This window comes from Poromitra crassiceps (genome assembly GCF_964638095.1).
Source record: "Poromitra crassiceps genome assembly, chromosome: 2".
Lineage (NCBI taxonomy): Eukaryota > Metazoa > Chordata > Actinopteri > Beryciformes > Melamphaidae > Poromitra > Poromitra crassiceps.
In genome coordinates, this window is record NC_139624.1 from 118,320,006 (window position 1) to 118,392,094 (window position 72,089).

Genomic DNA, 72,089 nt, shown 5'->3' on the forward strand with positions numbered 1-72,089 from the left:
TTCATCCCAAAACCCTGGTCGCCCTCACCTTGGGGTTGTCATGTACAGCAAAAGCTGTGGCTCCAGCCAAGTAGATGATGCTAGACATTGGCTTTTTTCAAATGCATCAAGAGAACCTGCCTCCCACCCAAGATGCACTGATTCAGCATGTCAAATGGGGACTGCTGCAGGCCAGCTTCTACTGGAATCAGGCAACCTCTGTCCAGCAAAATATGCAGAGTTCAGTACGTGGGGCTGGTAATGGGACTCCATGACCAAGACTTTGGAACCTTACTGGACCCATCTTCCAGATGCCAGTAAAGCCTGAGCAATCATTCTCTGCTGCGTCTGCAAAAAGCCATGTAGTGGGTGCTGTGATTGTGAATGTTGTCAAGCTGGAGCCTGTGGCACCTCAATGTGGATGCAAGAGTGCCTGTACCAACAATGAGGGTCGAGACAACAATATTTTAGTAATCTGGCTGTGGATATAAGGATATAAACAAAAACCACTTGTCATCTGAAGTCTTTTATGCAAAATCAGTCCCCCTGGTAAATCAAAAGGACTGAGCACTTCTAACTCAATTCAACCTATGGACATAAGTAGGCTACTACTCACTTGTACATATAGGCACCAATATATGTTTTGTTCTGTTGTTTTTGTTTCTGATATTGTAATATTTTGTTCAAATTCTAAACACCTTTGATCAGTATTGATAGCATTTCACATTTATGGAGAGCATTGATGCACAGACTGGCTATTACCGGTATCAATGGGAATGGGTTATACTCTATTTGTCTAATTGTTTCAATAAAATCTGTAAGATACATACTGTAGATTGTTTGTTTCCACCAGTTTGATGGTAACTTATTCTTACAAGTCTACACTCAATCTGGGTGAAAGTGTATGTAAAAAAAAAATCGGTTAGCGGCCATATTGGTAGCCTACTTACTATGCAAAGTAGAGTGCTATAGATAGATTCAATCATAAATCTGAGTATTACAATGTGTTTCTAAAACTCAAAAACCATAAAATGGACACAGAGTTTACTAAAAGCATCAACAGTTATGGTAAAACTCATATTCAGGTAGCCGCCATCTTGGAAATATGCAGATTAGGGGTCCACACACATCTTCCCTAGTAAAGATAAGCATTCCAACACCTTTCTAATGGTCAAAAAACATAAGATAGACACCAAGTCTGTATTTCTAGCTCATCTCTTTCAAAAGTTATAGCCAAAATCTTTTTCGGACAGTGGTCATATTGGATCTGGCCACCATGGTGACCCCGGGGGTCACCGGCTTCGGCACTCTGGCTCAATTGTTAAAGCATGCCCTGGGCTAATTCTGGGCAAAATCTGGTGCTTTTAGACTTGATTTGCATGAACTTAGCCTCAAATGTCCCTAAAAGTCCCGCAACTATTATGTTTTGCATGGTGTTATAAATCGAGTGATAACACACATTTAGCTACCATTGGTGCAATGCTCTCACATATTTTCTAACTCTAGAGATGTATACCTTGCCAAAAATCAATATGAGCATTATTCCCAACCCTTCTGGCCCATGGACTAATATGTAGATAGATTTTTTTTGCAAGATTTTGAGAGTAAATTTGACGCTTTTTTCAAATGTTTTTGAGTTTTACTATACCAAATCTGTTAAAATCATTAAAACAACCCTCTCAATCAATTCCTCATGCAGAAATCATACAGAAAAGTGGTGTCATTTGTCTCTGTATGACGTCTAGTTCAAAAGTTATGACCCTTATCCATTTTCATCAGACATCGCAATATGCCCGCAAAGATGGCCGCCAAACGGACCCATGGGACACTATTTCAACGGGGTAACAACAAAATTTGTTTATTAGACACCTTGAGGAGTACAAAAATCTATGTTAGAAAAATATATCTTTCGGGTGCGTGGGGACCCCCCGTTCCTACTAGACTAATAGTTATCCTTGGTCAAGAGAGGTATCTGCAATATTTTCATTTTGTGATTTACATATGATTTTCATGAATAATCTACAGTGTAATGTAAGTATAGTCAAACAACAACTGTTTCAGATTCAAAAGGAACAATGGATGGAGGAGATTTGGAAGAAACCAAAGCTCAGAAATTATGTCCAAATTAAAGAAAATTATTTTACTGAACCATATGTAATGTCAAATCTAAAAAGAGGGCAGAGGTCTCTATGTGCTCAGTTAAGAAGCGGTACCCTACCACTGGCAATTGAGGTAGGTAGATATACATGTGTTCCTGAAGAGTTGCGTTTATGTGTTTTTTGTGATCTTGGTGTTGTGGAGGATGAATTTCATTTTGTGTTTCATTGTCCCATATACAATGATTTGAGAAATCCTTTATTTGAGAAAATCCAGTTGAAGAATCCCGATTTGTTTTGGCTGTCAGAAGGTCATATGTTGAGTTGGCTTTTTGATAAGGAAATTTTTGTTTTAGCCAGATTTATAGAAAATGCCTGGCGACTAAGACAGGGAACATTGTACCCAGTATAATTGATTCTTTGGAAAGTGAATGTTTCAATGAAATGCCCTCTCCTTTCTTTTCTTTTCTTGATTCTGTATAAAGGTATATTATGATTTGTTGTGTAGCCATCTTGGCGATTGTAATTATGATATAGTGTCTTGTAAGCCCATATGGGCTGGGCACCCAGGTGCATGACACTTAAATAAAAATATCAATCAATCAATCAAAGTAGTAGTAGTGTTGGTAGTAGTGGGAGTGGTAGCAGTAGTAGCAGCAGAAGTACTGTACTAAGAATAGTAGTAGTAGTAGTAGTAGTAGTAGCAGCAACAGCAGTAGTAGTGGTGGTTGGCTGTTATAGTGCCACCATCTGGTGGATTGGTGTAATTTTTTCCTCTGAGTAGTGGGTGATGTCTTGAAACTATGTTGAAAGGTGGGTGCTGTGGGGCGTATGGTTTCTGAGATCCACACACTTTTAGGGCAGGAAAAGAACAAAAGCAAATACACACAAGTTTAGACATTTATCATTTCAAAACGGTTTCACGTATCCAAAATCCTTTAATAACTTTAGGTCGGGGTAGTCCATAGATGACCCAAAAAAGGTTTTGTGTGATTTGGCCAAACGGTCTAGGAGGAGCTAGCAAAAGTAGGTTTTTGATCAAATTCAAAATGGCGGAAAATCTACTAGACAGAAAGGGGCGTGGCCTAGTAGGTTAGATGCATGATGCTCCAGGGAAACCAGTAGATGTGGAATTTTGATTCTACAGCTCATGGTTCAGAAGTTATGGACCGACAAACGTGAAATTGGCTGTTATAGCGCCACCATCTGGTGGATTGGTGTCATTTTTTTACTCTGAGTAGTGGGTGATGTCGTGAACCTGTGTGGAAAGTTTGGGTGATGGGGGGTGTATGGTTTCTGACATCCACACACTTTTAGGGCAGGAAAAGAACAAAAGCAAATACACAAAAGTTTAGACATTTATCATTTCAAAACGGTTTCACGTATCCAAAATCATTTAATAACTTTAGGTCGGGGTAGTCCATAGATGACCCAGAAGAATTTCCGTGTGATTTGGCCAAACGGTCTAGGAGGAGTTCGCAAAAGTAGGTTTTTGATAAAATTCAAAATGGCGGAAAATCTAGGCACACGCAAATGGGCGTGGCCTATATGGATAGATGCGTATTGATCCAAGGAATCCAGTAGAAGTGACATTTTGAGTATAGGACACACGGTTCAGAAGATATTGACCATAACGTGAAATGGTCTGTTATAGCGCCACCATCTGGCCGATATTGGTATTTTTTTTGTTTCTGAGTAGTGAGGCACATTTACAATCTATGTGCCAAGTCTGGCTACTCTAACCATTACAGTTTCTGCTGTACATACAGTTTTACCGGAGAAGAAGAATAAAAATAATCAGAACAGATACAATAGGGATCCACGCACTTCGTGCTTGGACCCCTAATAATGATGATGATGATGATGATGAATCTACTGTAATAATAGCCTAACCACAAGTTTGTTTCCTTCAATGTCAACTTATCACTACCCACAACAAACCTATTACGTTCCATCTCATTCCGTAACATTAAGAACATCAACACATCAGCTCTCTCCAATGGAATCACTAACCTTCCCAGCAAAGACTGCCTATCCACCGAGGAGCTGGTCTCCCACTACAATGATGGACTCCATAACCTGTTAAATGTACATGCACCTCTGAAAACCCGGTCTGTCTCTTTTACCCGCTCTGCCCCTTGGTTTACATCTGAACTTCGCCAGCTCAAAGCTAAAGGTCGGCGCCTGGAATGCCTTTCTGCCAAAACTGGCCTTGTGATTCATAAGGACATGTACAATAACCACATACTTCTGTATAAAGATGCTCTTTCCTCAGCCAAATCCACATACTACGCCAACCTAATCAGCTCAGAAGAAGGAAACACAAGAACTTTGTTCTCCACAGTTTCAAACATCCTGCGACCACCGGACTCCCTTGCACCCCACCTGTATTCAACTGCTCAATGTGACACTTTCATGACTTTTTTCAATACCAAAATTGAAAACATTCACCAGCAACTGACCCCCTCCAGCATTACATCACCTCACCCTACTCCCTATGCTCCCCTCTCCTCTCCACTATCCAGCTTTGAACTCCCCACTGTTACTGAAATATCTGGTCTCATCCGTAAATCCAAATCATCCACCTGCCAGCTTGACCCAGCTTCCTACCTCCCTAGTGAAAGCCTGTCTACCTTCCCTCTCTCCCTTAATAACCAACATAATTCACTCCTCCCTTACTTCAGGTCTTGTCCCTTCATCCCTCAAAACTGGTGCAATAACCCCCATTCTCAAGAAACCTGGTGCCGACCCCAACAATTTGAACAACTTCCGCCCAATCTCGAATTTACCATTTCTCTCTAAAATACTTGAAAAAACAGTTGCAGCTCAGGTCCACACCCATTTGAACAACAATAACCTCTTCGAAAAATTTCAGTCTGGTTTCCGCTCCTCTCATAGTACAGAAACAGCCATGGTTAAAATCACAAATGACCTCCTGGTGGCAGCTGACTCCGGCCTCTTAACCATTCTCATCCTTCTTGAACTAAACCGCAGCCTTCGACACCATCTCACATAACACCCTCCTTGACAGATTAGCTTCCATTGGTATCACTGGCACCCCCCTCACCTGGTTCAGATCCTACCTCTCCGGCCGCACTCACTTTGTCCAACTCAAGCACTTCAAATCACAGTCCCTTCCAGTCACTAGCGGTGTCCCTCAGGGCTCTGTCTTGGGCCCTCTTCTATTCATCATCTACCTCCTACCTCTCGGTCACATCTTCAGGAAATACGGCATCCTTTTTCACTGTTACGCGGATGACACCCAGCTCTACCTCTCCACCAAACCCACTTCCACTCTTCCGCCCACCTCCCTTTCCAACTGTTTACTGGAAATCAAATCATGGTTCGCATCCAACTTCCTCAAACTTAACAGCAATAAAACAGAGGTTTTTCTTGTCGGCTCCAAGTCCACTCTGGCTAAACCTGACAATTTCTCTCTCACCATTGACAACTCCACAGTCCCCCCCTCCCCCCAAGTTAAGAGTCTGGGTGTCATCCTCGACAGCACTCTATCCTTCCAAGCTCACATCAACAACATCACTCGGTCCGCCTACTTCCACCTTCGCAATATCAATCGTCTCCGCCCATCACTTACACCCAACAGCACTGCCATTCTCGTTCACGCCCTGGTCACATCCCGCATCGACTATTGCAACTCCATCCTCTTCGGTCTTCCCCACAAATGTCTCCGCAAACTCCAACTCGTTCAAAACTCAGCCGCCCGTATTATTACCAGAACCCCTTCCACTCAGCATATCACTCCCGTTCTTCAACACCTCCACTGGCTCCCTGTTAAATATCGGATTGATTACAAAATTCTGCTTCTCACCTTCAAGGCCCTTCACAATCTTGCACCTCCATATCTCTCTGAACTCCTTCACACTTACACTCCCTCCCGTGGTCTCCGATCCTCCTTTGCTTTCCAACTCTCCATACCCTCTGCCCGGCTGACCACCATGGGGTCCAGAGCCTTCAGCCGCTCTGCCCCCCATCTCTGGAACTCCCTCCCACAAACCATCCGACACCTTGACTCTCTCTCCATCTTCAAATCACACCTGAAAACACAACTTTTTAAACTGGCCTATTCTCTCCACTAATTATTTTACTTACTTATTGTTGTTTTTTTTTGTTGTTTTTTTTAATTATATCTGTTTTTGTATTTTAACACGTTCACTGCCGTTGACGAGTCAACTCGTCAAGCAGAAACCAACGGTTGACTGCCAATGACGAGTCAACTCGTCAAAAAAAAAAAAAAAAAATTTGACGGTGGGACGTGGATCAAACCCTTTTACGTCTCCTATAAAAATATGGGAGCCACCGAACGTGTACAACCCATTCCACCGACCCACTAAGTGGCGACAGTGCTCTCCAGAGTAGAGAAAGCGAGCCAAAACTGCAGGGAAAAGCGTGAGGAAACCATTCTCATACTGTAGAATGGTTTGGCGAAAACGCTTTCGCGCTGGCGCACAACGGTGGCGCACAACGGTGGGGGGTTCCAAAAATAGACTGGGTGGAACACACTTTGAAACACGCAGCATAAAGCCCAGAATCACAAAAGCTTCATCAAAGCTCTCAACCGAAACCCCAAGAAACGAGCGAGCCCATCCAGACTCGCCCGACGAGGGGCAGCCAGGCAGCACAGACAGCAGAAACTCGCTTGTGACACGCCCGCTGCAGCCATGTAGGGAGGAGGAGAACACACACGGAGGGAGGAGGTTGAAGGAGAGGGGGGTTTCCTGCTGTTATGGAGGAAATTACTGTTCAAAACTATTGTTTAGATGTCTGACGTCTTACTGATGCCAAAAATAAATGGTTAAAGTGACTGTTCTATCGAATTTCACAAAAAGGCATTTTTCTCACCTTTCATTTTCAGACGCTGAAACCATGCTGTATTCAACTGCTAATGCCTACATAACTACTAACTCTACAAACTAACTCTTTTAGACAGAGAAAGCACACATTCTATTAGTTCTTTTGAGATATTTTGTGTTCACAAAATCCTAACAGAAAAGAATCCTCGGCTCTTGAAAGATGAGCCAGAATCCTCAAAAAAAAACCTTGGCAGAAGCTACCTACAGTAAAAAAAAAACTGTTGGCAGTGAATGTGTTAAAGGAGAATTTCGGTTTTTTTGAACCTGGAGCCATTTCCTGGCATTAATTATGATTTGGCCACTCACCTAGCGATGTCTGCAGCGTTTCTGGGCGTCCTAGCGTTGTTTTGAGATCAATATCGTCCAAGTCAGTCGTAAAATGGAGTTGATTTGGGGCCAAGTGGTAGCCTGTATTTCCTGCATCTAAATAGCTATTTTTCTTCCCGTTTTCGCCACATATCGCCGTAATCAGATCCGTCAACATCCAGCCGAGTGTTATTTCACCCCAGGCTGTTTCCTGGACTGCACAGGGATCAAATTACCTCAAACTTGATCTAGGTCACCAAGTCTCGTGAAGTCCCGCGATACTTTCCTGTCGACTGGCCAAATACAGGCAGGACGCTTTGCGGTCGTGGTTTTAGCGTAACCTATGTGGGGTTTGGCGTAATCTATGTGGGATTCGAAATAACGAAGGTTATGCCAAACCCCACATAGGTTACGCCAAACCCCACATAGGTTACGCTAAAACCACGACCGCAAAGCGTCCTGCCTGTATTTGGCCAGTCGACATGAAAGTATCGCGGGACTTCACGAGACTTGGTGACCTAGATCACGTTTGAGGTAATTTGATCCCTGTGCAGTCCAGGAAACAGCCTGGGGTGAAATAACACTCGGCTGGATGTTGACGGATCAGATTACGGCGATATTTGGCGAAAAAGGGAAGAAAAATAGCTATTTAGATGCAGGAAATACAGGCTCACACTTGGCCCCAAATCAACTCCACTTTACGACTGACTTGGACGCTATTGATATCAAAACAACGCTAGGACGCCCAGATACACCGCGGGGATCGTGAGTGGACAAATCATAATTAATGGCAGGAGATGGCTCCAGGTTCGAAAAAACCGAAATTCTCCTTTAAGCCTTGACTATTGCTGCTTGTTTTAACCATGTATGTACGGTGTCCTTGAGAGCCTTGAAAGGCGCCCATAAATAAAATGCATTATTATTATTTGCATTAATGAATAATCCACGGCGCATTCACCAGTCACCAAAACGCTGCATGTGAAGATGTTTTAACCATAAAATGCTTGTCCTCAGCCTATACAGGATCTTGTTTAATCCAAAAGTGTGAAAGGCTTTGATCCAAATTTTATATTTCAGCTTATAGTGCAAGTCGAGCAGTTTGTGTGCTTTGCCTAATTTTGTCACGTGCATGATGCCCGCCTAGCATTGCCTATGATTTTATTGGTGAGCTGTCCCTAATGGCCACGATTGATATGATAGGGATAAAATAAGGATGATTCCCCATCCAAGTGCACACCTGCTCCGCCGGTATTTTCGCTGCTGTTTTCACACATGTGATCCCACAGGTGTGAAGGGAAATTCCGGGAAATAGCCAGTCTTAATTTACAGGTAATTTCCCTCTCTGTATGTGTGAAAACGGCTTTAGGGTGTCGAGTCATAGTCTATTTTTCATTTGTCTTTATTGAATGTTTCAAAACTGCATGTTTAACTAGTTAAAGGGGTACGGTAGGGGTACGGTGGCGCAGTTGGTAGTGCTGTCGCCTCACAGCTAGAAGGTCCTGAGTTCTCGCCTTGGACGCTGTGGGCGCTGGAGTTGTGACCCCCCCATATCTTCAGTGCCTACTGCCCAGGTGGGCTATCTCGTCGAAAGGGCCTTTCTGTGTTGAGTTTGCATGTTCTCCCCGTACCCCCCAGGGGGGTCCTCCGTACATAACCCCCCACTAAAAACATGCAGAAGATCGTCATCCGACCAGTGACGACAACATCTGAAGTTGGTCCATTGATGGTCCAATGATGGTCCCCGGGCGCTGGAAAGAAAAAGCGACCACTGCTCCTGGCCTGCCCCCTGGAGGAAAGGACAAGCCTGGATGGGTCAAATGCAGAGGACATTATTTCACCGGCCACCGTCAGCATGAGTGTGTGTTGTGGCCGCATGCATGTGTTGTAGTGTTCGTGTGACAATAAAGACGGGCTTCCGGGCTTCCGTCTGAAATCGTGAATAGGCTAATGATTATTTCCACCCACCACTCATTTAATTTAATTACTTTCATGTCAAAGGAACAAGGCCTGCTGGGGGAAATATGCAAATGTGTTTGTCCAATGTGGTTGTGATCCAATGGCATTGCTCTTTGTCAGAACTTGCTTGGATGTCCTGATGTTGGTTTAGTAGCAAAAGTAAACACATAAGTTAAAGCAGATGACATCAGGGTTTAGCAAGCCCAGATTACAGTGCTCAAAGAGGAAGGGGAAAAGAGAAGGATGAGCATACTGCTAAACTGATGACATTGGATTAGGTTTTGGTTGGCTTTGATAGCTTGTTTAGCTCAAATGCTAATGTAGCAATGTTGGTTCAAATGGACGTTCATTAGGAGCAGAGCATTTTTATTTACATATCCACAACAACCACAATAGATGTATTTTCGGCTTTGGAAATAATTTGTGTGGGATAAGGTGCGTATGTGTGCACTTAAAGAGATACTCAACAGTTGAGCCAGACTGATTTTGAGCCAAACAGATTTCGTCAGTTTTTCAAAAAAGGGCGGGGAGTTTTCAGGCTTTTGAATCCGCCCACTCCACATTTGGATAGGATGAACTTTTGTGGGGCAGGCAAATTTCAGAGCCAATGGCAGACCTCTGTGCAGTTCCTGCTCGTGCATGTGTAGTTTCAGTTAAAGCCAGCTAGCGCTGTGAATGGATCTGCTGCTGATGTTCCTGTCCAAACCTTGCGTCACCATGGGCTCTCTCAGTCCAAACACCAGCATACCATTTTACTTTGTCGAACCAAACGGTTCAGCTAACGCTATAATCGGGAGAGACCATAGAACATTTCACTCCAACCAAAAAAAAAAAAAAACATAAAAAATATATTTTCTTTAAACACGCATTTTGTTACGTTTTGGTCCCAGTGAGATGTTATGCGATCTCCCCTGTTTCTAAATATATCTGTACCGTTTGGTTTGAACCAGTAAAACTTTTTATAAGCATTTTACGAAATGTGTATGGGAAAATAAATGGCAGATAAAAATCTCTGGTTCAGTGCTGAAGCAGGAAGTAGGCGGTCACTTTGCCTCTCTATTGTTTGGATATTACCCAGAAGGCTTTGAGGCGGCTATTTTTTTACAAGAAAACCATCAAATCTGGCTAAAAAGTTAGATAAAAATAATACTTATTTGTAACACAAAATGCAATTCAGGAATATTTGAATATTGGACAAAATAAAATAAAATAAAATTGAAACCCTAAGAGAAACGCACATCCACCGGTGGGGTGTATATATACCCGTCGCAAATACAAGGTGACTAGGGAAATGGGTAGTTTGTAACATGTAATGTAACATGGTTGCACACTGTGATATCCACTCCAACAACACTTGCTTACTTGACGCCACTTTTTCAATAAAAACACATTTATGCAATGACTTTACATAATGTATATTTATTTTGCATCATTTAGCTTGTGTTGTGATGTGCATGAAGTTATAAAACTAAGCCTGAATGAGCCTTGTTCATTGTTGTGAAAGTGTGCTGCGGGGGTGTTTGACTTGTTGAGGCCTCGCCTGACTGTGCTCGCCTGCTCTGTCTGTTTTCCAGGCGAGGCTAAACGAGCCTATTGTCACCGATAATTACAGGTGAGCTTACAACCTTCATCTGAAGGTAGTAGAAGTATATGGATGCATCGAGACCACTGGGGAAGCGAGCCAACACCACCGTCTGCCCCCACCCCCCACACACACACACACACAGGACACTAAACCCGGAAAAGACACAGGGCAGACGGGCTGTGTATTTCAGATATCGTTTTGTTTAATCCTGGCTTCATCTGACGTGAATAGATCAATACAATGTTTTCCAGTTATTCCTAGGCTGCAAACTTGTTTTAACATGCAAATCGGAGTGATTTCTGACGAGTATAAAGTTTTATTTTATTTTTTATTTGACCTTTATTTAACCAGGTAAAAACCGTTGAGAACAAATTCTCATTTACAATGGTGACCTGGCCAAGGGGCCGCAGCAAGGGTAAAAAACATTACAAAGAGTACATCAGGTCAGCACAAGGCAACACATATAAAATACATATAGTAAATAACGACAAGACAAGTAAAATCAGGAAGCAAACAACAACATTCGATCAACAAAGATGCAGAAGGAGGGGGGTTGCTGGGAATTAATGATGGGACTATAGGGGGAGAGAGGGAGGGAGAGTCCTAACGGCAGGTGCAGCGGTCGACTACGAGCTTTTTCAGGGTGTATTTGAACATGTTGAGAGATATGAGAGCTGTGAGTTTGAGTGTGTTTTGAAGTGTGTTCCAGTCATTTGCTGCGGCAAAGCAGAAGGAGTTACGGCCAAAGACAGTACGGGCTTTTGGGATGGAGAGCATGATGAAGTTGGTGGATCTTAGACGGTAATTGCTGTTGGAAATATGCAGGAGGGATGAGAGGTACTGTGGACACATGCTGAGAATGGACTTGTACACTAGTTGAAGCCAGTGTTGAAGCCGCCTGGTGTGAAGGGAGGACCAGTCCACAAGTTCATACAGGTCACAGTGGTGAGTGGAAAAGGGGGCACTTGTGGCAAAGCGGATAGCAGAGTGGTGGATTGTGTCCAGTTTATTGAGGATGCTCTTTGAGGCCATCCGGTAGATCGTGTCACCATAGTCGAACATGGGCAGAATGGTCATTTTGACGAGGATGTGTTTGGCAGAGTGTGTAAATGACGCCTTGTTGTGGTAGAGAAAACTGAGTCTGGCTTTGACTTTGGCCACTAGGTTGTTTATGTGTGTGTTGAATGAAAGGGATTCGTCCAGCCATAGTCCGAGATATTTATAGGAGCTGACAAACTCCAGCTCAGAGCCGTCGGCAGTGTAGATCTTGGGGGTGGGGCTGGCAGTGCCGGGGTTGTTCCGGGCAAACAGCATGCATTTGGTCTTTTTGGTATTGAGGAGCAGTTGAAGTTGGAGGAATGACTGTTGTATAGAGGTGAGGCTTTGTTGAAGAGTGGATGCAGCAGAGTGGAGTGAGGGGCCGGCTGAGTATATGATGGTGTCATCAGCATACAAATGAATCTGGGACTGACCAACAGCCTTAGCTACATCGTTTATATAAATAGAGAACAGGGTTGGACCTAGGATAGATCCTTGAGGCACACCTTTAAGGATGGAGAGTGGTTCAGACAATGTGTTTTCGGTCCTTACCCGCTGTACACGATCGGCGAGGTAGCTGGCAAACCAGTTGCAGCAACTGGCGGACAGACCAATGCTGGCGAGTCTTTGCAGGAGGATGGTGTGGTTGACCGAGTCGAAAGCCTTGGCTAAATCTATAAAGGCGGCTACACAGACCTGTTTATTGTCTATGGAAGTAATGATGTCGTCCAGGACCTTAAGGGTGGCGGTGATGCATCCGTGACCTGACCTAAACCAGACTGCAGGTCTGACAGGATGTGGTTGGAGTCAATGAAATCAATCAGTTGTTTATGGGCCAGTTTCTCAATGACTTTGGCCAGGCAGGGCAGGATGGAAATTGGCCTATAGCAGTTCGGGTCAGAGCCAGAGCCTCCTTTGAAGAGGGGGAGAATGGTGGCAGATTTCCAGTCGAGAGGGAATACAGACAGTTGAAATGATAAGTTAAACAGGCTTGTAATGGGGGCAGCGATGATATGGGCCGCCAATTTAATAAAAATGGGGTCAAGCCCGTCAGAACCCGCTGACTTGTTTGAGTCTTCTGAAGGTGTGACTGGTTGAAAAGAGAAATTGTTTACACTGGATGATGGGATGGAAGTATGGGATGAGGCAGTGTCAGGGGCAGCTGTATTGAAAACATGAGATGAGTTTACAAAATGGTGGTTGAGAAGCGAGGCCATGTGAGGTTTGTCGGTTGTGACAATGCCGCCAAATGTCATCGAGGTGGGTAAATGAGGAGAAGCAAGTTTGTTTTCCATGGATTTGACTGTTTTCCAGAACTTCTTGGCATCAGAGCCACAAGCTGAGAATTTGTCTTTGTAATGGTTAATTTTTGCATTCCTAATCGCCTGTGTAGCTTTGTTTCTGCATTGTCTGAAAGCCAGCCAGTCAGCGGGAGATTGAGTGGACCTAGCTCTCCGCCATAAGGTGTTTTTTAACTGGATCAGAGCGGCCAGGTCGTGAGAAAACCAGGGGCTATAGCGGTTCTTCGTCCGGGTTTTTTTCAGTGGGGCATGCTTATTGATTATTAGGCTAAATGTGTTAATGAAATAAGACCAAGCATCGTCTACTGAGGGGATGAGGTTGATACGCTCCCAGTTCACAGCAGCGACATCGTGCAAGAAGGCCTGATCAACAAAGTTCTTCAGTGAGCGCTTGGTCGTAATCACTGGTGGGCGCTTGACTGAGAGGCCAGAGCGGATGCATGCAATGGCACAATGATCGCTCAGGTCTTGACAGAAGACTCCAGATTGATAGTTTGAAGGAGAGTTAGTGAGAATAATGTCAATCAGTGTAGCAGCAGATGAGGGTGATTTCAGGTTAAGTCTGGTAGGTTCAGTAATGATTTGAAAGAGGTTTAGGGCATCAAGTTGCTGTAGGACTAAATTTGGGGGATTGGTCATATCCCAGTTCAGGTCGCCCAGGAGGACAAACTCAGAACAAAGGTGAGGTGCCAGAAGTTCACTAAGGGCAGTTAGTGCACATGCTGGAGCAGAGGGTGGCCTGTAACAGGCAGCAACAGAGAGAGAAAGGTTTGTTGACAGTTTGAGTTTTAGCAATAACACTTCAAATTGCTTAGGAACAGACTTAGACAGTGTAACTGAACATTGCAAATGGTCTTTAACAAAAATAGCCACACCACCTCCCTTAGTGGCTCTATCCTGGCAAAAGACATTGTAACCCGGTAATTGAATTTCAGAATTAGAGACTGTTTTCTTGAGCCATGATTCAGAGATAGCCAGAACATCAGGGTTGGTAGTATGTACCCAAGAGGTTAGAAGATCGAGCTTTGGGAGCAAGCTACGAATATTGACATGCAGGAAGCCCAAGAATTTGCGTTCACAAAAGTCATTAAATAACAGATTAGAGGCAGTAGGGCCGCAGGTTGCAGGTCCCGGGTTTGGGTGAACATTACCGGAGATAAATAACATGAGGATGATTAGAACACATCTGAAAACAGTGCCAAAACAGTGCCGTTGTTTGATTTTTACAGAGGGTTTAGTCGAAGTTAATGGAGATGAATCATAGAACTGCTGCAGTAACAGGTAAGAATACAGAGAAATAACGTGTGTTACACACCGTTAAGGAAGTCCCAAAATCGTTGTGGTCCAGAAAGATAATATGTCCCTGTTAGGTGAATCAAAGTCCAGTGTCCCGCCGCCATTGGAGATTATGGCTGGCTCATATGAAAGCCCACTGACAAGGCAGGATGCATGGGGCGCGGGGTGCCAGAAAATCGAAAAGAATATAAGCCAAAAAGGCAAAGAGAATTTCAGTGCACAACACATGTTCAAGCCAACAACCTGTAGCCTGATGGTAGCTGGGCCGTAGCTTGGAGGTAGCTCAGTGCTGAGGCCTGGGCCTGGCCTGGTAGATGGGCTGGTGCTCAGTGCTGAGGCCTGGGCCTGGCCTGATAGATGGGCTGGTGCTCAGTGCTGAGGCCTGGGCCTGGCCTGGTAGATGGGCTGGTGCTCAGTGCTGAGGCCTGGGCCTGGCCTGGTAGATGGGCTGGTGCTCAGTGCTGAGGCCTGGGCCTGGCCTGGTAGATGGGCTGGTGCTCAGTGCAGAGGCCTGGGCCTGGCCTGGTAGATGGGCTGGTGCACAGTGCTGAGACCTGGGCCTGGCCTGGTAGATGGGCTGGTGCTCAGTGCTGTGGCCTGGGCTTGGCCTGGTAGATGGGCTGGGGCTCAGTGCTGAGGCCTGGGCTTGGCCTGGTAGATGGGCTGGTGCTCAGTGCTGAGGCCTGGGCTGGTAGCTAGGCTGCTACTGCAGTGAATCCAGTAGGTCAGCACAAACAATTCTCATCAGATGAAGTCCAAAAGTGCAAAAGTTGTTGCTCAAAGCCGAGGCCTTGGCTAGGCTTGGTAGATGGGCTGCATGCTCAGTGCTGAGATCTAGATGTGGCCTGGTAGCTAAGCTGGTAGCTAAGCTGCAGTGAGTTCAAAGAGTGAGTACAGCAATTCTCACCAGATGCTGTCCAAAAGTGCAGAGGAAAGGGGTATAGGTTCCAAAAACTACTCGGTAGTCAATGCACAAACTCTAAAAACAATAAAACTTATTCCCAAGAGGCTAAAATCCCTGATTAAAACCAAATTTCAAAGACAAACACTCATCAGAGACACAGGACAAAACACAGCTGCCGCCATCTTGGATTTATTTACTGTGTAAGTAACGTTAACGTTACGTTATGTCGGACTGTTCTCACCCCCATCCCAAAGCCTTCGCCTCGGCTATGAGAGCACTGCTGCTCGGCTGCGCGCGCCCCCGCGCCCAGGAGCTTGCGGCTCGTGCATGGGCATACCAGAGTGGAGGCGGCCATCAGCGCCTGACTGGCCAGGAGAGAGTGCTTCCAAGTCGGACTGATATATAAACAACATCATTTGAGCTTATCCAGGTAAGATATTAATAAAGTAATGACACATTCAGCGGGAAACTAACTATAATTAAGACATGTGCCAACTTTGACGATGTTTGGTTCAGTATTTTAACACGTTCACTGCCAATGACGTATTAATCCGTCAAAAATAATCCAACGGTTGACTGCCAATGACGTATTAATACGTCAAAAAAATGAATTATTTTTTTTTGACCGTGGGATGTGCATCTAACCCTTTTACATCTCTTATATAATTATTGGAGCCACCGAACGTTTACAACCCATTCCACCGACCCACTAAGTGGCGACAGTGCTCTCCTGACTAGAGGAAGGCAAGCAAAAAGCAGCCATTCTCATGAAAATGGATGGGGGAAAACGCTTTCGTTTTCGCGCTGATTGCTGGCGATGCGGGATTGCAAATTTGCATAATAGATTACAGGTGGAACACACTTTGAAACACGCAGCATAAATATGACCAGAATCGCAAAAGCTTCATCAAAGCTCTCAACCAAAACTCCAAGAAGCGAGCGAGTCCATCCAGACTTCCTCAAACAGCGGCCGCGCAGACAGGCAGCAGCAGCAGCAAAGCAGTGAGACTGGTGACAAGCTTGTGACGGCCGCTGCAGCCAAGAAGAACGCCCACGGAGGGAGGAGTTGGAAGCAGAGGGGGGTTTCCTGCTGTTATGGAGGAAATTACTGTTCAAAACTATTGTTTAGATGTCTGACGTCTTACTGATGCCAAAAATGAATGGTTAAAGTGACTGTTCTATCGAATTTCACAAAAAGCCGTTTATCTCTGAATAATTTTTCTGATGCTGAAACCATGCTGTATTCAACTGCTAATGCTTACATAACTACTAACTCTACAAACTAACTCTTTTAGACAGAGAAAGCACACATTCTATTAGTTCTTTTGAGATATTGTGTGTTCACAAAATCTTAGCAGAAAATAATCCTCGGGTCTTGAAAGATGAGCCAGAATCCTCAAAAAAACCCTCTGGCAGAAGCTAACTACAGTAAAAAAAAAAAACGTCTGGCAGTGAATGTGTTAAGAGCAAACAGGTTTTTTTAACTTCCTGAAAAGTTGCTGTTTTGGAGATTCAAGGTCCTGCCTGTTCTTGATGAATCCATGGTCAAAGTCCTGACATTTACTGTAAAACTGAGTAATTCCTCATCTCTTCTCACATACCTATGCAAACAGACGAACATTTATTTATTTATTTTTCTTACAAACAAACAAACAAACACAACCCAGGCTATCTGACATACTCTAAAACTAAACCTAGACTACTAAATACTACAAAACGCTCCACAAATCTCTCTCTTTCTCTCTCCCTATATTCAACAATTCTCCACACTCCATAGTCCCAGCATGGTGTGCAGCCACTTTTATAAACTTTGGCTGGGAGGGGCCTAGGCGCGAGAGATGGGCGGGCTGCGTTTGCCGACATCACTGATCAAGCTACGTCACAGATCAAGAGCTCAGCCAATAGAAAGGGAGGAAAATTGGGAGTCTACAGCTGGCTTTTTTTTGGTTTGCATGGAACTGCATGGGTATGTGAGAAGAGATGAGGAATTACTCAGATTTACAGTAAATGTCAGGACTTTGACCTGGATTCCTCAAGAACACAGCTAATTTCCAATATATTGTAGCGAATCAGCATTACACATACAGGGGTGAGCATTGGTAGTGTCTCAACTACAGATAGGAACTGATGTGTGGGAGTGTTGTATTGGGGAACACTATGCTGTGGGGATACTTCCGGGGAGGACTGAGCATGCGCGTCAGTCTCCACACACTGCTAGAAGGGAAGGCTGCTAGCTATGAGCGTGACAACCGCTGAGAGTTGTAAAATAACTAACTGAGAATAAAGAACCTTGTACCAACAAGAAGCCTCTGCCTCATGAGTTACCAGGAACGTTACACTGGCGTCAGAAGTTTAAACGGTGAATATTGCCTCCAGATTCGGCGAAATGGTTAACAAGTTCCTGAAGAAAGAGCGCAAACGACTCAAACGAGAGGCGGGAAAGGCAAGAGCCGGGGCAGACTACCAGGCGTCCGAGGAGGAAGATGTTTGGGTAGACGCAGCCGCTACCACAGAGAGCCAAGCGGGAAAAACAGCAGAAAGCCTGGGGCTGGTGAAGATAAAATCCGAACTAGACAGCGCTATCACCGTAGCCACGGAAGCTATCCCGCGGCTCAAGGGAGCTAGCAGGCAAGCTAGCGAGGCGGGAGAAGGAGCGGAGGAACCGGGGCCGGTGAGGGTGAAGATCGAGCGGGTTGACATTGCCGCTGTAGCCATGGAGGCTGTGCCACAGCCCAGCGGAGCTAGCCTGCGGGCCGAGGACAAAGACGGGACACGGGTCGAGGCGACAAAGGACAGCGGGCGGCGAGGAAGAAAGGAAATCACCCCGCCAAAATTCAACGGTAAAGGCGAGTGGGAGCCATATTGCACAATGTTTAACGTAGCAGCGGACATGAATGGCTGGTTGAGGGAAGAGAGAGCCAGTCACTTGGTGATGTCGCTCGAGGGCGAAGCTATAACATGTGTGGCAGCAATGGCAGACACAAAAGACTTAGACATTGTGATGGCGGCCCTGAGGAGGCGGTTTGGACGGTGCAAAGAGGAAGGCATCATGGTTGCGGAACTGTGTAACAGGCGCAGGCGACCAGGGGAGTCGCTGCGAGCGCTGGCTACAGACATTGAGATCCTCAGCCGGCGGGTGTACAGCCGGTTGCCGCCAGAAGCACTAGACGAGCTAGCACGAAATTACTTCATCCAGGCTATCGCGCCGCGGGGGCTAAGAGAGCAAGTAATGTTGCAACGGCCAAAGACACTAGAAGTGGCGCTGGAGCTGGCGTTTGAAAGAGAGACAGTAGAGGGCTGGGCCATGAACAGCGAAGAGGGGAGAGCTGTGCCCGTGGCGAGAATGGCAGCAGAAAGCCCGATACAAGAAGAGCCAGCGTGGAAGACGGCGTTGACAGAGCAAGGCAACAGGGTGAAAGAACTGTCCGAGTCAGTACAACAGCTGACAGAACAACTGCTCCGCAGAGCGACCCTGCAGCCCAACCCCGCTCGGCAGCCCACCCAGCGGAACAACAGCTGGGCCAGAGGGAGCATGATCTGCTGGGGATGTGGACGCCCCGGGCATCGGGAAGCAGACTGCCGCCGGAGAGCGTGGAACCAGGGAAACAGCACAGGGCCCGTCCAGATGGGACGAGACGGGTCTACGATGCCACAGTCCCCGTAGCCACGTCATCGCAGGAAGGAGCCCACCGACAGCAACGGGGAGGTGGGGCTCCGCCGGGCTCCGAAGTAGACGACATCGCCGGAGCTGTCAACATGCAGAGCGGGCCGCGAGCGATGAACGGCTGCCATGTTCCAGTCTACCTACAGGGGAGATACTGCGCCGCCCTGGTGGACACGGGGTGTACGGCAACGCTGGTGAACGTCAACATGATGCCCGAGGGGACGCGCCTGGAGCAGCCAGCAGCACAGCTGCTAAGAACAGTATCCGGTGAGTTGATGCCAATGAGGGGGAGGGGACACGTAATGATAACAGTGGGGGGACAGACAGTGGACTTTCCGGTGTGGGTGGTAGAAATGACGGGGCCCTGCATCCTGGGGGAAGACTACTTAACGCTAAACAAATGCACAGTAGACCTAGGAAAAAGCACATTGACATTTGCAGGGGGGCCAGTAGTCCAGATGGGCCACCCTCCCACCGTTCCAGGGGAGAGAGCTAATGTAAATAACATCACTGTATATCGCGTCACCGTAGAGCATGAGCCCCACCCAGCAGACCAGGCCCCTCCACAAAGCCCCGCCCCTAGCCCACCTCCAAACACTTGCCCTCAGCCAGCGCAACAGGCAGAGGGGGAGAGAGAGAGGTTAGAGATGCTCAGGGGATTGCACCAACGCCAGAGCGAAGGGTTAGAACCCCAGCAGAGCGATGAACTGTGGAGGGTACTAGAGGAATATAAAGACATTTTCGCCATGTCGGATGATGAGCTAGGCTGTACCCACCTGGTGGAACACGAAATAGACACTGAGGGGGCGCGACCCGTCAGGTCATATCCCCGTCGGGTCCCAGCAGCGAGGAGAGAGATAGCGAACGAAGCTGTAGAGAACATGCTGTGGGCGGGGATCATTGAGCCATCAGACAGCCCGTGGGCGTCAGGGGTAGTGCTGGTGAGAAAGAAAAATAGCCCCAAAATGCGATTTTGTGTAGACTATAGGGGGCTGAACAAAGTGACAAAAAAAGACGCATACCCGATGCCCATCATCGAGGAACTGTTAGACGCCGCGGGAGAGTCATCCTGGTTCTCATCCCTAGACCTCCGTAGCGGGTACTGGCAGGTGCCCCTCCGCGACGATGCCAAACAAAAGACCGCCTTCCGCACAGAGAAGGGGCTGTGGCAGTTTCGAGTACTCAGTTTCGGGCTGTGCAACGCACCAGCAACGTTCGAGAGGTTAATGGAGAAACTGCTGGGAGACATTCCCCAATCCGAATGCGTCGTGTATTTAGATGACATCTTGACACATGGGGGCACGTTCCAGGCAGCAGTGGGGGCGTTACGGAAAGTCCTGCAGAAGATAGCAGAGGCGGGTCTAAAGTTACACCCAGACAAGTGCCACTTCCTGAAGAGGAGGGTGGAGTTCTTAGGGCATGGCATCAGCGCGGGGGGCATTCGCACCCTGGAAGAGAAGACTCAGGCGGTCATGGAGTGGCCCACCCCCAGAAACAAAGGCGACCTCGAGAGCTTCGTAGGGCTAGCCGCATACTACAGGAAATTCGTAAACGGGTTTTCTAAAATAGCGGAACCACTGTTCAGGCTAAAAGAGAAGAACGCAGACTTCCACTGGACGACAGAATGCCACCTAGCCTTTAAAGCCCTCAAGAAAGCGCTGACCGAGTCTCCGGTGCTTAGAGCACCAGACCCCGCCCTGCCGTTCCTACTAGACACTGATGCCAGCAACGGGGGTATGGGGGCCGTGCTGTCCCAGGCGGGGCCGGACGGGGAGCGGGTGGTGGCGTACTACAGCAAGACTTTCGATAAAGCAGAACGTAACTACTGCGTCACCCGCCGGGAGCTCCTCGCCGTAGTAGAAGCACTACGACACTTTAGATATTACCTCCTGGGACAGCCGCGGTTCACCATACGGACCGACCACTCGGCGCTGCAGTGGCTGTGGTCCTTCCGAGAGCCGGAGGGGCAAGTGTGCCGCTGGTTAGAGAAAATGGCAGACTACAACTTCACGATAGAACACAGGGCAGGGGCGCGCCACGTCAACGCAGACGCCCTGTCACGACGACCCTGCGCAGAGAGAGGGTGTACGTACTGCGAAAAGAGAGAAGGAAGAGAGAGAGAGCTCCAAGAGGAAGCTAGGATCTGCCCTAACCACACGGGGGATGGACCAGTGTGCAAGACGCTGCGGATGGCAGAGGCAGCAGATTGGAGGGGCCACCAAGAAAACGACAGGGAGCTGTCGCCAGTACTGCAATGGGTAGAAGAGGGCCAGAAGCCGTCCTGGGAAGAGGTGGCAGGGGCCACCGACACAACCAAAGGGCTGTGGGCAGGGTTCGACACCCTGAGATTGAGTAGCGGAGTGCTGATGAAGTCCTGGAAGGAGCCAGCGACAGGAGAACATAAGTGGCGGAAAGTAGTGCCGACGACGCTGAGGGAGGAGGTGTGCAGGAGCTGCCATGGAACTGTAGGGGCTGGGCACTTTGGGGTAAGCAAAACCCTCCGTCGCATCAGACAAGGCTTTTATTGGGGGAGGATGGGGAGAGACGTACAGGACTTCTGTCGACGCTGCGACCTCTGCGCAGCGTACAAAGGCCCGTTAGACCAGTCTCGCGCCCCGCTCCAACAGCTAGCAGCAGGAGCCCCCATGGAGAGGGTAGCAGTAGACGTGATGGGACCTTTCCCACGCTCAGACAGTGGAAATCGATACGTCCTGGTCGCCATGGACTATTTCACAAAATGGCCAGAGGCGTACGCACTGCCCGACCAGGAGGCGGGGACGGTGGTCGACGCACTAGTAACCGGCATGTTCAGTAGGTTCGGAGCACCAGAGACCCTACACAGTGACCAAGGGAGAAACTTTGAGTCACGAGTGTTCGCCACCATGTGCGAGAAACTGAACATTAAAAAGACACGGACCACAGCATTGCACCCCCAGAGCGATGGCCTTGTAGAAAGATTCAATCGAACGCTGAAAAAGCAGTTGGCCATCCTCACGGAGGAGCACCAGAAGGACTGGGACACGCACCTGCCTCTCATCCTCATGGCCTACAGATCTGCCACACAAGAGTCCACCTCCTGCACACCAGCTCTGCTCATGTTAGGTCGAGAACTGCGGACACCAGCAGAAATGGCGTTCGGCAAGCCACCAGATGCACTGGACGCTCCCCCGGGGCGAGAGTACGCCAGGAGACTACAAGATCGCTTAGAGTCCGCTCACAACTTCGCTCGGGACCAGCTAGAGAAAGCAGGCATGAAACAAAAAAGGAACTATGATGTGAGGGCAAAGGGAAACCATTTCCAGGGGGGGGAGTTGGTCTGGGTGTACACACCCCGGAGAAAAAAAGGGCGTAGCCCTAAACTGGACTGTCACTGGACAGGCCCATGCAGGGTCATGGAGAGAATGGGGGAGGTGGTGTACCGAGTGCAGATGCCACTTGGTGGCAAGAAGGTACTCCACCGAGACAGGTTGGCCCCATACCGGGGGGGGTGCACCTTTCCCCCAGATCTCGGCCGCCCGGCGGTTTCACCTAGACAGGCTGAAAGAAGGACTGTTTCCACAGAGAGGGGCGTCCGGCCATGACCGGGCGGCCCCCACTCAGGGACTTGAAGGCCCAGAGACACTGCAGGTGGGATCAGCCCCGCAGGCAGATTCACAGAGACTAACACGGCCACGGAGAGAGCCAAGGGCTCCAGGACGCTTTAACAACTTTGAGTTGTATTAAAAAAAAAAAGAGGAGATGGTGGTTGGAAATGTTGAAATGTTATAACAGAAAGTAAAGGATGTGCATGACATGAGATATTGTGGGGGAGGAGATGTGGGAAAGTCTGAGATTGAAACATAAAATGTGGTTGAAAAAACAAAGAAGCTGTTAAAAAAAGATGCTGGGTGTGTTTTGGTACAAGGGGATTTGTGATGTGGTATCAACGTGGGCGTTGACCTTATTGTTGGGCGGGGAGAGTTGTAAAATAACTAACTGAGAATAAAGAACCTTGTACCAACAAGAAGCCTCTGCCTCATGAGTTACCAGGAACGTTACAATATATTGATTTTCAGCAGAACAAAGTGGAAAAAGTGTTGAGTATCTCTTTAATTCTCAGTGACTTATCTTTGCCACTAAGCAACTTGGGGCGCTGGACTTAAAGATGGTTCAGAGTTACTTTGGGATAAGGTGCATATGTGTGCACTTCTCAGTGACTTACATGTATCTTCGCCACTAACTAACTGGGGGCGCTGGAGCTGTATTTAGCGTTCGTTGTTTTTTAATGATCGCTCTTGTATCAATAAAGTCTGTTTTTCCCGTTCACACTTCCCCGCCTCAAGCCATTGGAAATGTTTAGAATGTTGGAACAATCATAGTCTACCAGCCAACACACCATAATCTCTGTGATTAATTATTTCAATCCATGTGGTCATGGCCATGTGGCTGTTAATGGTCATTTAGGTATTTATTTATTTATTTCTATATGAATAGTTCATTTGCAAAAACAGATTTAAAGCCATTCTTAAAATTATCCAAATAGACAACACATGCTGATACGCCATAGCATATCAAAGTGAAAAAAATTAGGTGAAAGTTGTAAGCATAATTATGATCTACAATAAGACGAAATATTAAAAGATAAAATGCTTATGATATAAATATATAGGCCCAATAAGAGGCATAAGAGAAACAAACTCTCAATAGGCTATATTCCTTTGTCCTACCTTTCCTGTCTTCTCGGACTTACAGTATAGGGAGATGCTGCTTTATCTTCAAAATAATGTCAATCTACAATAGGCTATTGAAAAAACATGTTAGAGGTGTCGGACACGATGAGATGCGAGTGAGGTGCCAAAAATGTACATTCACACTTCAAGTTTTATACTCTTTGATTGAATGGTGATAAGAACATAGCATAATTGACACACAGAATTAGTGAGTGCAGACAGAGAGCATTTTTAATGGCAGAAATCGGTTAAGAATTAAAGACAGAATCCATGGTTAATCACAGGCAGGTTGCCTGTCTGTGAGCATTTGTCAGTGAGAGGAGGGGGGGAGAGGCACACCGCTGACTGCAGTGAATAGGTCTTGATTAATAGGCTACATGTTTCAGGTGCAATATTATAATACACATGACATGACAGTATCATGTTGCAAAGGTATCCCACACAGACGTAGTGATGTAAAAAAAATAAAAAAAAATAAAAAGCAGGCTAAAGAAGACAATTTACACAAATAATCTACGCAAACCCTGACCCATCTTTAAGTCCAGCACCCCCAGTTGCTTAGTGGCGAAGATAAGTCACTGAGAACTGCACACATACTGTACGCACCTTATCCCACACAAATTATGTCCAATGCCGAAAATACATCTATTGTGGTTGTTGTGGATATGTAAATAAAAATGCTCTGCTCCTAATGAACGTCCATTTGAACCAACATTGCTACATTAGCATTTGAGTTAAACGAGCTATCAAAGCCAACCAAAACCTAATCCAATGTCGTCAGTTTAGCAGTATGCTCATCCTTCTCTTTTCCCCTTCCTCTTTGAGCACTGCAATCTGGGCTTGCTAAACCCTGATGTCATCTGCTTTAACTTATGTGTTTACTTTTGCTACTAAACCAACATCAGGACATCCAACCAAGTTCTGACAAAGAGCAATGCCATTGGACCACATTGGACAAACACATTTGAATTTTCCCCCAGCATGCCTTGTTTCTTCCAAACTTTTGACATGAAAGTAACTAAATTAAATGAGTGGTGGGTGGAAATAATCATTAGCCTATTCTTTTAAACATGCAGTTTTGAAACATTCAATAAAGACATAAAAAATAGACTATGACTCGACACCCTAAGTGATACACACATGGTATGAGAGTGATATATATACCCATCACGTCAATATCCGAGTTGTGTTAGTCTAGAATGGTTCCTTGCTCTGCTTTCCCCTAGGAGCGCACTAGACCACGAGCAGCTGTATGTTTTCTAATTTTTTTACATAATTTTTTTGGGGTGAGGGACACATTTTATCAGGCTTAAATATTGGGGGGGATTTGTCGTTCTCAATGTATATTGCCTGTAGAAAAGGGTCCATAATGGCCCACCGTCAGGCCTGTTCTTGGGGCATTCGATGCCCACGAGCTGGCGCGCCAACGACGTAATGATGATGACATCATCAATGATGACGTCAGAGTTCACCTGTGAGGTCATCGGCGACGTCAGGCGGTCTAGGCTGACTGTGATGGCAGACGGGACTTTACGGGGTCACCGATGATGTCATAGCATAGAGTTCACCTGTGAGGTCATCGGCGATGTCAGACATAACACCGATGATGTCATAGCTCCCTGGACGTTGTGACATCACAAAGCGGGGATATAAACAAAGTGTTCTGTGACGCTATATACTTCCGGTATTCTATACTTCCGGTATTCTTACTTCCTACTCTACCTCATAATGTCTACCCTAACCACGACCAGATCCGAACCCGAGCTGAACCCTGGCTGTCTTACAACCAGCCAGGCCCTGGTGACCGACTGCCTTACAACCAGCCAGGTCACGAGTGGTATTCCTTCAACCGCATTCGAGGACCGACGTCTCTGTGATTCTGACCGATCACGGCCCGTGAGCCCTCATCTACGATCCAGCACACTTCACGAGGCAAGCCCAAAAGCTTCGCCCCCAGCAAGCCCACAAGCTTCGCTACAAATTGGTCCTTCGAGCGGATCAGAGGACTTGCGACGCTCAGAGATGGAACAGGAGTCAGGTGAGCTCACTCTGGCCACGGCACCTCGCCGACCAGAGGAGCAATCCTTTCCCCACCAGATCGAATCTGGATACAGCAGGAGTAGTACTCAGGGGCCCCCCCTACACTCCCACCAGACGATCCGATCGGGGCAGGAGCTCATCCGCAGCCACCAGGAAAACCGATTCCGTGCTCAGGTAGCACAAATTTAGCAGATTTAGCTCAGATAAGGGCTGAGTTTAAGGCAGATGAAGCTGCAGAGAACCTTATGGAGCTCCTATTGATCAAGGCCAGAGCCCTACCGGCCTTTGGCCACGCTAGCGCTAGGAGGAAGGCACAGCAAGCAACATCTCATGAAGAGATCCTAAGGATGGAAGCCGTAATGGCACAGGGCTATGCTAGGTTCCAGGCCAAGGCCCTCCAAGCTAGAGAGCAGATAACCCGCCGCCTGGATAGAAGCCGACGCCTGCTGAGCCAAGCTGAGCAGGAGCCCTGGAGGGCGCCACCCACTTCACCGGTGGCCACACCCCGGCTGAACATTTCACCCGTGCCCCGCACCTCCCAAGACCAGGGTCAGGTCAGCACGGTGGCTCCAGAGCCAACGACCCAAACTACGGAACCCACTGTTCCAGTGCCAATGCCACCAACACTCCCACCTAGGACATGTCCACCTAGGACAGAGGCCGCCAACCCTGAGCATGCAATAGAGTGCAACGGGGCGGCCGAGCCCGCCACCGGGATACACCAGACTCAGGGAGGCATGGCGAACGCGGGGACCAACAGCACAGGGCACAGTCAGCCGGCCGGCATCAATCATTCCCACAAGATAGCCGGACACGACAGCTGGGACCCCCCCAGAGGGCGGGACCAGCCATCTCAACTACCTATTCCCAGAATTCACCTCCTGGCCCTGCCCGGGCTCATGGAGACAACTCCAGCCAAGGCCTCTAGGGAGGCCAACAAGTCCGAGCAAGTGGAGCAAGTGGACATGCCTTTGAGGACGGCGAGGCAGGAGCCCCAGATGCTTCACGGGGCGGCCGTCTCCCTCATCGTCTCGCCGGCAATTCGCCCAGAGCAGACCTATCCCACACCGGCGCTCCACGGGGCGGCCAACGAGGCACTAGGGGCCGAGGCTTCCCTCCAACGAGGGCAGACAAACTGCTTCCTCGCTGACCATATGCCGCTGAGTTTCCTCAACTGGAAACTCAAGCCACCAGAGGCCCCTCACTCCCTTGCTGACCCTACGCAGCTGAGTTTCCTCAACTGGAAACTCAAGCCACCAGAGGCCACTGCAGCTCACTACAGCAGTTGCTGGGTAGACCCCCAGCTCCCACACACATCCTGGCCAACGAGGACAGTCACCAAATCTTGGCTCTTGTGATGTACGGGACTGGACAACAACGTGTAGACCCGTACCTACACCTGGCCGGTGGCCAAGCGGACCACAGCCCCCCTCACTGCCAGAATAATCAACCAAGCCCTGCCTATACCAGGTGGGACTGGAGGGCCATTCCGGCCATTTCTGGAAGAATACAGATTCCCCACAGGAATCTGGGAGCGGCTGTAGAAAAGGGTCCATAATGGCCCACCGTCAGGCCTGTTCTTGGGGCAGTCGATGCCCACGAGCCGGCGCGCCAACGACGTAATGATGATGACATCATCAATGATGACGTCAGAGTTCACCTGTGAGGTCATCGGCGACATCAGGCGGTCTAGGCTGACTGTGATGGCAGACGTGACTTTACGGGGTCACCGATGATGTCATAGCATAGAGTTCACCTGTGAGGTCATCGGCGATGTCAGACATAACATATATATATACAAGGTGCTCTGTGACGCTACTTCCGGTATTCTTACTATCTATTCTACTTCATAATGTCTTCCCTTACCACGACCAGATCCGAACCCGAGCTGAACCCTGGCTGTCTTACAACCAGCCAGGCCCTGGTGACCGACTGCCTTACAACCAGCCAGGTCACGAGTGGTATTCCTTCAACCGCGTCCGAGGACCGACGTCTCTGTGATTCTGACCGATCACGGCCCGTGAGCCCTCATCTACGATCCAGCACACTTTACGAGGCAAGCCCACAAGCTTCGCCCCCAGCAAGCCCACAAGCTTCGCTACATTGCCGTTACGGCCTTGGGCTATATTTTTGTCTGTATTTATAACTAAATACAGGCCCATTATGATAGGTTAGGCCTCCATTTTTTTTCCAAACGCATTCACTGCAAATAAGTTACCAACCATTATCTCCGCTTGTCACAACAAAGGGAGGCCGCACACTTCAGTTGGACGGCGGTCTGGCATTTCGGCATTGGAAATAATTTGTGTGGGATAAGGTGCGTATATGTGTGCACTTCTCAGTGACTTCTCTAAGCATCTGGGGGCGCTGGACTTAAAGATGGGTCAGGTTTTGCATAGATTATTTGCGTAAGTTGTCTTGTTTACTTTTAAACGGTTTTGTTGTTTTGTTTTTTACATCTATACATCTGTGTGGGATACCTTTACAAGACGATACTGGGTGATGAAACACGGATTGGATCGAGTCACTGGACAGGTTAGTCATGGTTTTAGTAGGGACTCTACGCCAGGATTGATAGATAAGACCCCTGATGCTTGCAGTGCGCTATAGCGGCAGGAATTGACACGTGAGAGAGAGAGAGTGAGAGAGAGAGAGGGGGAAGAGAGAGTGAGATAGATAGAATAGAGCCCTATATGTATGACTTGCCTGCTGAAGGGCTCTATTCTGCGCCTGGCCTTAGGCGCTAAACCGGCCTTAAACACAAAAAACACGCTTTACGCCTGCATACCGCTGACTTGGGAGGATACCGTCATGTTGTTACGCCCTAAAATGCGCTTTACGCTGAAGAGGCGCGGCGCAGTGCCAGAATAGGCCAGAATGGGTGTTTCGGCCTTAAATACCAGCCTAAAGCGATCTTCCCAACAGGCGTTAAATTTGCAGTTAACGCTTATCAAAACCAGGCCTATCTCACTCTCTCTCCCCCCTCTCTCTCTCACTCCCACTCTCCCTCTCTCTCGCACGTCAATTTCTGCCCCTATAGCACACTGCAAGCATCAGATCTGAAATGTAGGCTACACCACAGAGTGACAGAACCATCACTATGTTGGGGGAAAGGCCACTAATTTATATGTAGGCAGGCACAATGACAGATGAAAAAAAGTTGTTATACCGTAGTTTTGAGCCCTTGTCATTCAGAGGCTGTTGCATCACCCTAAGAAGAAAAGGCAGCGAGAGAAAACGATGCAATCATTCTGTCCAAACTTTCACCAATCTAATCTCATCGTGACACCAAGGGATAGGCTATATTTTGCTAGCCGATGCGTTTAGAACATTATTCTCACTTTGCTCTTGCTATGTGTAGCGTATTTACATGCTTGCTGTATTTAAACTGCAGTGAGATTTGTTTGAGGAGCATATCGAGACAGACAGGGATGAAAGTGGGCAGAGAGGGACGGGGGGAGCTCAGAGCACTTTGGTCGCGGGGGCTTTAAGGCTTTTCTGACCGGACTGGAGTCGCTCCGTGTGGATCGGAGCTTGGTTTACTGGAGATCACCAATCCAACACTTGTGAATAATTCTACGCTTAAAAAGGCGTGGTTAAATGGTTAGCGCGGCGCATTTTGGTGTTTAGCGTCAAGGAAAAATTAGGGAATGCGCGTGACCATGCCCACTAATAGCGCTGGGCCCAGCCATAAACGCAAATTTAAGGCCAGGGGGAGAATAGAGCCTGATAACTAATATAGCCTTTGTTTAATTTCGAAGCCTTGTCTGCGCCTTGCTGTTCTGCACTTGGGTGCACCCTTATATGGAGATGTTGTCAACATATAAATTAACCCTTACAATAACAATACCATAATCACCATTGTATGCTGTCATACCCAAAGACAAACTGTGGAATGACCTTTCTATCCATTCTATTTCTGTGGCCACCACAGATCTGAACAGGTAAGCTGAACCATCATTCATCACCAGAGTTTCTCTGGCTCAGGACAATTTCTTGTCATCATTGTTTATACATACAGTATCTGTTTGTGTGTGCGTGTGTGTGTGTGTGTGTGTGTGTGTGTGTGTGTGTGTGTGTGTGTGCGTGCGTGCGTGTGTGTCAAAGAATGGTGCTGATCGCTTAAATGGATCAAAATCAGTAGTCAACTGAAATTGTGGTGGAAAAATGAATAGACAAAGAAGTAAATGTGTAGTGTGACATGCTGAAGCAAGCCCAGTAATAATTCAATATCCCTCCTATTTTCAAATTGCATGTAAAGAGGTGATTGTATCCAATTGTGATCATTCCGTTTTTTCCCCGTAGTAGAATTACAATCTCTAGAGTTCCCACATTGTCCGACTTTTCCCTTGGCATAGAGCATTACTGCCATCGACAACAACAATGATCCACCATTCCAGCTGCCAATTTGGCACCTCTTATATTATCAAATAGAACATAGTGTACAGTACACATAATCCAATGTCCTAGCATCAAACTATGTCCCATGTATGCTGTTGATTGTAGAAAAAACATATTCTAAGCTTTCATTGAGGTTTATCAATGTTTTCATTTTCCCAACTATCCATCTATGGAATTCAATTTGGAGCCAGAGCCTGGAGAGCGCTGCTTCTTCCACTTGGGGTAGTAGCTATTGATGTAGGCCACATGCTCCTCTGGCCTCTAGCGAGCAGACCAATGTTCTATCTATTTACGCCACCGTTATGACCCCATTGATTTCAAATAGCCCTGCTGCTACGGTGGCTCATCTGTGATGCATGCAGTGACAGCGACTGATCAACAGCGCAGGAGCGGCTGAAAGCCTACACGGGCCACTAAATGGGCCAGCTAAATGTGTGCTTTGTCTCTTGTCAATGGTGTGAGTACATCGTCAATTGCCTTATTGGACGGCAGGAGTCGGATCAAAGCTCATTCCTCGTTCACGTGGGACCTGCTTTCAAACGCTCTACTTCGATTCCAGCGTCAAGCCGATCATCAAATCATTTAAAATGTGCGTAGGCTATGCAGTGTTGGGGAAGCTAATTTGAAAGCATACATGTACCTTAAGAAGCTACCAACTACTTCACAATGAAAGTAGTTCCAAAGCTACCCTGGGAGAAATAGGAAATTACAAGCTACACAGAAAAAGTGTTCAAACTACATTGTTAAATATAAATAAATTGACAATATGCATGTATGATATAAATGAGATAAAATATAATAGCCAACAAAAAAAGCACAATATAATGCCAGCAAAAATATGCCTCTCAATTGAGTTTATGGTAAATGGCCTGCATTTATATAGCGCTTTTATCCAAAGCGCACCATCGGGAGCAAGGAGGGTTAGGTGTCTTGCCCAAGGACACAGCGACAGCGGCTGGGAGGGAGAGGGGATCGAGCCGCCAACCCTTGCGTCATTGGCCGACCCGCTCTACCTCCTGAGCTAAAGCCGCCCCTAATACTACATTGAATGTATAAATATACATTCAATGTTATATTTTTGTTGTTGTAAACAAATCTGGCTTTTGTTTTATCAGACAAATAAAGAAGTAAAGTAAAGACTTGACTAGGATTGGTTAGGTTAGGGTAAGAATCTCAGGTCAAGCCGGGATCATGTCTATGTTCCCCGGGTTCTATGTTCCCCGGGTTCTATATTCCCCGTTTTTCACTAACCTCTCCCAGCCCCCACGCCAAACCTAACCTCCCCCCATGCCTAAACCTAACCTCCCCCAGACCCTAACCCAAAACCTAACCTCTCCCACCCCCACGCCTAAACCTAAGGTCGGCATTGCGGGTGGTCGGCATAGCGGGTGGACACCATTTGGGAAAAACGGGGAACATAGGACCCGGGAACATAGGGATGACCCCGTCAAGCCAATCAGAGGCAGCGTAGGCTGTGTGTCTTGTACAGTAACGTTAGTGGGATCCTGGCTGCCTTGATGGTCTATGCTGCCTTCAAAGCGATCAGGATGAAAGAAAAAGGCAGTCCTGTCAAAGGGGGCTGGTTCAACAGTAATGGTAAAATAAAATAAATATTGTATATTCTTTTCATTTTATTGCCCAAAATTGTAGTTCGAGTAGTTAAACTACACAAAAATGACCAAAAACTAGTTTAACTACTTGACTCACTACGCAAATATGAATGCACTGCAAAATGTAGTTAAACTACTCAACTACATGTAGTTCACTACTCCCCAACAATGTGCATTATGCATCATTTACAACACGTTGTCTACCTTAAGCTTAATTTATACTTATTAGAAAGTGTCGCTCAGCAGAGTGTCAGTGTCGCAGATGAAAAATAAAGTGTTGCTCATGTTGCTGTATTTATGCTTCTCTCCTCGGCTCAACGGTCACGTGACGCTATAGACCAGTGGTTCTCAATTGGGGGTCCGTGGCACTTTGCCAGGGGGTCCGCGAAAAGTTTTCAGGTAAAAAAAAATATATATATATATATATATTTTATATTTATATTTATATTTATATTTTATTACATTACATTTACATTACGTCATTTAGCAGACGCTTTTGTTTTGTCCAAATATATATATATATATATATATATATATATATATATATATATATATATATATATATATATAAAAAAAGCTACATGTTACTTATTCCTTCTCAAACTACTTCCTACATGGTGCTAGTCTATCAAAATATCTTGGCTGTCATTGATTGTGTTGCATAGTGGTTTTCTGTCTACTGTTGACAAATTGTGATATTGTAAGTCGCTTTGGACAAAACAAAAGCGTCTGCTAAATGACGTAATGTAAATGTAATGTAATAAAAAAATAAAAAAATAAATTGCAAAATCTTCATAGTTCAACAAAAATAGTTCATGCTTTAAATCTAAAAGGGTTCATGGAATACATTCTAATAACAAACCTATCAAATTAAAAGTCAAGCACGTTACCGTGGAAACAATTAAGCTTAGCCCAAAATCACAAATCAGAATGAGGGGGGTCCCCGGTATATTTTCTATCTTGTAAGGGGTCCTTGGCTGAAAAACATTTGAGAACCTCTGCTATAGACAGAGGGAGGCAGAGAACTAGTGCAGACAGCCAAGAGAGGGAATGCTTTAAGATTTAACTGCAGCCGCATATAATATAACGACACACAACCACACAACTAACCTCCTCTCTCTCTGGGAAGTTGGCCACCGTGTTCTTTGTGATTTTCACAAAGTCATACATCAAGGACATGCTGATCAAAATAGCGGGGACACGTTCATTCATTTAATTTCAGCGAAAACCAAAATAAGGAAGTCAAGCGCGTGCCCGTCTATAGCCAATCACACTTGCGTGACATTATGTGACGTAGTCAGCGACACTAGAAATTTCACTAGGTAGCAGACACCTCTCGCCGACACTTGAAAGTGTCCACTCAAGTCTTCATTTCTGTCGGCTACGGTTTCAAAAGTGTCGACAGACAAAGCATAAATTGGGCTTTAGTCTTACACACCAACCAATATAATCTGAATTTTGAGCGAGCTCAGCAATTATACTGCTAAGGCGGCGTTCACACACAACACTCATTTGAGCTGCCAGCATCTTTTTGCAATTCATTCTCTATGTAAGGACGCTAAACATGCTCCTCTTCCAAGGAACACACCTGGCGTTTAAATGCTGGTGGCATCTAATTTTTTTGGCAGCGCGCTCTGGGCGTTTTTAAGGTGAAAAAAGTTGAACATTTAGAGGAAAAGCGAGCTGCTCGTCTTTTCACTCATCCTACCTTTTGTCCTCCCAGAGGGATCCTCAACCTCCGCTGCTGCCAGAATTGGCAATAATCTGGCTTTCATGTTGACAGTGAACAACATCAAACAGACAAAACCAGCTGGCTACCGTCCGTGTGTTTGTTGTGTCCTAATCTGTACTGCACGCGACTGCAGGGGAAAACAAAACGAAGCATAAAAAAACGCTCAGTGCGCTGTGTTTTGTGCACAATGGAAGCGCTCTCAACATGATTTCCATAGCGTTCTTACTGAAAAAAGTGCGTTGGCTGTGAACGCCACCTAAGAAGGGTTCATGTCGATATATTTGGATGTATCCTTCAAACCGTCGTATGTCCTGCAACAATATATTTGTGGATCTAATGAAAACACTAAAGATTTGATTGCCAGGCTATCAAAAAGCCATAGCCTCTACGACCGCGTTTCCACCAAGCATGTTTGAGGTAATTTTGAGCCTGCAGCATTTCCCCCTTTGCTTCAGCTTGTTTCAGCCGGTGAGAACGCATGCAGGCATTTGACCTCTGGTGGCACCATATAATCACAGTAAGACGGCTGAAAAAGCTCTGTCATCTTCCAGGAAAATGGCTGTGTTTCATTAGGAGTGAGAATGTGATCCAACAAATGGGAAACGACCCCAAAATGCAAGGGTTTATGGGTAGGAGACGGCTGCTGACAAGGTATAGTCAGAAGTTCCTCATGCTTGGAAAGCCTATAGCATAACAAAACCAGGTATGGACTGATGCCCTTATACAGCTATTTCTTCATGTTTTCTTACTGCAACATAATATTATACTAGAAATCTAGGGTGCATGAGACTCTGGAGAAACTGGAGAAACCTTTTCCCCTTAACTCACCCTTGTCTTCTCCCTACTCTCAGCACTTATAGTAGAGCGGATAAGCACAATAATTGTGCACTTTTTGAAAGAAATGTGAAATTTCACACATAGTGAGGGAATACCATAAGGTTTATTTTCAGATTGGGAGGGAAGTCAGATTTTACCAAAATTCCAAGATGGCCACCATTTTCCCGGGTTTAATGTACAAATGTGCTTATAACAATTGTGCACTTCTTTAAAAAAGCACGAGATTTATCACATAGTGAGTAAATACCATAAGGTTTATTGTCAGATGTGGAGGGAAGGTGGATTTGGCCTCAAATCCAAGATGGCTGCCATTCCCCCAGGTCTAATGTACAAATGTGCTTATAACACTTGTGCACAGCTTCAAAAAAGCATGACATTTCTCACATACTGTAGTGAGTGAATACCATAAGGTTTATTGTCAAGATGTGGAGGGAAGTCATATTTGGCCTAAAATCCAAGATGGCCGCCATTCCTCCCTATTCTAATGTGTGCTCATACCATGATAAACGTTTCACAAATCTGAAAGTATTTATTGGTGAGAGTGTAGGGTCCTCTTGGTCATCTAGAACAGATTTGAAAGGTATAAGTGTAATGGTCTTTGAACTAGACCTGGTTTTATGGGGTCTAGATGGGGCAAAAACAATGAAATCTTCAATTTTTCCATTTTCACAGATAGGATACAATTTTCACAAATCTCAAAGGGTTTCTTGGTGAGAGTCTAGGGTCCCCTTGGTAATCTAGCCCAGATTTGAAATGTGTAAGTGTAATGGTCTTTGAACTGGACCTGGTTTTATGTGGTCTAGATAGGGAAAAACAATTAAATCTTAAATTTTTCCATTTTCACAGATAGCATAAAAGTTTCACAACTCTCAAAGTGTTTCTTGGTGAGAGTCTATAGGGTACCCTTGGTGATCTAGCCCAGATTTTAAATGTGTAAATGTAATGGTCTTTGAACTGGACCTGGTTTTATGCGTCTAGATGCGGGGGGAAAACCTCAGTGAAAATGGTGGCCATCTTGGATTTGAGGTCAATTCTGACTTCCCTCTACATCTGAAAATAAACCTTATGGTATTCACTAACTATCTGATTTGTGAAACTTTTATCCCATTTGTGAAAACTAAAATAATGGGTGATTTCACTGAGATTTCATTGTTTTTTCGCATCTAGACCATAGGTGTAGTGCCGGTAGAACGGGGGGGAACGGCGTTCCCATACTTCTCCAACGGGTGTTTTGTGTGTGTCAGTGTGTGTGTGCATGTCAAGCCAATAAAACGAGTGAAACTTGGCAACGTTGTCATTCGTCCTATATTTAAGGTGGGCTGAATTATTCACACAGCATCAACTCGCGGCTTGAAGAAAGAAGGAAACATTCCACCTTAACTATTGTAGCGGGTTGGGTTTGTGTGCTACTGTAAGTGTGTTATACTGTTCTGTGCATGGGGGTTAACTGTGGGATTGACATGTCTGTGGGGATTTACGGGGGTCTGTGAAGGCGACATATGGCCAGTGGGTGGGGTGAGAGGGGGGTTCACCTGTGATTGGCTGGGGGGAGGGGAGCTGTGGGCGAGAGGGGAACAGCTCGGGAGTTGGAGCGTGAGCCTGAGAGAGACGGCTGTGTTTGGGGAGAGCTGAGAGCTAGGAGGGAGCTAGCGGGGTTTGAGTGTGTGTTGTGGGGTTTGTTTTGGCGTGGGCTACGGCTGACAGTAGCCCTGGAACCTGTGTGAAACCAAATAAAGTGTGGTAACAAGATCCTGACTCACAGACTGGTTCCTGACAATGCTACACTATATTTAAGGTGGGCTGAATGACTCACACAGCATCAACTCGTGACTTGAAGGAAAAGGAAACATTCCACCTTAACTAGCTACAGCGCGGGGGAAACCTCAGTTTAATAAAAGCTATACTGAAACAGCTAGGCTACTGGCTTTTTCAGCATCAAAATATATTTTTTTCCCCCAGTAGCCTACCTCACTTTAACAAGTAAAGATGAAAAAGGCAGCCAAACATCCTTTCATTTTTCGGACAAGCTGTTAAAAAGGTACGTTTACAAGCATGAAGAAACTGTTAAAAGCGTGTTTCTTTTCAACACGGTTGAATCAAAAGTTAGCGTTAATCAGCCCATTGCAATTTGCATCGCCAGAATTCGTCACAAAATTCTAAAAATGCCGGCCGCCATGCCAAATGATGATCAATGCCTTGTGCAACTTGTGTGATCGCTGGTTGAGAGATTGTTTAGCTGTTTGTGTTGATAACTGACTGCTGAGTCTGCTCAGCTGTGCCCATATACGTCTTTTAGTTTCAGAGCTGCAAATGTCATGGGCTAGAGGACACAATTAGTTAAGTTGTGTGTCAGTGACAGTGGTTTGCAGCACTTGAGGAATCCGGGAGTTTGCTCGTTTAATTCGTTGATATAAGCGATTGCCCGAACGATTAATTAATGAATAGGCTACGTGAACGTTAGCGTGTGTGCGTGCGCGGGGGGAGGGGGGGGGGGGTTGTTGGGACCTGTGCGTGTGCAGGTGTTCCCCATATGTGCGTTCCCCCACTTCTCTAGATAGCACTACACCTCTGATCTAGACCACATAAAACCAGGTCCAATTCTGGTGACTTGGGACTTGATGTTGTGCTCTGATGAGTTGAAAAGAATCCGTGTAAATCCGTGTATCATTCGTTCATTCGTTTTTCAAAATAAAACCAAAAATTAAAAAATTAAAAAATGACTCTTTTTCTCAGTATTTGTTTCCAAAACCAAAATGAAAAAACGGATAACGACTCGTTTTTTCAATTTCCGATTTTGTACTCAAATGAAAAATGGAAAAAACGGATAATGCGCGTTTCCCGTTTCATTAAATTTTAATAAAGCAAGTTGAGTGACCCGGAAGTCACCTGGCGGGAAGTGACATGAGCTTTACTAGGAGGGCCCCAAGCTGGGCTGTGAAGCCATGTGAACATGGTGGCGAAGGCAGCGCCGCGGGAAGTAGGGGTGCTGCAGGTGCTGCAGCACCCCCTAGATTTTTTCACAAATTTTTTTTTTTTTTTTTTTTACAAATGTAATTAAAAATATTTTGCAGTGCACTATGTTCCTTTCTTGTTTAAGAATGTTTCGGGAAATGAAAATTTAGCCTATTTAAATAGAATTATCAACAATAACAATCAAGGAAGTTACATGCTTGTAGGCTAGAGAAGAAGAAGCGCGCATGCGCGCACATGTTGTGTTGAACCAACCAACAACCAATACGAATTGTTTAATCTGGCAATAAAGAAATGTGAACTTGACATGCTATTTTAATAGCCTACTCAAAAATGCACCTCCCACTATACAGCAAAGAGAGGAGTCAATGTTTATTGATATATGCCATTCAGATCAGAATAATTAGTCTAGTCATTAAGTTTGCTGATAATATTTCTATCATGTTAAGTCTGTGTCATGTTAACTGGTGTATTCAGAGCAAATAGGGAGATATAGAGCATTGTCATCATGCTATATATCTCCCTCTTTGCTCTGAATGAGTGAGAAAAGGAGAAAATACTGAATAATTACATCACAACAGTATCCTAATGTTAATTTAAAATGAGATATTCCTCTAAATATGGCAAAAAAATGTAAAAAAAAAACGTCCAAATTTTTTCCGGCAGGGCCCTTGCGGGCCCCACCGAGAGTCCCTTCCTCCCAGCACCCCCTGCTTAAAATGACTTCCAGCGGCCCTGGGCGAAGCTCTGTATTGCAAGTTACATGACGCCATGCAGGCCAGAAAGGAAAATTCCCATCCACTTGCATGGGGACCCCGGCAGCTGTTAAACCCAGGGGAAAATTTTCCGGGTGTCACTCAAAGTATAAAACGACTCTTTTAACACATTCACTGCCAGACGTTTTTTTTTTTACTGTAGTTAGCTTCTGCCAGAGGGGTTTTTTGAGGATTCTGGCTCATCTTTCAAGACCCGAGGATTCTTTTCTGCTAAGATTTTGTGAACACACAATATCTCAAAAGAACTAATAGAATGTGTGCTTTCTCTGTCTAAAAGAGTTAGTTTGTAGAGTTAGTAGTTATGTACCGGTAAGCATTAGCAGTTGAATACAGCATGGTTTCAGCGTCAGAAAAATTATTCAGAGATAAACGGCTTTTTGTGAAATTCGATAGAACAGTCACTTTAACCATTCATTTTTGGCATCAGTAAGAGTCAGACATCTAAACAATAGTTTTGAACAGTAGTTTCCTCCATAACAGCAGGAAACCCCCCTCTGCTTCCAACTCCTCCCTCCGTGGGCGTTCTTCTTGGCTGCAGCGGCCGTCACAAGCTTGTCACCAGTCTCACTGCTTTGCTGCTGCTGCTGCCTGTCTGCGCGGCCGCTGTTTGAGGAAGTCTGGATGGACTCGCTCGCTTCTTGGAGTTTTGGTTGAGAGAAGCTTTTGCGATTCTGGTCATATTTATGCTGCGTGTTTCAAAGTGTGTTCCACCTGTAATCTATTATGCAAATTTGCAATCCCGCATCGCCAGCAATCAGCGCGAAAACGAAAGCGTTTTCCCCCATCCATTTTCATGAGAATGGCTGCTTTTTGCTTGCCTTCCTCTAGTCAGGAGAGCACTGTCGCCACTTAGTGGCTCGGTGGAATGGGTTGTAAACGTTCGGTGGCTCCAATAATTATATAAGAGATGTAAAAGGGTTAGATGCACATCCCACGGTCAAAAAAAAAAAATTAATTTTTTTGACGTATTAATACGTCATTGGCAGTCAACCGTTGGATTATTTTTGACGTATTAATACGTCATTGGCAGTGAACGTGTTAATTATCAAACGTTTTTTTATGGGGGAGTTTTTCTTCAGAAGCCACTAAGAGCCGGATACGGGTGTATTTTCTGAGGCTTCATGAACGCGCATTTCATGAATGCCCATTTGGCCACGGGAACGTGGATCGTCAGCGTCATCACTTCCTTGTTGTGAACTGAGCTAATCCTCCGTTAGCAGTCCGATTTTGCCTTTTATTAAGATATGAAGTAGTTATTTTACACGAGTAGCCCACCGGAACATGTGTACAGATAGGGGTTCCTCTGCCTTTCCGACATGCTGCCACTCCGAACGTTAACTTCCATTATTCGGACTGGCGGTCGTTCACCTTAGAAGCCGCAATGCCGACCTTAGGTTTAGGCGTGGGGGTGGGAGAGGTTAGGTTTTGGGTTAGGGTCTGGGGGAGGTTAGGTTTAGGCATGGGGGGAGGTTAGGTTTGGCGTGGGGGCTGGGAGAGGTTAGTGAAAAACGGGGAATATAGACCCCCTTTCTGAGTGCCGATATTTCAGAGTGGCAGAACGTCGGAGTGGCAGCACGTCGGAGTGGCAGCATGTAACCGTACAGATAAGTAGGCTACTGATAACCGAAAACGGAGGTTTGGGATTAGGTGTGTTTTCTGTGGTTATGACATGGAGATAGAGACAGTAAGCTAACACTATTAGCTTGCCTTGCTTTATAAGGTAGTGTTTTGTTGTGATTGTCTATTGTCTAATAAACGATTTTAAATGGTTTGCCCTGTGCTTGATTCCAATTCAATTCCCTTGACAGTATTGCCAGTGGCTGCTGTAAGCATAAGGGGGGCAGACAGTGATAACTGATTGCTGTTTAACAGACTTTAGTTGAGTATGATATGGCAGTCAAAGTGCTGTAATGCTAAACATTTTACCAGCTAGGTCCTTGTCAGGCAATCATTATTCAATTATTGCTTTTATATTATTTTAGTTGTGATCAAGTCAAGGGAACTGGCATCCATGTGCAGACGTTCTACATTAAATTGCTCCATTTAAAAAATACGTTACCATGATCCCTTTTCCATAAACCTTGATGTGTACATCACTGATATTAACCTTTTTCATATCAAGGACCCCTCACTTTTATGGCATCACCACATCTAAGCAAAACAGTCGGTTGAACTATGCTGGTCTGTATCCTCTCTAATCTGTTATTCCTGCATCCATTGGCTCTGTTAAACAGATCTATAATATTTCAGTTGAACTCAAAGATAATAGTAATATTTACTTAGGCTACATTTAATCAAACAACAATAGATAGCCACATAATGTCATTAGCAATACTTGCACAGTAAGAGGAGATTTAGAAGTGGGTATACTCAATGACTGAAAAATAAGTGCTAACATCTTTGAAATGAATAACAGATAGTCAGTAGCACGTAAGGCATATCTACTGTATATAAGGCCTGTCCAGCAAAGTCATGGCATGAAGTCAGACCAGGGCAGGCAGTTACCACAACTTCAATAATACTTAGTCAATTATCCTTGTCATTATCAGATTGGTGGCTGTGCAACAGCAAAATGCTACTTTCTGTGGTTAACACACACACACACCGTTTGTATTTTAACTGTAAGATACCAAGGTGTTATTGCAAGTTTTGATAACACTAGCCCATCTGGTGACAGAACTAAACAATTCAACTCGATGCAACGTGACACTGCACGTTTTTAGACTATCGGACAATTGCATCAAACTCAATCACAATAAAACTCGGTGGCATCTAACAATTAAAAAGTAGCGTTAAATACTGGGTAAAAACAATTAGCACATTATCACGTTTTAGTCAGCTCTCTAGATCCCAGTATATTAATGTGATGTCAACAACTCAATCTATATTTATATAGCACCAAATCATAATGACCACTCAACAGGTAGAAGACTATGGACTCAAACAATTGAAACAATATATCGGCTATTAGATTAGAGAAAAGACAACATGTAAGCGATGGTGTTGAAGAAGAGACACATCTTTGAAAGCAATCTTTCAAGTTTATTATGAAGACAAAAATAAAAACAAAATCCTCCGATCAATCCTGATCCTGACCCATAGCTGGGCGTCAGCAGCTGGCCTAGAGAGCAGTCCTAGTCGTCAGTCACCCTGCGGAAACAAGAATGTTTTATTACTCACGGTTAACGTAAATATTTAGAGCTCATTAGCCTATTATGCTAACGTTAAATTTCCATGCAGTTATAGACAAAGGGCTTGTTCGCCGTTTGACATACAATTCCAACAGCAATAAAGATGTGTTCAAATATGCATATAACCCCGCAATTCTTGTATCATCTGGCCACATACAGGTCTGTGAGAAGACTAATCAGCTACTTACTCAGCTGTACCCAGGAATGTAGACCCATTTCCCCGCAGACGAAACCCTGCTAGCGACCCGACCCCGTTCATTATTGTTCAACAAACATGCATTTTATCCCAGATGTCTGAAATTTCCTCCTCGCTTCTTCCTCCCGCAATGATTGAGTGCACCGGCTTTCAAAGCGTTGATTGTTGATCGCGTTGATGGTTCATATTGAACAATAACGAATATACAAACACCCGGCATCCCCCCAGAAAGTTTCCTAACATTTGTGGCTATGAGGTGACTACATTACATGTTTGATTTGAACGTTTATGGAGACGTAAATCTCTCTAGACCCGTCGGTAACCCCCACAGGAAAGGTGCCATGGCACGAGTCCGATACCTCACGAGTCCGACACCTCACGAGTCCGAAAAAAGAGGCTAACTTCCCCCAGACCCTAACCCAAAACCTAACCTCTCCCACCCCCACGCCTAAACCTAACCTCCCCCAGACCCTAACCCAAAACCTAACCTCTCCCACCCCCACGCCTAAACCTAACCTCCCCCAGACCCTAACCCAAAACCATGAGGTGTCGGACTCGTGAGGTATCGGACTCGTGAGGTATCGGACTAGGGGGCAGTCCCCACAGGAAAAAGGGGGTTCGTTTTCAAGGCTACATTTCCATAAAATAATTAATATGAAAAGAGTATGCAGCTACAGTTTGTCAATGTAAAAAAAAAAGAACACTTACTTTATGTATGATAGGATTGCCGTTTCCAGTTCTGCGTCTTTTTCGCCTGAGTTGGTGTCGAGCACACAATCTTCTCACCTACATTTCCGAGCATCTCGGAACACCTGACTGCTGCAACGCCATGGAAATCTTGGCATGCGCTTTTTAACTGCAGCAACTTTAAGATACGCTGGAATTACCGCGGCTGCTGGCACCAGACTTGCCCTCCAATGGATCCTCGTTAAAGGCTGTGCACTAGAACAGTCTGACGGTTTTACCATCCTCAAAAAGCTGCCCGATATCATAATGATCCTCCAGTCCGGCCATGTTACCCGTTTGTTTTGCGGGCCCTCCTAGTAAAGCTCACGTCACTTCCCGCCAGGTCACTTCCGGGTCACTCAACTTGCTTTATTAAAATTTAATGAAACGGGAAACGCTCATTATCCGTTTTTTCCATTTTTCATTTGAGTACAAAATCGGAAATTGAAAAACGAGTCGTTATCCGTTTTTTCATTTTGGTTTTGGAAACAAATACTGAGAAAAAGAGTTGTTTTTTCAGTTTTTTATTTTTGGTTTTATTTTGAAAAACGAATGAACGAATGATACACGGATTCGTGTTTCAATCATGAGAGGCCAGTTGGTAGGATTTGACAAACTTTATTTAGCAATCGGCATGCATGGCAAATACTTTGGCGCATGACTCCATTGGCCAGTGGCGCTCCTCTTGAGGCAAGAGGAGGGCACCTGCATAGGCTAGGAGATCCCCCCCCCCCCCGTGGGGGATCAGGAGTCAAGACTCGTTGGTGGCGGACTGGGGAGGTGGGTGGGGCAAAACAACGCTTCGGAGGACGGCTTCAAGGGAGATGGACTGCTGTGAAGCTAGCTGCTGCTATGATCGGCCAGAGAGAGAGAGGTGGCGTAGAACCCTTGCTATATATATGAGGATTAACTGACGTCATATTTGACGTCATAGCAGACGTCATACTAGGACTTTGACTGACCACGTTATGCTAGAACTTGACTGACGTCAGGGGATGATCGGATTATGCATGAGTGGCCTTCTGCTTGAAATATGGTCTGGAGACCTCACTTCAATCATGAGAGGCCAGTTGGTAGGATTTGACAAACTTTATTTAGCAATCGGCATGCATGGCAAATACTTTGGCGCATGACTCCATTGGCCAGTGGCGCTCCTCTTGAGGCAAGAGGAGGGCACCTGCATAGGCTAGGAGATCCCCCAAAAGGAAGATCTGATTACCGGAGGTTAATTGAGATCTGCAGGCGCCGGTAGTTGATGGTACTTTTCTGGCCTTCGACCTTTTAGCGACTTACAGCTATTTGCGGCTGGCGCTCCCAACTCGGTCGGGCCTTCGATCTTGATACATTAATGTTTAACTTGGCGCTTCCCGGCTTGGCCTACTTGGCTGCCTTGGCACCTCGCGATAGCGCTTCTCAGCTTGGCCTACCTGGCCGCCTTGGCGCCTCGCGATTGTACTTTTCCGGCCTTCGACCTTTTTAGCGACTTACAGCTATTTGCGGCTGGCGCTCCCAACTCGGTCGGGCACCTCGCGATAGCGCTTCCCAGCTTGGACTACCTGGCCGCCTTGGCGCCTCGCGATTGTACTTTTCCGGCCTTCGACCTTTTTAGTGACTTACAGCTATTTGCGGCTGGCGCTCCCAACTCGGTCGGGCTTACCTGACTTAAGGTGCTTCCCGGCTTGGCCTTCCTGGCCGCCATGGCACCTTACCTGACTTAAGGCGCTTCCCGGCTTGGCCTTCCTGGCCGCCATGGCGCCTTACCTGACTTAAGGCGCTTCCCGGCTTGGCCTTCCTGGCCGCCATGGCGCCTTACCTGACTTAAGGCGCTTCCCGGCTTGGCCTTCCTGGCCGCCATGGCGCCTCACCTTTATTTTACCTGACTTGGCGCTTCCCAGCTTGGCCTACTTGGCCGCCTTGGCAGTAGTTATATAGGACACCCCTTATTTAAAATGATCTCAAAAGCGTTTTTTCAGTACTTCCGCATTTTTCGAAAAAGGGGCGTGGCTTATTTTTAGCAAAAGTCAATTTTTCAGTACTTCCTCAAAGGGCACTTCTGTATTTATTTTTTTGCCTTGTGATTAAAAAGCCATTTGAGCAAAAGTCCATTTTTCAGTACTACCTCAAAGTACACTTCTGTATTTGTTTTTTGCCTTGTGATTAAAAAGCCATTTTGAGCAAAAGTCCATTTTTCAGTACTTCCTCAAAGGGCACTTCTGTATTTATTTTTTTGCCTTGTGATTAAAAAGCCATTTTGAGCAAAAGTCCATTTTTCAGTACTACCTCAAAGTACACTTCTGTATTTGTTTTTTGCCTTGTGATTAAAAAGCCATTTTGAGCAAAAGTCCATTTTTCAGTACTTCTCCAAAAGTACACGTCTCCATTTTTCACCTTGTGATTAAAAAGCCATTTTGAGCAAAAGTCCATTTTTCAGTACTACCTCAAAGTACACTTCTCCATTTTTTCACCTTGTGTTTAAAGCCATTATGTGTAAAAGGCTTTAATTCAGTACTCTCCAAAAGTACACTTCTGCATTTCCCCCCATATCACCTTGACCAGTTTGTAGTTTTTATCGCTATTTAATCATCAACCCATATCAGCAGCTTGCAGCAGCATTTTTTATCTCGGCCAAATACAATTTGGGCCATTTAGCAACTACTAAACTAATATTTGCTAACAGCGGCGCCCATTTTCCCTGACTACAGATTCCACTGCTTGTTGATGTTTTCTCTAACTCACCCATATGATGCAAACCCTGCTTCCATTAAATTCGTGAGCAACTAGTTGCTTGCGAGTTTATTTTTCACCTAGCAACAGCAATACAACTTCCGCATCACGCATCTAAGTCACGAAGGTGGGATGCGCGTCCCTCAATGATGCAATGACAGGAAACCCCTCCCCTTTATAAAGCAGCTGTATGACAGTCAGCTGGCAACGATCACACAGACTCTCTGTCAGTTTCTTTTGGAGGCACCACCAATTTTTGACCCAGCGACTCAACTATTTTCTCTAAGAGCAGCGGCGCTAGCTGTTTTTTATCTCGGCCAAAATACAATTTGGCCCATTTAGCAACTACTAAACTAATATTTGCTAACAGCGGCGACCATTTTCCCTGCCTACAGATTCCTCTGCTTGTTGATGTTTTCTCTGACTCACCCGGCCCCCAGGTTCCCCTTCCCAGCCCCTCCCCACACGTGACGTTGACCGTCAGGTGGGCGTTCCCGGCAGCACGTAACACCCCTTGAAAGCTATGAATAGCTACTGCTGAAAACGATGTAAGAACGAAGAGTGAGCACACAGTTTTTTCCTCCCATGCCCCCTTATATCCATTGCGTGTCTATATTTATATTGCCTATATAATAGCCTATATTTTTTATTTTTTATTTTTTGTACAGCATTCAAATATTCCATAATTGCATGTTGTGCAGGCTATCTTATACTAATGTATACACCAAATATTCCATAATTGCATGTTGTGCAGTCTATCTTATACTAATGTAATGATAAAGGTTAGGCATAGCAAAGCATTCTGGGTATTCCCAGGCTATTCTGTAGATTCCATCCGGGCAACACACACACACACACACACACACACACACACACACACACACACACACACACACACACACACAGCCAGCCCCCAAACACAGCCAGCCACAAACATAGCGCGCGTTAGATTGTGGGCTATGTGTGGGCAGTTTCTCCATCTCAGACCACATCCCAGATCATCTGTGATATTATGTATTTTCCCCACTCCAGATCCAATTGTGATGTGACATCACCATGATGATTTTGATATTGTCTGATTGGCGGAATTAATTAAATTTGATCAATACAGATTGAGGTGGAGTGAATAGCTACAGACATTGAATAGATACAGACTGTTTTCAATTGAATTGAAAACGATTGAATACAGACTATGGCGTATGACTATGCCGTTTTCCCGTCTCTCAACCAGACCAGAGTTTCCCAGCATGCACTAGTGTGTTTCAACACTGTGTTTTTGGAGATTACTTATGTGCTACGTTAGTTATGTTATATGGCAGTAAAATGCCACTGAATGACCAAATTGATTTATCTTGATTTTTGATTTAACCCCAGCGTTAGTTTGTTGTTCATGCGTATGCAATAACGGATGCGTTATTATATTTACTGGCTATGGTTATTTCGAACCCCACATAGGTTACGCCAACCTATGTGCCCTATCAGAGTTCGTTACGTTGCACTAGTCTTCCTCCCCGTGACGAGTTGGATACAATAAACAAAACAACATGATAGCAGCAGCTGCATCACTATACGTGTGAGCGTAAGTATTAATGGTTTGCAACTTGTTTGTGTTGTACAGCATTTGGTTCAAACATACGGTGACATTGAATCAGTGTTAGCTTAGCGCTAGTTAGCTAGCATACACTACGATCTGTGAATAGAATTGGCCTGGCCTTGCCATTTCTAACTAGCTAGTTTTTCTCGAATTGATATAACGTTACAGTAGCATGGACCCATCTCGTTATGACACCCCAGACCCCGGATATCCGTGACCTATGGGTATTATTTCAAAATATGGAATATGGAATATGGAACGTGAACAAACATCTTAGTTTTATGTATCTGTTATGTGATTGGGCCCATTGTTTTTATTTTTCGTATTTTATATGATTATTTTAATAGTTACTAACTAGGGCTGTTGAAACGAATTTTGATATTCGAATATTATTCGAATTTAATAATTATGAACGAAATTCGATTATTATTATTTTTTAAAAACGAATATTTAATTTTTTAATTTAATTTTTTTTTTTTTTTTTTTTTTTTTTTAGAACACTAGAACAGTGACAAGTTCTGACAACATACTTGAAGAAAAGAGTGTTAACTGAAGTTGACTGTTGAAGCTGCTATACTGATGTAAACCTACCTGTAGCTCTGACTGTTGAAGCTGCTATACTGAATGTAAACATGTAGCTCTTAAGTGCAATACGTGACTGATTTTTTTTGTTCATGGCTCATTGTTGTTTTGGCAAAGTTTACTTAGTTGTTTATTGATAAGGAGCTCAAACAAAGGCTGTGTCTTTTTTTATTATCAATTATTTTATCCAAAAAACATTTTTTTTTTTTTTTTTTTTTTTATTCAATTAAAAATTAATTAAAATATTCGAATATAATTCGAATATTAAAATGTATAAAGCACTGAAATTCGAATTTGATTATAGAGGGAGATTGACAGCCCTATTACTAACTATATTATTATATAACTAACTAGTCCTCCACACAGAATTGGTTAATTTACTGTGAGACTTTATGTTTTGTAGACAAGCACCAAGTATATATAATAATGGTATATAATAATAATAATAATGGTATATAATAATAATAATCTTTGTAATACAATTGGTATAAAATTAAAATGTATATCACACTTATAATATGCCAACAATAATAGCACCAGTCTAAATAACATAACTTAATTCAACTTTGCCTCTCCTCTCCTCTTCTCTCTTCTCCTCTTCTCTCCTCTCCGCACCTCAACCCTCCTCATCCCCCCTCCCCCCTCTTCTCCTCTGCTCTCCTCTCCTCTCCTTATCCCTCCCCCCTCCCCTCCCCTCCTCTCCTCTCCTCTCATCTCCTTTCTCCTCTCCTCTTCTCTCCTCTTCTCTCCTCTCCGCACCTCACCCCTCCTCTTCCCCCATCCCCCCTCCTCTCTCCTCTTCTCTCCTCTCCGCACCTGACCCATCCTCTTCCCTCTCCTCTCTTCTCCTCTCCTTACAAGCCTATAGATGAGGGATTTCAGACAATGTGACTATTGTTACAATATTGTCAACAATAATAGTACCATTCTAAATAACATAGCTTAATTCAACTTTGGCAGGGTTAGGGTTAGTGGTCTACCATTAGGGCTAGTGGTTGACATGGACACAACTCGTTGTTGTCCCAGGAAGTAGCTACTATACTGTCTATAGCCAGTAATATGTAATATGTAATATATTATGTAATGATATTGGCTGGGTTTCCCAAAAGCTTTGTAGCACTATGAAGCTAATTTAACCCTTCTTAACGCCCATCAGTGCACAGAATGTCAAGATAACATGTCTCACTTGCTGGGGATGAAGTTTGGAGTGTTTTTGCTTGGTGATAATGTGTATGCTTATGAAGATTGGAGTGGTGAGTACAAAGAAAAACTGGTAAAAGAGCTCATCAAAATGGCAGGCCGATCCAAAACATTTGTGTTGTAGCCAATTTCTAACCATTTCTAGCCAGCGAATTTACACATGCACTTGAGTGAAATTCATGTGAATTCAATGTGAACATGCATGAACTGTGATTGAATGAACGCAGATTGTCAGATTTGTATACCAAACCCTTATCCTGGTGCCTGCAAGGGTCGGCTGTACCACTAATGTTAACCAATATGTGTAAATGTGTTACAATATTGGGCTGGTTTCATAGACCTGGCCCAAAAGTACATACATGTTAGTTAGGCATAATAGTCAAACATGGGTTTTCATGTTCTGACTTGCTGAAATGTGTGCTGCATATATATACATACATGTTAGTTAGTCATAATAGTCAAACATGGGTTTTCATGTTCTGACTTGCTGAAATGTTTTACACGTCACGTAAAACAGACACAGGATTGATGGATCTGCGGTACTAATTAGCCTACACAATGTGTAATTTCAGGTTATTGTAAGTTATTGCATAGTTGCAATCTTTCATACTTGCATACTTACAAGTGGGTTGTTTTTAATGGCATGTGATTTGCGGTACTAATTACCCAATGTGTAATTTCAGGTCATGCCTAGTGTGTCATACATACAAGCCTACATATCAGTTGGCTGTGTCAATGATTTTCTGTTTTATACCTCATGATGTGTCATCATTGTTTTTGTCAGGCTTAGAAGCAATGTTTAAACAGTAAACAGTTTATGACAAGTGGTGTCAGCATGTTATGCTACTACTACACAAGACGTGTTATGGTACATAAATAATATGTAGCGTGTAATAATCTGTAGAACTCTGTCAGAACTTTTCATGTTCTGACTTGCTGAAATGTTTTAAAGTTATTTTTACATTTGACTTTGAGAACTATGATGAACTGTTAGTCAGTATTCTGTACTGATGTACAAAAGTAACAAGATTGAGGTTGTGAAATCTTCAACCGGAATAAAAAACTGGATATAATATAACTGAATCAAACACTATCAATATAAGACAAACAAAATGCTATTATCAGTCAGGTCGGTAATGACCGGGGGAAATTATATGAGTATTGTCCATTGTGTGTATGATACAACTTTGTTTATCATTCTACCCCCTCACACTATACAGTCTGTATTTAACTGAACACCCTCTACCTGCCCCCGACCTCAGAGGGGCTCTTCTGTCAACGGGCCTGAGGCAAGGTGTGGTGCTAAATATTGTGGTAAATTAAATTGGTAAATTGGTTAAGCAAAGCAAGTAATGCTTTTGCAATGTAGTTTGTAAGATGTATTTTACAAGATATTTTCTGAGATTTGCTTATATTAACTATTAACTATACATATTAAAGTATAGATGATTGTTTTGCCCAGCTTATCAAAACAAATGTATAGCATGTTAAAGTTTTAAATAAAGTCAAGTCAAGTCAAATCCAATAGGTCTTAATGTCAATTAATTTAGCTTTAATGTGTTTTTGAAACACACACACCCACACATTGACCCCTCTCATATATACGTAACTGCCTATAACTGTACATATATTCCTTTCACACACACTTTTCAAAATAGACACTCTTTCATATTGTATGTGTACATCCTGTACAAGGTACATACTTCATTGGGATTCAATGATTCACAGATGTATCAATCAAATGTATGTTATACTGACACAAATTACCAAATTACCACAAATTCAACATGTAACGCCATTTTCTCAATAATTTTGGTAAAATGTTGGTCAACACACTTTGGGTTGTTACCACCTTGTTATCACTGGCGTAGCCAGACTTGGCACATTTGGTGTGACCCAGATCAGTCCTTGTAACGAGGACCTTGTTATCACTGGTGTATAGCCAGACTTGGCACATTGGATGTGACCCAGATCAGACATTGTAATGAGGACTATATTTTTTATCAAAAAAAATAATACAGACAATATATATATATATATAGTCAAGCGACTAATTCACTAATACAATTGTAACATCTTGTATAATATATTCAAAGTATTGTTAATTGTTAATTATTATTATTCAAAACCTGAAAATACTGTAAATACTGTAAATAAACTAAACTAAAACTAAAACTTGGAACTTATACTGTGTGTTAATTTAATGTGTTTTGAAACACACACCCATACATTTCTACCGGAAGCCCTGCCCCTAGGGACGGGACCCCGTAACTCTGGGGTGTAACAAGATTGAGAGTGGTTGAGATTGTGAAATCTTCAACTGGAATAAAAAAAAAAGTCAATGCATGGTTGCTTTTTGTTTGAAGAAGCAGCGCCCCGGAACACCATAGATCACTGCTGTAAAGTTGCAGACACATCTCTCTCTCTCTCACACACACATAGGAGCCTGTCTAAAAAGAACGGTATCAACTCTTGGTTAACATGGCATCATTCTATGAGGTGAGTGCTCTTTCTGTTTGGTTTCTTTTATTATGACCTTAGCCACAGGTTTATATTTTTACCCCGTTTTTGCCCCTTTTTTAAAATCTCTCTCCTCAGAATCGGTCGTTTACGTTAGTTCGCCTATCCTACTTTCTTGTTTTATGTAGGCTGTATTTAGGCATACAGAAAGTCTATCCAACTATGTTCTTGCAAAGAAATACATGCAAGGGTCAAATTTAGCTATCCTACTTTAAAAAAGCATGAATTATCCTGCAAGCAATAGGGAGGGATATAGGCTGTGGTGCGCAGTAGCCTACGCCTAGGGCCTGCCTGCCTCGGCTATATATGTTTTAAGTCTCTGGTAATATATGGGTTTGTCTTGCCACTGAATATTGAGTAACCTATCAGCTTGATTGTGTGCGTGTGTGTGCGTGCGATATGCTCCCATAATGTACTTTTCCAAACTTTCCGATGGGCATAGTTTTCCTATCATATTTGCATGTCAGCCATTTATAAAAATGTTAATTGAGAGGACTTGTGTAGTACTTTGCTGGTAGTTCCTTTCATCAAATCTGTATTAATTAATTAAATTAATTAAATTATTAATTAAAGTTATGGTTCAGCCTTCATTCAAACTTTGAGAGACAACTCAGACTGACCAGGCCAAACAGTAACAGTCTCATAACAGACACACGTGGCCTATGTTCTGTGAGACAGATCTCCATTTTGACCCTAACCTTTTCCACCCCTTCTTATTCCCAGGTCTTCAACATTTCCGAGAACGACTCGGATGGGTCCGGGGAGGACTATGACAATATCGACTTTGTCGAGGAGCCGTGCGGCCGAGCGCTCAGCGAAGAATTCTACCGGATCTTCTTACCGGTGGTGTACGGAATAATCTTCCTTCTGGGGATTGTGGGCAATGGATTAGTCATCTGTGTCATGGGCTACCAGAAGAAGGTCAGAACCATGACAGACAAATACCGGCTGCACCTGTCAGTGGCCGACCTGCTGTTCGTGCTCTCGCTGCCCTTCTGGGCGGTGGATGCGGCCAGCGGCTGGTACTTCGGTAGCTTCCTGTGCGTGGCCGTGCACATTATCTACACCGTCAACCTCTACAGCAGCGTCCTGATCCTGGCCTTCATCAGCCTGGACAGATACTTGGCGGTGGTGCGGGCCACCAACAGCCAGGCCACCAGGAAGCTGTTGGCAGACAAGGTGATCTACCTGGGCGTGTGGCTGCCCGCTGCGCTGCTCACCGTGCCCGACCTGGTGTTCGCCAAGGCACAGGACATGGTGACACCCTCAGACCACCTCTTCGACGAGGACATCGTGGAGACGTCGGGCCCCCCGGTCATCTGCGAGCGCATCTACCCACAGGTAGGGTTGGGTCGATATTCTAGAGCGATATATCGATAGATATTGTATTGTATCAATATCGTATCATTGCAATTTGCAAAGGGGAAATATTGATATCGTCATCTTTAAGGTACGCGTTGTAAATCCAAGGCGATGAAGCATAGATGTGCATGGTTTATGACCATAAGTGAAAGGTCAAGGACAAAAAAAAGCAAAGGGGAAAAAAACAGCACTCACAGATCAACTTATCTTGTTTAATGGGAATAATTTGAATTGAAATTGTATCGTGTCAAGACACTTTGTAAAATCACCAAATATCGTATCATCGTCCAAATAATTTATATAGTATCATCTCGTGACTATCCTTGTGATTCCCATCCCGCAGGACTCCAGCAAAGTGTGGATGGCGGCGTTCCGCTACTGCATCATCATCGCCAAGCTGTCGCAGGGCGCCAAGGGCCAGACGGTGAAGAGGAAGGCGCTGAAGACCACCATCATCCTCATCCTGTGCTTCTTCGGCTGCTGGCTGCCGTACTGCATCGGCATCCTCATGGACACGTTGCTCAACCAGCTCAACGTCATCCCTCACAGCTGCGCGATGGAGCATGGCGTGCACAAGTGGGTCTCCATCACGGAGGCGCTGGCCTACTTCCACTGCTGCCTCAACCCCATCCTGTACGCCTTCCTGGGAGTCAAGTTTAAGAAGTCAGCCAAGCTGATGCTCAGCAGCAGGTCCAGCCAGAAAGCCACTCTTATGACCAAAAAGCGAGGGCACATTTCATCGGTGTCCACCGAGTCGGAGTCTTCAAGTGTTTTGTCCAGTTAACAAACAATTTGACACGTTCACAGCCTTTGACTTGAGACTCTCAGAGAGAGAGAGAGAGAGAGAGAGAGAGAGCCAAACTAAGCTTTAATTCCCAGGAATTACTACATTTTGTGATGTAAAGACAAAGTTTTTATACATCTCGTATTGTTTCGCAGGCTCTGTGACGACAGCGACCGATGAGCAAGGAGGAGAAGCTCGACGTAACTGTACGATTATGCCCCTGATGTATTTGGTGATGTAGGTATGCACCTGGGGTGCCAATATTTTTATATGCAATATGTTTATTGAATACTGTCCCTGTTCAAATAAACAATAAAGATAATAAAAAGAAATAACTCTTTTCTGCGTTGTTTTGCCGTCGATACCCCAAACCTCTGGAAATCCCTGACCTAAACCCTGACTCAAACCCTAACCCTACCCAGTGACCAGTTCCCATGGGGTAAAGGGAGTCGGTGTACGTACAATGTTGAACAATGAGAGTCTGCAACTTATATATTAGAGGAGCAATATCTAGATATTTAGAGGAATATTTAATTTTAAATTAACATTAGGATTATATTATGTGATAATGTTATTCATTATTTCATTACAACAGCCATTTGTACAACATTATTATTATTATTATGGAAAAACCAGATTATGATGAGAATCAATTTTATTTTTATTGGCACATTATACAAGTTACATATGATGAATTTGTATTTATATTTCCCTCAGTTAATGCAGAAAAGCTTCCGAAGCATCCAGCACTCTTGAAGGGGTAACATCGATGCCTTGAGATTCCAAAACACGTATGACACCTGGAAGAAAGTGTTCGTTCCACAATTCTTTCAACAATTCTTTGAATTCGATGGAGACATAGCCATTCTTAGCCGGGTACCGACAAGGAGGGTTACTAAGGCATCCGTTACACTCCGCCTTCTGCATCCGCAATATCACTTCACCGAGTAGAGTGCTGCTGCAGGCTTTTATAATGTTTAGAAAAGTAAAACTGAGCAGTCCATCTGGTTGGTCCAGAGTCAGGGGTGAGATCAGAGGAGAAGGAAGGTCTTCCGGTGAGGAAGGATGTGAGGATGGAGTCGAGGTAGGTGGGGTGAGGAAGGACAATGGTGACGAAGGTGGGGTAATGAAGAACAAGGGTGATGACGACGCGGAACATCCGTACATCAGACGGTTCAACTCTTCTTCTACTTCCGCCGAATCAGAGTGGCTGTGCGTTGTAATGAAGGACAATGGTGACGACGACGGGGTCTCCATGATGATGATGGTATCTGTCTTTTTTATTGTGTAAAAATGGTATGAGTCTCTTTTGAATCCGTCTCTTTTATCCTTATGTTGTGATGAGGAGGAGGAGTTAGGTCTAGGGGAGGGCGTGGCGTAGGGATATGGGAGGAGATCATCAAAAATGGCGCTGACCGGAATTTGTTAGAGAACAAATGTGAACAAAAAGTAAGATGGAGGGCGTGGCTTTTTAAAAATTGGGTCCTGTTAAACGTTCGGCTAAATCGCCCCTCCCCATCATCCGTAAAATGTGTGCGGTTATGTCCATGGTGTATTTCTCGCCGTAGGTTTGTTGTATTTGATCTATTGTGGCCAGGATGTCTGCCTTCAAACATCTTCTAGGGGTGGTTTGAATTATGCCGATATCATCAGGTAATGTTGCGATAGCAGCTGCCTCATCACAGTCCTCAGGATTCCTTTCTGTATTGCCATCTACAGCTACAGCTGCAGTAGCAGGGCAAGGAGGCCTACGAAAACACTGAATGAGTGTCGTTTGAGTCGTTTGCTTTCACTTCATTGTGTACCTATCAAATACGGCATCTCCTCCCCTGAGCAACTGTTTTGGGTGTCAACAAGCAACGGCACAGTTACGTCACGCTCGTCATGTTCGAGTCGACTCGACGGAAGCCCCTAGGGTTCAAAAGTCCGCACTTTGTAACACCGAGTGCACAGGGTGAATTTTTCTGTTTTCTTTCTCAAAAATCTCACTTGAGATTTTATGTATGGGTGTGTGTTTCAAAACACATTAAATTAACACACAGTACAAGTTCCAAGTTTTAGTTTTAGTTTAGTTTATTTACAGTATTTACAGTATTTTTCAGGTTTTGAATAATAATAATTAACAATTAACAATACTTTGAATATATTATACAATATGTTACAATTGTATTAGTGAATTAGTCGCTTGACTATATATATATATATATTGTCTGTATTATTTTTTTTGATAAAAAATATAGTCCTCATTACAATGTCTGATCTGGGTCACATCCAATGTGCCAAGTCTGGCTATACACCAGTGATAACAAGGTCCTCGTTACAAGGACTGATCTGGGTCACACCAAATGTGCCAAGTCTGGCTACGCCAGTGATAACAAGGTGGTAACAACCCAAAGTGTGTTGACCAAAATTTTACCAAAATTATTGAGAAAATGGCGTTACATGTTGAATTTGTGGTAATTTGGTAATTTGTATCAGTATAACATACATTTGATTGATACATCTGTGAATCATTGAATCCCAATGAAGTATGTACCTTGTACAGGATGTACACATACAATATGAAAGAGTGTCTATTTTGAAAAGTGTGTGTGAAAGGAATATATGTACAGTTATAGGCAGTTACGTATATATGAGAGGGGTCAATGTGTGGGTGTGTGTGTTTCAAAAACACATTAAAGCTAAATTAATTGACATTAAGACCTATTGGATTTGACTTGACTTGACTTTATTTAAAACTTTAACATGCTATACATTTGTTTTGATAAGCTGGGCAAAACAATCATCTATACTTTAATATGTATAGTTAATAGTTAATATAAGCAAATCTCAGAAAATATCTTGTAAAATACATCTTACAAACTACATTGCAAAAGCATTACTTGCTTTGCTTAACCAATTTACCAATTTAATTTACCACAATATTTAGCACCACACCTTGCCTCAGGCCCGTTGACAGAAGAGCCCCTCTGAGGTCGGGGGCAGGTAGAGGGTGTTCAGTTAAATACAGACTGTATAGTGTGAGGGGGTAGAATGATAAACAAAGTTGTATCATACACACAATGGACAATACTCATATAATTTCCCCCGGTCATTACCGACCTGACTGATAATAGCATTTTGTTTGTCTTATATTGATAGTGTTTGATTCAGTTATATTATATCCAGTTTTTTATTCCGGTTGAAGATTTCACAACCTCAATCTTGTTACTTTTGTACATCAGTACAGAGTACTGACTAACAGTTCATCATAGTTCTCAAAGTCAAATGTAAAAATAACTTTAAAACATTTCAGCAAGTCAGAACATGAAAAGTTCTGACAGAGTTCTACAGATTATTACACGCTACATATTATTTATGTACCATAACACGTCTTGTGTAGTAGTAGCATAACATGCTGACACCACTTGTCATAAACTGTTTACTGTTTAAACATTGCTTCTAAGCCTGACAAAAACAATGATGACACATCATGAGGTATAAAACAGAAAATCATTGACACAGCCAACTGATATGTAGGCTTGTATGTATGACACACTAGGCATGACCTGAAATTACACATTGGGTAATTAGTACCGCAAATCACATGCCATTAAAAACAACCCACTTGTAAGTATGCAAGTATGAAAGATTGCAACTATGCAATAACTTACAATAACCTGAAATTACACATTGTGTAGGCTAATTAGTACCGCAGATCCATCAATCCTGTGTCTGTTTTACGTGACGTGTAAAACATTTCAGCAAGTCAGAACATGAAAACCCATGTTTGACTATTATGACTAACTAACATGTATGTATATATATGCAGCACACATTTCAGCAAGTCAGAACATGAAAACCCATGTTTGACTATTATGCCTAACTAACATGTATGTACTTTTGGGCCAGGTCTATGAAACCAGCCCAATATTGTAACACATTTACACATATTGGTTAACATTAGTGGTACAGCCGACCCTTGCAGGCACCAGGATAAGGGTTTGGTATACAAATCTGACAATCTGCGTTCATTCAATCACAGTTCATGCATGTTCACATTGAATTCACATGAATTTCACTCAAGTGCATGTGTAAATTCGCTGGCTAGAAATGGTTAGAAATTGGCTACAACACAAATGTTTTGGATCGGCCTGCCATTTTGATGAGCTCTTTTACCAGTTTTTCTTTGTACTCACCACTCCAATCTTCATAAGCATACACATTATCACCAAGCAAAAACACTCCAAACTTCATCCCCAGCAAGTGAGACATGTTATCTTGACATTCTGTGCACTGATGGGCGTTAAGAAGGGTTAAATTAGCTTCATAGTGCTACAAAGCTTTTGGGAAACCCAGCCAATATCATTACATAATATATTACATATTACATATTACTGGCTATAGACAGTATAGTAGCTACTTCCTGGGACAACAACGAGTTGTGTCCATGTCAACCACTAGCCCTAATGGTAGACCACTAACCCTAACCCTGCCAAAGTTGAATTAAGCTATGTTATTTAGAATGGTACTATTATTGTTGACAATATTGTAACAATAGTCACATTGTCTGAAATCCCTCATCTATAGGCTTGTAAGGAGAGGAGAAGAGAGGAGAGGGAAGAGGATGGGTCAGGTGCGGAGAGGAGAGAAGAGGAGAGAGGAGGGGGGATGGGGGAAGAGGAGGGGTGAGGTGCGGAGAGGAGAGAAGAGGAGAGGAGAGAAGAGGAGAGGAGAAAGGAGATGAGAGGAGAGGAGAGGAGGGGAGGGGAGGGGGGAGGGATAAGGAGAGGAGAGGAGAGCAGAGGAGAAGAGGGGGGAGGGGGGACGAGGAGGGTTGAGGTGCGGAGAGGAGAGAAGAGGAGAAGAGAGAAGAGGAGAGGAGAGGAGAGGCAAAGTTGAATTAAGTTATGTTATTTAGACTGGTGCTATTATTGTTGGCATATTATAAGTGTGATATACATTTTAATTTTATACCAATTGTATTACAAAGATTATTATTATTATATACCATTATTATTATTATTATATACCATTATTATATATACTTGGTGCTTGTCTACAAAACATAAAGTCTCACAGTAAATTAACCAATTCTGTGTGGAGGACTAGTTAGTTATATAATAATATAGTTAGTAACTATTAAAATAATCATATAAAATACGAAAAATAAAAACAATGGGCCCAATCACATAACAGATACATAAAACTAAGATGTTTGTTCACGTTCCATATTCCATATTCCATATTTTGAAATAATACCCGTAGGTCACGGATATCCGGGGTCTGGGGTGTCATAACGAGATGGGTCCATGCTACTGTAACGTTATATCAATTCGAGAAAAACTAGCTAGTTAGAAATGGCAAGGCCAGGCCAATTCTATTCACAGATCGTAGTGTATGCTAGCTAACTAGCGCTAAGCTAACACTGATTCAATGTCACCGTATGTTTGAACCAAATGCTGTACAACACAAACAAGTTGCAAACCATTAATACTTACGCTCACACGTATAGTGATGCAGCTGCTGCTATCATGTTGTTTTGTTTATTGTATCCAACTCGTCACGGGGAGGAAGACTAGTGCAACGTAACGAACTCTGATAGGGCACATAGGTTGGCGTAACCTATGTGGGGTTCGAAATAACCATAGCCAGTAAATATAATAACGCATCCGTTATTGCATACGCATAAACAACAAACTAACGCTGGGGTTAAATCAAAAATCAAGATAAATCAATTTGGTCATTCAGTGGCATTTTACTGCCATATAACATAACTAACGTAGCACATAAGTAATCTCCAAAAACACAGTGTTGAAACACACTAGTGCATGCTGGGAAACTCTGGTCTGGTTGAGAGACGGGAAAACGGCATAGTCATACGCCATAGTCTGTATTCAATCGTTTTCAATTCAATTGAAAACAGTCTGTAGCTATTCAATGTCTGTAGCTATTCACTCCACCTCAATCTGTATTGATCAAATTTAATTAATTCCGCCAATCAGACAATATCAAAATCATCATGGTGATGTCACATCACAATTGGATCCGGAGTGGGGAAAATACATAATATCACAGATGATCTGGGATGTGGTCTGAGATGGAGAAACTGCCCACACATAGCCCACAATCTAACGCGCGCTATGTTTGTGGCTGGCTGTGTTTGGGGGCTGGCTGTGTGTGTGTGTGTGTGTGTGTGTGTGTGTGTGTGTGTGTGTGTGTGTGTGTGTGTGTGTGTGTGTGTGTGTGTGTGTGTGTGTGTGTGTGTGTGTGTGTGTGTGTGTGTGTGTGTTGCCCGGATGGAATCTACAGAATAGCCTGGGAATACCCAGAATGCTTTGCTATGCCTAACCTTTATCATTACATTAGTATAAGATAGACTGCACAACATGCAATTATGGAATATTTGGTGTATACATTAGTATAAGATAGCCTGCACAACATGCAATTATGGAATATTTGAATGCTGGACAAAAAATATAAAATAAAAAATATAGGCTATTATATAGGCAATATAAATATAGACACGCAATGGATATAAGGGGGCATGGGAGGAAAAAACTGTGCGCTCACTCTTCGTTCTTACATCGTTTTCAGCAGTAGCTATTCATAGCTTTCAAGGGGTGTTACGTGCTGCCGGGAACGCCCACCTGACGGTCAAAAAACAAACAAGTTTATTTAAAACGGAAGTGATTGTGAAATCGACAGAACACCGGCCGTGGTAATAGACAACATCACGTGTGGGGAGGGGCTGGGAAGGGGAACCTGGGGGCCGGGTGAGTCAGAGAAAACATCAACAAGCAGAGGAATCTGTAGGCAGGGAAAATGGTCGCCGCTGTTAGCAAATATTAGTTTAGTAGTTGCTAAATGGGCCAAATTGTATTTTGGCCGAGATAAAAAACAGCTAGCGCCGCTGCTCTTAGAGAAAATAGTTGAGTCGCTGGGTCAAAAATTGGTGGTGCCTCAAAAAACTGACAGAGAGTCTGTGTGTTCATTGCCAGCTGACTGTCATACAGATGCTTTATAAAGGGGAGGGGTTTCCTGTCATTGCATCATTGAGGGACGCGCATCCCACCTTCGTGACTTAGATGCGTGATGCGGAAGTTGTATTGCTGTTGCTAGGTGAAAAATAAACTCGCAAGCAACTAGTTGCTCACGAATTTAATGGAAGCAGGGTTTGCATCATATGGGTGAGTTAGAGAAAACATCAACAAGCAGTGGAATCTGTAGGCAGGGAAAATGGGCGCCGCTGTTAGCAAATATTAGTTTAGTAGTTGCTAAATGGCCCAAATTGTATTTGGCCGAGATAAAAAATGCTGCTGCAAGCTGCTGATATGGGTTGATGATTAAATAGCGATAAAAACTACAAACTGGTCAAGGTGATATGGGGGGAAATGCAGAAGTGTACTTTTGGAGAGTACTGAATTAAAGCCTTTTACACATAATGGCTTTAAACACAAGGTGAAAAAATGGAGAAGTGTACTTTGAGGTAGTACTGAAAAATGGACTTTTGCTCAAAATGGCTTTTTAATCACAAGGTGAAAAATGGAGACGTGTACTTTTGGAGAAGTACTGAAAAATGGACTTTTGCTCAAAATGGCTTTTTAACACGTTCACTGCCATTGACGAGTTATCTCGGCTTACAGAATCCAACGGTTCACTGCCAAAGACGAGTTATCTCGGCTTAAATTTTTTTTTTTTTTTTTTTTGGCGGTGGGACGTGGATCAACGCTCCCCACGTCTCCTATAAAAATATTGGAGTCAGCGAACGTGTACAACCCATTCCACGGACCCACTAAGTGGCGACAGTGCTCTCCACACTAGGAAAAGCAGAGCCAAAACTGTAGGGTAACGCGCGAGGAAACCATTCTCTACTGTAAAATGGATTGGCGAAAACGCTTTCACTTTCGCGCATTATCGCGCTGGGAGCTGGCGGTGGGGGATTCCAAAAATAGACTGGGTGGAAAACACACTTTGAAACACGCAGCATAAAGCCTAGAATCGCACAAAGCTTCATCAAAGCTCTCAAACCCAAGAAACAAGTGAGCCCTATCCACACTCGCTGCCAGGGAGGGAGGCTGCTCAAACTCGCAGCAGCAGCAGCAGAACACTCGCTTGTGACAAACGCAGGCTGAAAGCCACCAGACACGCCCACGGAGGGAGGAGTTTGAAGGAGAGGGCGTTCAGAACTATATTGTTTAGATGTCTGATCTCTCACTGATGCCAAAAATAAATGGTTAAAGTGACTGTTCTGCCTGTTTGATTGAATTTCACAAAACTGCGATTATCTCAGCTTTCACTCTCAGACGCTGAAACCATGCTGTACTCAACGGCTAATATCTACATAACTACTAACTCTACAAACTAACTCTTTTAGACAGAGAAAGCACACATTCTATTAGTACTTTTGTGAACTTTCTGTTCACAAAGTCCAAGCAGAAAATAATCCTCGGCTCTTGTAAAATGAGCCAGAATCCTCAAAAAAACCCTCTGGCAGAACCTACATACAGTAAAAAAAAAAAAGGCTGGCAGTGAATGTGTTAATCACAAGGCAAAAAACAAATACAGAAGTGTACTTTGAGGTAGTACTGAAAAATGGACTTTTGCTCAAAATGGCTTTTTAATCACAAGGCAAAAAAAATAAATACAGAAGTGCCCTTTGCGGAAGTACTGAAAAATGGACTTTTGCTCAAAAATAAGCCACGCCCCTTTTCGAAAAATGCGGAAGTGCCCTTTGCGGAAGTACTGAAAAAACGCTTTTGAGATCATTTTAAATAAGAGGTGTCCTATATAACTACTCTTGGCGCCTCACCATTTTAACTTGGCCTTCTTGGCCCCCTGACTTGGCCTTCTGACTGGCCCTGACTTTCTCTGGCTTTCTCTGGCTCTCTCTCTTTCCCCCCAAAAATTAACCGGGAGATTTACTGCGCCTTACTGGGCGCCGTGCTTTTCGGGGAGCCACCACCAACGAGACATTATTTGGCACGGAAGTCCGGGACACTGTTCGTTGCCATGCTTGCCGATGAAGGGAGGAGGGTCCTTTGGGCCGGCGGTATGGCCACCCGCTCCGGGCGGATGTAGCTGGAGAATGCTGATGAAGACCGGCGGCCCGTTTACTGGAGGGAGGCGGAGGACACTCCTTGCACGGCGGCTGAGGTGGCCGCTCCGATCCTGAAGGAGTGGCTGGAGAAGTTCTTCGTCGGGAGGTTGCACTTCTGGAGCGTCCGCTTGAGGTGCAGGACGAACCAGGATCTTGTCATGTGGTGACGAGGTGCGATGGGGAACAGAGGAGCCGGGGGCCAGTCTGGGGCCTGAGCGGTCTTTCCCCTGATTTTGGGCTTAGCTGCAATGCTGTATGGGTCAGCAGTCATCACGTGATGAGATTGATGAGCTGAAAATAAACAATATGACATGTGGACAGGATCGCTAGCTGGAGAGGCAGACAGAATTCACCCGATGTGAAATTCTTATGATAATAGCTTCAACGCTCTCAGCCCTTTCAGGGACGATTATTTCAGAATTACGAGCCAGTAATTCATGGGAATGCAAGCATTATTAGTAGCTATTTGAATGAAAAGATACGGTGCCGGCCGGTGATGATGTCCTCAGATAGCGACCATCTTTTCCCCCCATGGGGAAGTCTGGGCAGATTCACGGTGATTGACGGGACCCGGCCTGGAGAAGCACTGATGCTGAAGTGCCATGGCATCTCGGGCACTCTGGACAGACCGGAAGATCCATGGGGCAAACGGTTCATTCTGGCGGCAACCCTATAGAGCTGAAATGTAATGCTTAATGCATGGGATATAAAGAACTGGTTAATAAACAAGTAAAAGAAAAACAGTGGTTTCACCGCCTTGCGAGTGCACCATAGACTGCTAGTTGCAACCATGGACCCATCATAAGATGGACTGGGCATCACACTGGTTCAGTGAAGCCGCTGCATGTTAGATCGCCGCTCTGGCGGTTGAATCCAGCATTGGGTCACGAGGCCCGCCTCCTCATGTTAGTGGATGGGAAAATCAAAACCGAAATAGTCACAGTATACGTCAGATGGGCCCCCTCTGTCATGTGGGTCTGGAGCCGGGCCTGCTGGTGCATCTCCAAAGCCTATACAACTAGGTAAGATGGAAAAACCTCACTTACTATCAGGCTCCAGAGGGCTCTAACTGAAGTAAAAAAAAATCTGTTTGCTCTTAAAATACTGAACCAAACGTCGTCAAAGTTGGCACATGTCTTAATTATAGTTAGTTTCCCGCTGAATGTGTCATTACTTTATTAATATCTTACCTGGATAAGCTCGAATGATGATGTTTATATTATCAGTCCGAGTTGGAAGCACTGTCTCCAGCCCAGGCAGGCGGGAGAGAGTCGTACTGTAAACCTCATGCACGAGCCCCAAGCTCCGGGGGCGCACGCAGCAGCAGCTGGGCTCTCTGTGCTCTGAGAGCAGAGAGAGCACAGTCTGACATTTCCGCAAACAAATCTCATCGCAGTTTAGCGCATATGTAAAATATAACGCTATACTACGACGTGACAACGTGACAAAGCTTCTCTAAACATATCGGCTAATATAATATCGTCACTGTGTACAAGCAACGCCAACTTTTCAGGAAATGAAGTCAGCAGAGCAGAGCGTCTGGCTCTGTCTGTGTGTGTGTGCTCCTCGGGGGGATTTGCATGGGAACAGTCTGACATTTCCGCAAACAAATCTCGTCGCAGTTTAGCGCACATGTAAAATATAACGCTATACTACGACGTGACAACGCTGCTCTTAACACATCGGCTATAATATATTTCCCTGCATCCCTCCTACTGAGATTATATCGGTATTGAGTTTGGACAGACTGAATCGGCTGACTGAGGAGGAGAAGAGCTCTGCCCTGCACTGCACTGCCTGAGAGGAAAAATCAGAGGTGCTGTAACTTTTAACAAGAATCACGAAAAGCCCCAAAACGCAAATTAAAAACGGATTTCATTGCGCGGTTTATCTCTAGTTAGACGGGAATGACGTGGAGAAATCTTGCATTGTGATTTACATGAGCGTGAGAGCGGGGCGTTTGTCGTGACTATTGTGCTGTGCTGCGCTCTCGCATCACTAATCTCACGTAGTAGGACAAGACGCCGCACACACACATGGGACAAAAATAATTAAATTTCTAGTTCGCCACTGAATGGCCAAATTGATATAACTTTCAACCATTTTAAGCAACGCTGTTTCCATACAGACCACCAGCGTTGGCTAGTTGTTGATATTTATAAAGATATTGCCCCTCTCAAATAAATTATTTTTGAGGCGGTAGGCAAACTGTAATGGCGTCGATTTCCGAAAAATCTTGACTTGAACACAGCCAAAGAGTCTAGTATAGACAAGAGTATATGTCATTTCTTGATTTTTTTCCATAGGTATTTTCAAATCACTGTTCTGATACATATCTAGGGGGTAAGTCCTCCTTTAAAGTGTAACTTACCCCCAAAACACTTTTTTTCAGCTTTTAACCAATATATATGACTTTGGGGGTGGTGTGTGAAGAATTCTGGTCAAATTTCCACATTTGAGACCAAACTGTTACCATTGTACCATTTGTATCATTTTCAGCAGCATAAGTTCCCTCTATGGGTTGAACACTGCTTTTTTTTGTGCCCTCAAATTAATGGGATATTTGGTACATCGTGACGTCACGGTGGGTTTAGCACGCGCCCCACTCATGTGAAAAATTGTTTTTTTCCCCATTGATTATTACTGTAGTTCACGCGGCGCGAGCCCTTTAAGACCAATGCATCCCTGGGTAATGCCTACTGTGGCTAATATTAGCCGCTAGTTAGTTATGTTACATGGCAGTAAAATGCCACTGAATGACCAAATTGATATAACTTTTAACCATTTCGAGGAACATTGTTTCCATACGGATCACCAGCGTTAGTTTGTTGTTTATAACGTGGCTATATTCATAACGTTTTCTATGCGTTATTTCGAATCCCACATAGGTTACGCCAAAACCCACATAGGTTACGCCTCGAATCCCACATGGGTTACGCTAAAACCCACATAGGTTACGCCTCGAATCCCACATAGGTTACGCTATAACCACCACCGCAAAGCGTGTGGGTTTCAGGACGAAACAGTCTCAAGCCACTAACGTTATCTTTAGAGCACAATATTCCTGGAATGCAAGTTTAACTACACAGTTACATGTCCTCTGCATTCTACATAAAATTAAGATATTACGGGTTATTTTATTTTGTATGTTACATACTTATTGGCCAAGATATGTTAGTTTATGGGGGAGGAATTCTGCCAGTTAAGGAGGGGAGTGTGGGCGGCCATCTTGCCTGCGGGGTTTTCGGATCGAGTGGAGTGCCGTTTTGCAGGAAATCTGGGGGGGTAAGTCCCGCTTTAAATTAGCAATTAACCCGGGGTTCACTTGCATGCCGAACTGTGAGGGGTAATCCGTACTGTAAGTATTTTCACTACAGCTTTAAAAATGAGCCTGCTAGAGCCTGACGACAGTAATCACGGCCGGGGATGAGTAGAAAATCGGGAACAGCTCCATCCGGGGACAGGTCACCAAAAACGGGGACTGTCCCCGAAAATCGGGGACGTCTGGTCACCCTACCATCTGAATCATGTATCACAGATGATCGCTCATTTTCCGTCATCTGGTCAGAGGCACGGTTGCATAAAATGATAAGATGTGTTGATATAAATTCATATAAAGATGTCAGATAAACACGAAAGGGAGCCGGCCAACCCTGGAGCCCAGAGGACGTTGAGGTAGGCACAGAAGAGGAAAAACACCCTGCTAGCAGCCTACAAATCTGAAAGCTTTAGGTTTATATTTATTGAAATGTGGTGATGTCAGTAACAATTCGGCACATACACCATGCAGCATGTATTTTGATATAATTTAAAACTTTAAGAATGGTCCGTTCCTTGTTTATTTATTCCTAGTCTCAGCTCCCAGAAGTTTGTTTCCCCACTATAAGTATAACATGGTGTAACCAGCACTGGTGAAAGTGGGCCGGAACCCTCCAGTGCGCAGTTCCTTTAAGACTTTCTGGCCCCTATCGTTGCATCGGCGCTGTTTCTAGGCCGAGCGCCTGGCGCAGCGCAAATCAGTGGGCGTGGACCAGCGCACTTGATATCGTCGTGCTGGCGCTACACGCAGCCTAAAGCATTACAACCACGCCTTTTAAGCGTAAAATTATGCACCGTCATGCTCATTGGATAAGTGCAATAAACGAATCGCACGCTTGCCTTTTTAGCTCCAATTCCAGTGGTCCCGCAAAACCTGACGAAAGCCAAGCGCTCTGCCCCCCCCCCCCCCCCTTCATCCAGTCTGTCTGTCTCCATTATAGGCTATTATTCCATATTATTATGCTTCTCAAACCAATCTAACTGCAGTTTAAATACTGCAAGCATGTAAATACGCTACACTATAGCAAGATCAAAGTGAAAAGAATGTTCTAAAGGCATCAGCTAGAAAAATATAGCCTATCCCTATATGATGAGATTAATTTTATATTGGTGAAAGTTTGTCCAGAACGATATCGTTTTCTCTCCCCTGCTGCAGGTAGAATGATGCACATAAATATACCCTACATTATGTAAAGTCATTGCATAAATGTGTTTTTATTGTAAAACTAAATGTGAAGTAGGGCGAAGTTATTGGAGCGGACATCACAGTATAGCACATGACAGTAGAAGCGCATTCCGAAGCGCGTTCCGCTAACACTTATCTAAATCACGTTAAATCGACAAGGGATATATAGGCCCAGGAGGACATATATGTTTCACTTAGGGTGGTGTTTTAATTTCGATGTTTTATTTGGTCCAATATTGAAATGTTCTACAATTGCAGGCTGTGTTACCATTACACATTATTTTAGATCGACCTTTTATATCTATTTCGCCTCATTTGGTTGCTATTTAGTAGCGAAATGGAGTACCCAATTGCATGCTGGGACATTCACAGGCAGTGTAATGGACTTACATTTTATTTAGAGCAATTACTACCATCTAGTGTTATGTTTAGGTAGTGCTGCTAACGTGCATTTTATTTAGAGCAATTACTACCACCTAGTGTTACGTTTAGGTAGTTCTTCCAGTATGTAAAACGCACATGCACATGTGACAGGAAGTATTCTGCTTTCTTTTTCCTGTATTGTGACAAGATGCCTCTGTTCAACTAGAGTAAGAGAGCAATGTTATCAGCATCCATCCTGCATTTTCTAGCCTTTTGAGTGGCAATGCCAGTGAGTATATTTATGTTTATGACTCTTAACCCATTCACCGCCAATGACGTCTTTGACGTGTTATCAGAAATAGCCCTCCCCGCCAATGACGTGTTTGACGTGTTTTTGTTTTTATTACTGCAGGGCGTAGTTTAAACACTTCCCCAGCCTGTCACATGGTATCAGGTCCCTATCATCTAAGACAACACGTGAACAAACACATACCGCAGCTGTTGTTTTGAAATTGAGCAGGAGGAAAAGCAGAAAACTGGTAACGCTTCCTTGTGCAGACAGGAGAAACGCCATTGAAACGCGCCTCGGCGCGCTGCACGAGCTGGAGTCGCCTTCCTCTGTGCCAGCCGGGAGAAAGTAATCAAGAGATGTGTTTGATCATCGGAGGAATGAGGAAATGATCGATCAGTTTGCGAGGGCGGTGAGGACGTGTTGAATAGCCGAGGGGAAAACGGGAACGATCAGATAGCAGGGGATATGACAGGGAGACGAGGACGGGTGCAAAATAAACACACAACAGCAAGGCACAGCAGAAGCGGGAGTCAGAGCAGCCCGCTGTCCTTTCTCAAGAGCTATTCAGTTGGTTCATGTAATCGCTGGGCTGCGTGCCCTCCAGTGTTGCTCCTGGCCAATCCCAGCGCCACAGGGCGTGGTTATTGCTTATCCTATGTGGGGTTAGAAATCTAAAAGGGGGATCGTGTGTGTGTGTGTGTGTGTGTGTGTGTGTGTGTGTGTGTGTGTGTGTGTGTGTGTGTCTGTCTGTCTGTCTGTCTGTCTGTCTGTCTGTCTGTCGGTGTGTCTGTCTGTCTGTCTGTCTGTCTGTCTGTCTGTCTGTCTGCACACTCACTCACACAGAGTAAACTGTATTGTTGAATGTAAAAAAAAGCACTTCATGTGTATATATATATATATATATATATATATTTTTTGTCATTTGTGTCCTAACGAATAATATTTACATGTCTGATGTCAATACAGTTCAAAATAAAAGAATTGAGAGCGAGTTCTGCATGAGATTGTGTGCATAAATACATAAATGCCATTTTCTGCAATTTCTTTTCTCAGAGAGACATTTTGGGGGAAAACAGGGTGTATATAAATGGCTATAAGTAGAGTACAGAACATGCTAAAAGCTCACTTTTTTTTTCCTGGTGAACCCAGAGACGTACATCTTCATTTTGAGGTATTGCAAATCACTCTGGTGCTAATAGATAATTTACTGTGGGTCTTGAAAGATGACCAACAATTATGAAAATCTTTGGCCTGTGCTAAATATTGGCAGTCCTAAACTGGCGGTGAATGAGTTAAGTATATTTCTGAGGGTTTATCTTGTTACTTTGTTGTAATGTGGAAAAGTTTGATGACATGCACAGCATAGCTAATTGAATATCTGTAGCTAACAGATGGATGTATGTTTACTTTAGTTTGTATCACATTATTGACCTTCAAGGGCCTATGTGTAAGAATTGAGAAGCAATTTAGTTGATTTAAGTGTTTTATTGCCCTTTAAGCGAAAAGCTTGTTTATTGCTAGAATGCTTGATATACAGCAACGTTTATCTGTTGAAATACAATAGGCTAATTGTAATCTTTGATGAGAAGAACTAATACTGTATTTGTTTGTTTTTGTCATTGTTCTGTAGTTTTACACTTCTTCATATAAAACCTGTCCAAACACAACACGCTGGTCTGTTCCTTGGAGGAAGAGTATGATGAAGAGTTTAGCTGAATGTAAAGCCTAATACATGACGCAGAGTCGACATTGGGTCTGAGCAGAACAGTAAAATGGCAGCACTCTGCAAGGGACTAGAAGTCCGCAACGGATAACAAGAGCTTCGTGTCATGTCGTCATCACGCCAATCCATCAACATGGAGAACACAGAGAAGACGGAGATTAAAGAGCAAGAGGAGTTCAGTCAAGCACAAGAGGAGACCAGGTCCCTTTCCGCTCAATCTTCAAAATCTCCCAAATCTTCAAAATCTCCCAAATCTTCAAAATCTTCAAAGTCTTCAAGGACTTCAGAATTGCTCACTATCAGATCATCATTGAGGTCATCAGCATCAACCAGGGCCAGTATGTTAGCAGCCCGGGCAAGAGCAGAAGCACAAGCTGCCAAAGCTAGAGCGTCATTTGCGCAGAAGGAAATTGAAATTAAATTAGAAAAAGCTCGCCTAGAAGCGACACTTGATGCACTGCAACTACAGAAGGAAGCTGAGGCTGCTAATGCAAAAGCAGAAGTAATGGAATCTGCTGCTGCTAAATTCGACAAGGTAGAACAAAGTGATGCTTTCAATCTTTTACCTGTGGAAACAGACTCAATACAGAAGGTTCGCAAATATGTAACTCTGCACCACAGCGCTCAGCCTGATGGAAATATGACAGATATGCATGTGCTGCATCAGGCCCGTATCTAGACTGCCACACTAGGGTGGGCTGGTAGGGGGCAACTTTGGCGGTAGGTTGCCAGAGGTTGTGGGTTCGGGGATGGGGATTAAATTGCATTATATTCAGTGGCGCTGGAAGTACTTTTAGGTAGGAATAGACTCTCGGTGCTGCCTGCAAGGGCAGCGCCGAAGAAAATTTGACGTTTTTTGGACTTTCATCCAAGAATATTTAATTTTAAATTAACATTAGGATTATACTGTTGTGATGTCATGATTCAGTATCTTCTCCTTTTCTCACTCACTTTCATGTAACCACCTGCTCTCCCTGTAGTCGTTTTACACTACAACAGACAGCAACACAGGCATAAACACTGAACCAAATTGTTCCAGTAGGAGTCACCATTCTGTTTTGGGTCACCAAACTGTAAGTAGGAACTTTCACTCAGGTGACAGGCCAATGTTTACATTATTATTGTCAAAACTATTAGCAAACTGTACAAACTAACTACGGTATTTACAAAACTATTGCTATATTTCCAAGACGTTTAGTCTTATTCAAACTCAAACTGAAAAGTGACAAAGAAAACTACTTTGAAAGCAGATTGACTTACCCTAAAAATAAATAAAAATACTTCATCCAGTTTAAAATAATCAACTCCATAATATTTATTTTCATTGGATGAGCTTATTTGTGACCTGCTCTGACAAAATCAGTCACATTGACCCCAAAACACATTTTGAGTTGTATACACTGTTGGAAAGAGGAGAATCTCAGCTTTCTGGGGATATCAAAATTATCTTTGTAGTCCAACAATTGAGGGAGATACACCCCTTTATGTCGCGACTGTTTCCAAACTGTGTTTTTGAGAAAAACGGCCTCAAAGTTTGACTTTAATTCTGAGACATAAACATCTTTTCTTGAAGTTGTCCCACACACCAGGTGGGATTGGGCTGAAATTTTGTATGGCACTGTGTTATGATCCTGGGAAGGTAATGGCAATGTCATGGAAACCACCTGGAAAGTCCTTTAAACCACCTGGAAAGTCCTGGAAACTACCTGGAAAGCACTGGAAAGTCTTGGAAACCACCCCCCCCAGGTTGGATTTGGCTGTAAATTTGTATGCCAGTGTGTCATGATCCGTGGAAGGTCATGAGCAGGTCATGGAAACCACCTTGAAAGTCCTGTAAACCACTTGGAAAGTCATGGAAACTACTTGGAAAGTCCTGGAAAGTCCTGGAAACCACTTCCCCAAGTTAAATTTGGCTGTAAATTTGTATGGCAGTGTGTTATGATGCAGGTAAGGTCATGGAAAGGTCATGGAAACCACCTTGAAAGTCCTGGAAACCACCTGGAAAGTCATGGAAACTACTTGTAAAGTCTGGAAACCACCTTTGGTTGGAGTGGGCTGTACATTTGCATGGTGGTGTGTTATGATCTGGGGTAGGTCATGGTAAGGTCCTGGAAACCACTTAGAAAATCCTGGAAACTGGACTTTCTGAATTTAAGACCTCAAATTAAGTTTATCTATTTCATTCATTGATTTAATTTACAGCATTTCAAATGAGCCATCATATCAAATCTGGCAAATGTATTTTCTAATATTAGATTAGAAAATAAATTTGCCAGATTTGATGGGACTTTCCCTATAAACCACGACCACTGTGCATGTACTGTATGTGTAGAAATCTGTGTAAGCCCAAAAAAGCTCTACGCCCAAATTAACACTACATTAACACTGGTCTTCTATTCGAATATATAGATAGATAGATAGATACTTTTGTTGGTTAAACAGGTACACATGACATCTCAGTACATCTCAGTGGATATCATGACAAAGTAGCCTATGTAAAGGCAACTAATAGACCAGCTAGAACAGTCTGGTGAATTCAGAAAATGGCATCACTTTACTGTAATGCAGCCTTTAACCCTGGGAAATATTCATGTATAAGAATATTTGAGTAGGCTACATAGAAAAGCGGTATATAAGTCCTATCAATTATTATTATTATTATTATTATTATTATTATTATTATTATTATTATTATTATTATTATTATTATTATCAATACCAACTGTTCTGTAACACCCAACTGACAGAAGATCCTCTGACGCCCCACCCACATTATGTTTTGTAATTAGGGCTACATTAATGCAGGCTAATAATTGTGTACATTAATGTAGTAATAATTGTAATTGTTGTAATAATTATTACAAATAACAGCAACAAAGAATCTATAGCGGACCCGTTTCTGCTCTGGAGTAGAGACAGAGAGACAGACAGCTGAAACTAACCTAGGCTATGAGGCAAATAATCTGAAATTAGCTCAGTCTAATGCCAGTTCAATTCAGGCAGTGAATTGAATTTAAAAGTCAAGCAACATTATCATGCAGATTACTGACTAGTATTAGTCTATCAATCTGACAGGCAGACAGACAGACTTTCACTGGATGCAGAAATTACGCAGCTGCTCTCTCCCTCTCCCCCTTGCAAGGGGAGAGAGAGAGAGAGAGACGGCAGAGACGGGTTG

General features: G+C 44.1%; 1 pseudogene across 1 annotated transcript; it reads left to right on the top strand.

Annotated features, from left to right (window-relative positions):
- The first annotated feature begins 26,104 nt into the window (after positions 1-26,104).
- LOC310771501 (C-X-C chemokine receptor type 4 pseudogene) lies at positions 26,105-52,950 on the top strand (annotated as a pseudogene). The gene is made up of 3 exons: positions 26,105-26,299; positions 51,528-52,145; positions 52,510-52,950. The product of its transcript is annotated as a C-X-C chemokine receptor type 4 pseudogene (transcript).
- Positions 52,951-72,089: the final 19,139 nt, after the last annotated feature.